Source organism: Anser brachyrhynchus, assembly GCF_964034855.1.
Source record: "Anser brachyrhynchus genome assembly, chromosome: 2".
NCBI lineage: Eukaryota > Metazoa > Chordata > Aves > Anseriformes > Anatidae > Anser > Anser brachyrhynchus.
In genome coordinates, this window is record NC_137695.1 from 47,385,284 (window position 1) to 47,457,019 (window position 71,736).

Genomic DNA, 71,736 nt, shown 5'->3' on the forward strand with positions numbered 1-71,736 from the left:
TTGGATAGAAATGGGGAGGATGGATCTGCTGGTAAATAAAATACAACCTAAGACCCAGAAAGCGCCTAATCTGCTGGCAGGCAGAAGCTAAGAGAGTGCATTAGGGAAAGATTTCTGCATACACACCCTGCTTCTGGCCTTTGTAAACATTTGCTTCTGGTCACTGTCAGAGCCTGCTGGGCTAGAGAAACCCTTGGCTTGATGCAGTGGGGCCTTTCTTAATTCGGTTCACTGTGGACTATTGCATGCAGGTAGCACTGCAAAATCCTGGGCAGAGATCAAGGCCCTTGCTCTCCATCCCTGTGAGTCAAGATGAAAATTAATTTTAGCCCCCACAGGGGCAGAATTACTAATGCAGAATGCCATCAAGAGCTTGCTCTGTTACTCTAGGGTCTTGAAAAGGGAATCCTAGCAATCCACTGTGGATATTAGCTTATTTTCCTGGATTATTACAAGTGAGATACAGAGGAACAGAGGTGTTAATGGAGCAAGGGATTTTTTTTTTTTAGTGCATGAGCTCTGAAACTGTAACTCATGACGTATAGTTCGATTCAATGCAGTTTTACGTTATCTGCTGCACATGTATTCACCATACATAAATATCTGACTGCAGTTACATTTAGTCATGCCATTGGAAATCAGAATCGTATCTCCTCCCTGAGTTTATAAAAGTAGCTGTTCAACCTCAAGACGTCAAATTAGCAAACAAATTATTCATACGTGCTATTTTAGGCATGTGCTTTAACGCAGGCCCAGTCTTTAAAGCACACCTCAAGCTGAGCAGGTAAGGGAGTGCTTTGCTCAACCAGACCAGAGTGAGATTTCCAGTCTTAGAAATCAAACAGCTGGATTTATTTTAGTATTTCCAAGGCTGTAATGTCTTTGTAAGGAGTCCAGGCTCTGATAAAGTGCTGGTTAGTGAAGTCACTTGGAGGAGGATAATTCCAGTTCTGTGGCAGCTTCTGAGTTTTGCTGTTTGTTTTCATTCTTCCCATTCAACACAGTTGGACAGTCCGGGGTATTTCCCCTTCCATTGGCATAGCTGCAGGTGAGTGGTGCTGTACAGAAATTTGCCTGCTTTTCATGTACACCAAATAGGTGTGCTCACCCACTTTTTGACAGTCTTTGTTGCACACCAGGAGTTATCTGTCCATGACAGCACCCTGGTATTTTCTCTCTCATGAAACTTTTCTCATGAAAGGTAATTTGCCTGAAAACATTTTGCTTTCAGCAAAGCAGAGAAGTCACCAGAGATGTCCCTTTGGTAATTTCTGCTCTTTGAATCCGCACCCTTTCCTGGCAGTGTCAGTAAGGGCAGTGAGGCTCTGGGTACCACTTCCTCCTGTGGTGCACGTGGCACAGAAAGGTCTCCGTGGTGAGGTCCCACTACTGTGCAGCCTCAAGTGTGCTGGGCTGAGCTGAGAGATCTGGTCTTTCTCTGCAAGAAGTCAGGACAGAAGAAGCAGGCCTCTGATGAACTGCATGTCAAAGGAGATCCACATTCTGCCAGTTGCGTGATTATGTGCTGGGACATGTTTTTTTAATGGAGACTGTAAACAGACATTTTGACAGGACCAAATTTTGCTATCTATGTGCTGCTTCCACTGAAGCTTCTTGGCCAAATGCGCCCCTTGTTTGAGAAGACACAACTCCACTGAGGCGTGATGGAGCTGAGTTTGATACTGAGGTGCAGCTGAAGAAAAATAATCCATGCTGTCTTCTGTCAGGGTAGTATGAAGAGCCCTGTGAGAACCTTGTTACGAAATTCTACTGCTGTCCTGTGCTTTTTTTTTTTTTTGCTGGCAAGTATGCAGATTTTAAGAATTATTTGATTCTCTAATGGCTCTTTAATTCCGGCTGTCTTCGTCTAAGATTGTCTTGTTGACCACACTCCCCATGCATATGCTGTTTTTGTTCTGTGCATAAGAAAATCTCAAATACTGGCTAACCTTCATGGACATAACATTTTATTGAAATAAAAATAAATAGATAGATGAACAGTAGTAGAATCACAGAATCACAGAATCACAGAATCTCCCACGTTGGAAGGGACCCACAAGGATCATCGAATCCAATTCCCTGCTCCACACAGGACCACCCAAAAATCAGACCATGTGTCTGAAAGTGTTGTCCAAACACTTCCTGAACTCTGGCAGGCTCGGTGCCGTGACCACTTCCCTGGGGAGCCTGTCCCAGTGCCAGAGAAACATAGAAAGAGAGGAAAAAATACCAAAGTGAATAATCTGCAGCAGCATTTCAGCCCCTGAAATACAAGAGGGGGAGAATTTTTACATAGGCCTGTATGTGGAGCTTGTTAGAAGTGATCACGTCAGCACAAGCTGATGTTTTCTTCTCTTTGGTGACGGCACTCGCAGGGCTTAGGAAAGCACCAGTGCTCTAAGTACTGCAACATTATCTTTCTATAGGTTTGGGAGGAATTTTTTTTCTCTTTTATGAAGGTACTTCTGTTTGAAATGCCTACACTGGTGCTCAGTCATCTCTCTGGAAGACTTCAGGTCAAGGCTAAGATTGTGTTGAAAGATGCACCATAGATAGATGCAGTTGAGCCTGGCTGAACTGCAGTATCTTCGCTGTATTAGCCCTTGGCCGACATTAGATGGAAGATCAAATTAGGGTATTTGAGAACCTATTTACATAAACAGCTACCGCCGTATTAATAGGAACTAGCAGGCTGGTAAGCTAATGCCAAATGTCAACAATGACATTGACCTCAGAATGCATCAAGAAATATTGTAAAGAGGTTTTAGTTCAACAGGCTAGACTTCATGTAGTCTACCCACATGAGGCAGTCTCACTGAAGTCTTAGGATTTATTCTTGTCTTTTGGCCCAGGCGTCCTTAGTTACTCTGCTGGACTATAAGCTTATCATTAACATTGCCTCATATGAAACTCATATGAGCCCATATCAAGTTATTCGAGCTGTTCCCTTGAGAGGTTCAAAGGGCCACCGTGGGTAGTGGTTGATGCTGCCAGTGGGGGTAGTTAGAGTTAGCTGAAGTCAGTCTGGCTCTTGCAACAAAACTGACTCCACCAACTAATCCCCTCCACCACTGAGTGGCCAACCCCTCGAAATGACTTTAAGCTTTGTCTGTCTCTGCAGGGCCCAAAGTGAAGGTGTAGAAGACAAATCTCTCATCCACCATTACACACAGCAGCCTGCTTCCTGCTTGTTTGTGGAAAAGTATTTTTATTTTTTTTTTTTAATTTTTTAAGGAAAAGCCAAACATGACAACAGGGTGTGAAAAAATACAAAATCAAGCTATCTGCAATGAATCGGGTAATAATTCTGAGAAACACAGCGATTTAGGTATTTAAATCTTCTTTCTCCATAGGAGAAAAACCCATCTGTTAGAAGAGCCATAAAGCCCTTTAAATCAGGCTCAGGTACCTTTTCAGAAATTGATTGCCAGATCAGGATCTGCTCAATGTGGATAAGTACAAATGTACTGTTTTTAATCATGATAAATAACTTCTCTTTTATCAAATCTTCTCGGTTGGAAATAGTTCCACTCCATGCAGTAACAATAATTTGCGCACTTATCATTCAGTCCCTTCCTAAGACAAGCAGCCAGCCATGGGATGTAATTTAACAACTTATCAGCCACGGGTTCAGCCAGCCCTTTCCAGCCAAAAGGGCATTTCACATTATTTAAGAGACCTTACCATATATCGCTATCAATTTAAGACTTCACCAGCCTCCCCGTCATTAAAATGTTCCAGTCAGCACTTTCCTTTATGGCCCGGGGATGTTACCAGGCCCGAAGGATTATCTACTCCACGCAGGTGATGAAATAATTACCAAAAGGACTCAGATCGCTAACTGCCTAACAAAGGGAGCACTCATGATTAACTGTCTGTCCGTACAGGGGTGGGAAAGGTATGGTGGAAAAACTGTGTATCTGTGGCATGCTTGCTCTCCTTGCATGTCTATAGCTGCAGGCGTCTTTGGGATTGTGTCTGTTGAGTGCTTGGAGCAATGGGATCTCCTTTAAATGGCAGCAGAGAGGCAGGGAAGGTCTGCAAGGTCCCACAGCAAACCTACATGTCAGGTCCAGGCCTAGGAAACTCCTAGAGTCAAGGTCAGTGTGCTTCTTCATGACCACACGCATTATGTTATCACAGCTAGGTGGGTTGGAGTTGCATTCAGGAGGAGCAGGCCATATTTTTGTTCCTAGCAAATGAGACCATTGACTCACAGGCTGCCCCACATCTTACCCATCTCTCCAGATCCATACAAGGTCTCCACCAGAATGAAGAAACGGGTAAGTGGCTTGTTTGCTGCTCTCTCTGGTCGTTCCCTGCCACAGGCACCTGGAGACCCGTTCTACTGCTTGGCAAGGAAAGGGGACAAGAGGGCATGGAAGGCTCTTCCTGGCCAAAGAGATGAGTTCTGCTGAGGAGCACAGGGATGGTGCTTGAGGAAAGGCAGGGGTGGCTGTGGGTGGTGGAAAGCAGCAGGTGAATGACAAAAGTGTCATCTGGTGGATCTGCTGCTGTGCGTGTAGCATGCTAGGATTTTAAGATCTGCTTGTGCTGTGTGAGAACTGCAGGTAAAGGCTGAAAGAGCCTGCAGGGGATTTACTGACATGGGGGAGAAAAATGGGAAGAGAGAGGCGGCTGCTGTTGCAAGGGGATTTCTGGGCAGAGACAGTAGCTCTTACCTTCACTCCTCGGCTGAAGATGTGAAATGGGATGACTGCCGGAGACACAGCGGAGTCCTTTTAAAAAGAGAAGTTTTTAATAGTTTTTTTTTCTTTTTCTTTTTGGTCTTTGAGGTATTCTTCATTATTTGCAGCCTCTGCAAATTAGGTCTCTGGGGGTGCGGTGCTACTGGCTAGATGGCTGCTGCGCCGCCCGCATCGGCTGGCAGGAGGCTAATGTGCGCAGCAGAGGTTTGTAGCTGAGGACTGCCTTTGTAGAAAGCCCTGTTTGGTCCCTCCCTGGCGCTTATGAGAGCAGCCCGGTTGTGTGCTCGCTCTCATGCCTTCTCCCTGCCTGAAGGATGGGGAATTAACTGGTGTGGCAGAGAGGGTTTGTGAAGGGAGCACTGGGTACAGAGGAGCGCGGCTCTGGGTTGAGGGTACAGCGCTTGGAGCTTCTTTGCTGTGCTGGTTGACCTGGGGTTTGGGATCCCCTCCTGCTGAAAATACCTGCTTGTGGGAGTGTAATTTCTCTTTTGGATGGTAGGGTCAAGCAAAAAGAGGTTAGAGGGAGTGCTGGATGGGACTTGTCCTCCTGAAGAAAGATTTCCCCATCCCTGTTTTCTGCAGCAGAGACCGTGCTTTTATTCATTTTATTTATTAATCGACATACACGTAACTCACATAGTCCTGTGTCTTCCTTCCCCTTATTGTCCTAAACTAGGTCATGGAACCCTAAATCTGTGTTGTTCTTCCCCTTTTTCCATAAACAGAGACACGGCTGGCCAGCTTAGTGGCAGACTTCCATGTTGCAATGTGAACAGTGAGATGAGTCCCACCCGCTCCCATTGGGATAGGCTCTATGAGGCTGGGAACCATCTCTGGCTTTTGCAGCAGCTCTCTTCTGACAGCCCTACCAGCTCCTACTGGCCTTTCTGTAGTAATCTTAAAAAAAAAAAGAAAACTCACTAGTTCAGTGTCCTGGTGGATGCAATCAGGCCCAGTACTCTCCAGCTGGCTACTGGAGCTGGAGCTGGTTCCCCAAAAGCCTGCTGAAGCCTCACTGAAGGTTGCTTATGCTCCTAATTGTGCCTCCCAGCCCTTCAAGGAGCAATGCTGCTCACAGCTGTGTTCTTCCTCTTCCTCCTCGCTCAGGTCCCTGCTTGGACTGGGATGCTTGGGAAGTGGTGATGGCACCTGTAGCTACCGGCACGGTGGGTGCCTCCTGACTCCCCTGCTGTGGAAGCTGGCAGGTCATACGGCATTGTCTGCAGACCTATGGTGTGTGGCAGTCCTTTTACTTTTCCTCCCCACCCCAAAAAAACCTTACTGTCTTCTGTGAGCTGTCCTATGAAGAAGTCCTGTCTCCTCCTCCCTCCTCTCCTTGATCCCCTTCCCTCCTGCCCTCCCATATCCCAGGGCTCTGTGCTGGGACTGCTGATCTGGATCCTGCCCCTGGCAAAGAGCAAGGACTTGTGCAGTAGCAGCCTTTCCCTTGATGCTGACATGAGGCTTTCCTTCTCTGCCGACTGCCTCGGTGCTTGCAGGAACCTGAGGCGTCTGCCCATTTGGCAAACCTGGCTGAGTCTGACCAGACAGCCCAAATGCTGTTTGGAAAATCACCCTGCAAGTCTCATTGCCTTAGGAAACCATAATTTATTTAAAGCTTTTCTTCATTTAAATAATTTAAATAAGTCTTTCCCTTCCTTTGGCTACTTCTTGCTTTTGAAATGTCCGATGGACTGGAAGAAAAAATATATAATCCCTTCCATGAATTGTTCAATGTCCATTCTGAAACACTAAAAAATGTGGAGAGGGTGACTTACTGCTACCACATGGTGATTTCAACATCTCACCTACAGCATAGGAAGCAGAAGTCAAAGACCTGGACCAGCCTTTCACAGGCTGCACTGAAATACAAGGAGAAAGGAGGGATAGGAAAAAGCAGGGGAAGTAGAATAGGAAGGATTGCACATTAAAATGAATTCTGGATGTATTTTTTCCAGTCATTTTAATGTCGAGGTGACTTTTGAGCAGATCGTTGTGGATGGCATTTCAGCCAGACCCGTTAGAGCAAAAGCTCACAAGCTCACCGTGCTGTGCAATTTAATTTAAAAAAAAAAAAAGTTACAGAATTCACAAGTGCTCATTAAGCCTCTTAGCAGCACCACGGTGCCAGGAGGAGAGCAGAACTGGGGGCTGAGCTGCCTGGTGTCATGCACCACCTACATCCCTGGAGTCCCCACCACGTGTTTTAGTCATCCCATCAGTTTTTCTCCTCACCTCTCTTCAGCCCTTGCTGCCTCAAATGTAGGCAATGCCTGGTGCTTTCACTGTCCGGTGCTAGCTGTGGTGGTCGGAAGGGGTGTGAGTGAGAGGGCTGGCTGTGCTCCAGATGTTTCTCTTTGCCAGCCCCCTGCTGAAAATGAAGGCAAGCTTTTCCCCTCTGGACTCTGCGCACCAGAACCGCACCAATATATGCGGTTATATGTCTGGGCACAGTCTGACCATTCCCTGTCATCGTCCTCTGTGGTGACTTTTAGCATGCTGGAGAAGTGCTGATGAAGCCCAGCCTCACAGACTTCCATGACTGCTTTATTTTTTTGCTCACAGATAAAATGACCCTGACGTAGATTTGGTGAAATGCCATTGTACTGCCTGAGAAAGGAGGAAAATCCCCCCCACGTTTCTACCAACGGTAACGAACGTACTCCTGGCCTTACACCTGTGTAAACACGAGGAGAATGAGACCTGGCTTGGCATTGCGGGAAGGCTCGGGGCCAGGAGAAGAGTTATGGCCCAGGGGAGGTGTGGAAAGGATGGTGCTGAGATCCATGCTCTGCCTCTACCTTAGCAGCCAGGATAATCATCTCTCGTTGTCATAACGTTGGGGTGGGCTGTTTGCATCCCTGAAGCTGTTCATCTTCCAGATGGCTTGCAGGTGCTGCATGGGATCAGTATTAAGCTCTGCTTGCATAAGATATCAGGGAGGGAACTTTTACTTGAAAAAAAACATATTTCAAAATGCAGGAAGAATCCGGTGTGACACGTTGTGAGGACACAGTGGTGGGTCAGTGGATTTCCTGAGTGAGAATCCAGATTTTCTAATGCTCTCCATTTGTGAAGGGGCCGTGCTTTAGGGAGATGTCACTTCTCACCAGAGCACATAACCTCAGGGCAGGGTCTTCACCAGCGCCAGGCGCTTAGCATCACACCGAGAGCTGCTCACAGTGGGAGTTTCTGGTATAAAGAGCTGTGGGGTGTTTCTGAAATGTGATCTCAATTGCATCTCTTTTGAAAATTTGGCTGGGTTGTTCTTCAGCTGGGTGCAGAGACCCGGGGAAGCCTGCAGGTTTGAAATATGGAGACCAGGGGAGAATTACTTCATGAATGGTGATGCTGAGAGGTGGGGAATGAAGCCAAGAAGCTCCTGCCAGTGTCTTTTCACTAACACACAGCTACATGGGATGCCAACAAAACCTCAGTTTGGCATCTCTGATGTAGCTGGAGAGCCTCATGTATGGGCCTGCAGAAAGCACAGCCTCCCCTCTCTGGGGCTCAGCACTGGACACTCTCCCCATGCTTTTTCTCACCTTGAGAGAGTGAGGATTTGTCCCACTCATCCCCAGTTTGTGGTGGGGGTGTTCCAGGTGCCCTTCACCCAGCGGGTTCAGCCCAGCCCGGTACCAGCCCTGCTGTAAGCCCCTCTCTTATGCTCTCGGTGTCCACTAAACACCTTTGTACACTTGGTTGATGAGACAACCTTTTTTAACCATTTGTAATTTCAGTCTTTGCAACATCCTGCGGTGATGTTTGTGTCTTTGTTCTAAACCTGATGTCTGGATATGTCATTGGACGGCCGTTCCCCTTCCTGCCAAAGCCACTTGGCTTCACCTCGTTTCTTCAAAGAGGGCTCTGATGCGGCACCATAAATCATTACAGCCAGAAAACATCCTTTGAATCCCACAGTATCATTTCAAAGCTCCGGACTGTGTGTGGTCTTTTAAAGACATCATGTATGCCTGAAAAATGTAAGGGTGTTTTTTTCCCCCAAGTGGTCTGGAATGGAGCAGATTGTCCTTGGACCATTTGCAGAAGCTGGATTTCAGCAGCTGCCATTTGTTTGGCTTCTCCCCACCGCCAGGACTGATGATGTCCTGGAAGGCAGGGAGGGGGACACAGTTCAGAAAGGCTGGGGGAAGTAGAAAGAGGTTTTGAAACTGCTAGCGGCTGCGATTTCACATCTAAAAGATCTCTCTTCTCCCATCTCTTAAATTTATTGTACCCATTTGTTATTTCCTTTGACCAGAGGCCAACAAACAGCAAACAATGTATATATATTTTGCAGAGCAGAACTAAAGAGTGGCTTCCAGCACAGGGCAGCAGCAAACTCTTAGAGCATTATTAAAGAATTTATATTCACCCTGCGTGGTAGAGGGGAGGAATCAATGCTGTAATCAGCTATTTAGAAACAATCCATTACCAAAGCTTAAAAAAAAAAAAAATAGCAAACTTCTATCCTTTGAAACAGAAAATGAAAAGGAATCTAAGCAAGTATAAATTTGCTGACAATTTTGGAGACCTGAAATAAAAGCTCTGTCCAGGATGGAGCACACTGTGGTTCGCTAGCTAGAGATTTTGGAGAGTGAAATTCATGGAACTCCGTGCTCCTGAACATGCTGCAAGATTAAGAGCCTGATCCTACTCTGCTTGGAGGCAGTGGGACTTTTGTCAGACGAGGGTCAAACCTAAATAAAGGGCTTATGTCTCCAACAAAGCAGGCGTGCTGTTCTGTAGGGTATGGGCAAAACACCTCTGGTCTCATCCGGCAGATCCCATTGTCCTGGCAAGACATGCGAGCTTGTTTCTGCAGGAAATCTCTCTTCCCTTGCTTTGGGAGAGCAGTTCCCAGAGCTGGCAGCTGTCTGGGAGCTGCAGCAGCCCCAAATACTCATTTGCAACAGGCATGCAAGCCATACAATCTTGCAGTGTGATGGAGGAGCTCTGTACCTGCTACAACCACCCCAGCAAGGACAATCCACATTTTATTTCTGCCTACCTTGTCTGCTGCGCAGCCTTTTAAACCATTGAAGAGTTACACAAAACTTGCCCCTGTATGAACAGAGTACACCATGGCAAAAGGCTCAGAGAATCTGGGCAGGAGGATGCTGTCGTTATCTTTTTTTTTTTTTTGGAAAAGGAGCAAATTCTTTTGCTCTGATCTGTCGTGCTGAATCCTGGCAGTAGTGGGCTATTAATAGCAGCCAGTTATTGCGTGAGGATGCATGAAGGAGGTGAAGTGTACGGCAGATGTTTTTGCACATTGAGGGATACAACAGTTGGGCAGAGGCGAGCTTTGTCTGGGCATTTCTTCCTGAACTCACAAGCTTTGTCCTCTTCAGTAGGGGTGCTTGGAGCTGGCAGTGCCAGCCATTGCAGTCACTTTGGGACTTCAGCCTCAAATTGTGCAAGCACAAAGTGTGCAAAACTGCTTTTACTGATTTGTTAAAAGCGGTAAAAAAAGAAAGAAATGTTGCCATCCTGACATCTAGCCTGGTGTGTGAGTTTGTCCTAATGACAGCCGTATGTACACTTGCCTCTAAATCATTGAATCTAAGTCAACTTAGTTGTCAAGCTGTTTTTTTTTGTTTGTTTGTTTGTTTTTATGCCAAGGGAAGAATTGATAACACACCAAAGGGCTTCCCATCCAGCACCAGTTTTGTGAAACGGTGTCATGAATGTGGGCTGAGTTTACAGAGCCAGATCTTTATTGCATTTATCCTTTCTCTGATAATATCTAGATTAACATTTGAGGTGATGGGCCACGTAACTCATAAAAGGCAAATCATATAGCACCATGGTCTCACCAAAATGGGCCCTGCTGTTTAGTGGTAGAGTAGCTTGGAAGGACACTGAAAGTGAAGGTGGCTCTCTGGTAGTCAGAAGAAAAAACACCCCTTGTTTCACAGCAGTGGCTCTGAAAATGGCTTTAGTTTTACTGTGTCCTTAAGGCTAAAGGGAGATGTACATGTGACTCTCTGTTCTTTCAGTTAACGCAAACTTCATTGCAAAATATTTGTTCTTTTGTTGTCTTGCCAGCTGGGTGGCTTCAGGAGCTTGGATAATACATGTGCAGTGTTGTACAGTAATTATTCCCCATCCTCAAAACTTCGCAGATTACGAATCCATAGATGGTTTGTGCAGCTGACGGTGGCTTTGAGCATCTCCACTGTTAGAAAAGGACTGCACCCAGCACAGAGTGCGTGTATACTGCTTCAGCGGATCCAGACTTAATGTTTATCCTGAGCCAGATCTGGCAAAAGTCCATCAGCCCCAAGCCTCCTGCAAGAGTGCATCAGGCTGAAGCATGTGAAGCCCGGGTTCATCCTGACTACACCTAGACGAGGGGATATGTGAGGTGCCTGATTCAAGAGCATCACCTGAGCGATAGCATCTCCAGCCAGCCCAAGTCTGCAGAAGGTGATTAGTATGGGATGGATCACCCTGCACGACCTGTCTTGGGAGAAGAAAAATAGAGCTCTTAGTGTGACCAGCCAGTAATGCAAAGTACAGGTAGTGCTTTTAGTTCACGTGCACTCAGGCCTGTGTGCCTGAAAGTGTTCAGGTTGTGCCAGAGAGGGTCATAGAGCTCGTGAAATGTCGGAGTAGCTGCTGGGAGTGCTCAGACCCGGGAGGAAGAGTGGCCTCGCAGCCGGAGGTGAAAGAGAAAAAGCATCCAGAAAAAGGCAGAGGAGTAATTAGGAACAATGAAAGTGAGGAAAAGAATGAGAAAACACAAGGAACGCTGGAACAAAGAATCCAAAAAGGACGTGACGCTATGGTAAGAGCAGTTTGTGGTGGTGCACATACCTGCACATCTCCTCCAAGCAGTGTTTGTTCTTCTCTCAGGCAGAGTACGCTGGTGCTCCAGTCCCCCACTGCTGAGCAGCTCTAAGGAATGCTCGTCTGTATGTCTCCTAAACACCTCCTATGGCTTCTGCAAGGTACACTAACGTATTTGTAAAGGTTTGCTTAGCAATGAATAGATCTGCCTAACTTCAAAATACATCAGTGGCATGTAGCCTCAGGACCCCCTGTATCTTAAATGAATCCCTGGTGGCAAAACAGATTTGACTGTATACAAAAGCAATGTTGTTTTCTTTTTTTAGGGCACATCTTTTACATTCAGCTACAGGAGCTGCAGCCATCTACAACACATTATCCTGATGTGAGCCAGAAAGGAACAAAGGAGTGCTCTTCACAGATACATTTGTCCCTGTGTATCCTCGGTGTGCGCATCAACTTCGGGAATGAAAAGCATTTATATTTGATTACTCTTCTTTTAAAAGATTGTCACCCTCAGAGAGAATTTCAGTGCCTCGGGGCACGAGAAAAGGATTATTTTTTTTTTTGGTTGCTCTGAATCGAGCGTGGGCTCTGTGTGTGTCAGGGTTCTCTGTTTCGGTTTCCTGCTTGTGGGCTCTTTGCCCTCGTGCTGGTGTTCAGCAGATCTCACTGAGAGCAGTCTAAGAGTGGGGTCGATTAGTGCCATCTTCCAGAGAGAGAGAAACTTGACACAGCATTTCTGTCCCTAAAATGATTAATTATTCCTGCGGTGAGGTCCTGAAGACCCAGTGTGAAAATTGGACACTGAAGCGTCGGTCCTAAATCTCTTTCTGGCCATATAAACACAAGTGCTCCGCGGAGGATTCCTCTAGGACAGACATTGCAGCTGAGGGAGTAAATTTTGCCTGGAGAGACGAACCCCTGCCGCCTGGGCTCTGCGAGGCATGGGAGGGCCTGCAGCCCATCTGCTCTTGGCTGCTCGACAGCCCTCAAGGGTTACTGCATCTGGAGTGCGGTTTGGAGCAACCCCGGGTCACTTCTCCAGCGAGGGGCTACGGGAATCTCCTCTGCAGTCCCCTCGCTCCTCTGGTGCTCAGATCTGAATCCCAGATGTTTGAGGCTTTGAAGAAACCACTGCCCATGTCCAGCCGCGGGGTTACCGACATGACGAAAGCTGCTGGCGAGTATCCGTAACGGGAGGTGGCTGCTTCAGAGAAAGGATTTGCTGAAGCAGAGTCACCGAGGAAAACTTAATGTGAGTTAACTAAACATGTGAACTGAGAGTGGATTAGCAACGCCACATAAGTGGATGGATCCCTTATATTAATTCCTTCAGAATTAAAACGGTCCTAATTTGTTTCAGCGTAATTATGAAAGAGGATGTTATACAGGCTTTAATGAGATCTAATGTGCTCACCGTAAAAGTTAGTCTGGGTTAAGTTTTTGTGTCTCTCAGCAGGGGTGGGATTGGAATATAGTGCTGATTTTTTTTGGTAGAAAACTTGTATTGTCTTTACTGCAGATTTTAGTAACTGATTCTGATAACGTAGTAATCTGTTTTTATTATTATTATTATACTATTTTTAATCACAGGATATAAAAGCTCTGAATAAGAAATTAATTAATCCTTACCATGTCCCTCTGAGGTTGGTAAAAGCTTTGTAACACTCATTTCACTCGTTACTGTACTATGTCTGCTTTTCGTGTGGGATATTGCAATATAGCTACAGGGTATGGGAGGGAAGATGAATATCAAATCTTATTGAATGTATGGGAAAAACTTAGTAAGAAAAAAATGTTATTGCCCAGTTTAGAATTTGTTCAAGCCACCACGATGCGCTCACAAGAAAATGTCAGGGGAGCTTTAGAGATCAGGGCATCTGCTTTATGTCTAACTCAATTCACAGCACATATAACAGTACCACACACAGTGCACCATGGTGGGGGGCAGCTTAATAGCAGGGTGTAAATATCCAGGATTAAAAACAATTTATCTGATTTCTCTTTATTTCAAAATAGGATTTATTTATTTAAATTACAGTTCAGAATGAATGAAGGAAGGAAGGAAGGAAGGAAGGAAGGAAGGAAGGAAGGAAGGAAGGAAGGAAGGAAGGAAGGAAGGAAGGAAGGAAGGAAGGAAGGAAGGAAGGAAGGAAGGAAGGAAGGAAGGAAAAAGAAAGAAAGAAAGAAAGAAAGAAAGAAAGAAAGAAAGAAAGAAAGAAAGAAAGAAAGAAAGAAAGAAAGAAAGAAAGAAAGAAAGAAAGAAAGAAAGAAAGAAAGAAAGAAAGAAAGAAAGAAAGAAAGAAAGAAAGAAAGAAAGAAAAAGAAAAGAAGTGTGGTACTCGTCAGTCCCTTCTCCATCAGGGCAGCTTCTTTCTTTTCCTCAGCAGACAGTTTATTTTCTACTCAATGCCTCGTCTCATGTTTGTCTAACTTCTTTAAATGAGAGCAAGCACTGTGCTTTTGTTCTGCTCCTCTTTCAGGGCCTTTTTGCTGATCTTCTCTGCATGTATCTGAAAGATCAGGAAAACAAATCAATACGGAAAAGGACCTCCTGCCCCTTTTAACCTAACGTGTGGGAGGGAGGGAAGGGAAATAGCCAATTACATGAAAGGGAATTTTAAATATGTTTGAAAACAACACAGTGGGAGTGAGGGTTTGGAAGGACAGGTGTCGACAAGACCAGCCTCTGCAGTCCATGGGGTGCCTTTATGAACTTGTGGTCTTCTCCTCCACAGCAGCATATACTGGCCGAACCATACAGCTGAAAGGCATCCTGTGGAAGAGGCACTGTAGCAGGTCTGGGAGGGATCATTGACCATGAAGATCTCTGCAAGGGTGACCTTGGTGCACTGGGAGCTGGTCTGAGACTCACCCCATGGTCTGAGGGCTAGCAAATGCTGACCGCTGTCTTGTACTGGCTGGATTTGTCTCAGTACTTTCTGGTACCACTGTCCTATTTACTCTCCTCCAGGTAACCAGCTCCTGTCTTCTGTGGATAGCCACCATGCCCATTGCAGAGCATCAGGGAGCAGGAGAGAGGCTCCACGTCTGCACAGCAGCTGGACCCCTGCTGCACATTCACTGGAGCACTGAGGCCCTGCCCGAACTCAAGCCTTCTGTAGCCAAGTTTACTAATTATGGCCTCTGTTCCCAACATCCACCCTCAAACATTCAGCTCAGAGACCCCAGTAGAGAGCCCTCCTGGAAGCTTTGTCGGTGGTTGATGGCGAGGATATGGCTCTCCCATTCCTTTCCAGTGATGAAGACTTCTAGATTGCTCATACAGTGTCTTTGTGCAAGTGTCTTACATTAGATGCTATAAATGCATCCCTCATCTCTTAAATTAATATACTTTTTAAACATATCTCATTGAATTTAGCTTTGATTGATTGATCTATTGGGTGCAAGACCAGTGAACACCCTGCTAATGTACCTTCCTTTCCACCCATCCCTACCCAGGTGCCTTTTCAGGAGCCACTTTTCACTTACTACTTATTTAGCAAATCCCACAGTGTGGAAAAGCGGTTAATTGCTCTAATCTCTTTCCAGCACCAAGATCAGCAGATAGAGAACACAACACAGCAGATAGAGAATGCAACACTTTAAAACCCGGAGTTTCAAACAGTGGCTGTCCATCCTAGGTAAATAGCAAAACTTTACACAACTATCAGCTGACAGCTTCCACACCCTCAGCTAGCCCTCTGCTAAATTTCTGTTCTCTTCTCTATGTTGCATTTTTTCTTACAAAATTGCAAAGCGAGAGAAGCAGAGAAACAATAAAGTAAATGTTTTTGCTTCCTTAGGTGGCCTCTTGCACTACTGAAATTGCTTCATTAAAAGCCTTTTAGGAATACAGTTCATATGCTACTTGCATTAAGAGCCTTTTGCAAAAAGCAGCTGTTGAAAAATGTTTTTTTCTTTTCAGGTGCCAAACACAGAAGCCCACTTTATGGATGTTCTTTGGTCTTTGTTTTTCTTTCTCCCTGGTGCCCTGCACCAAGCCAGTACAGTCCTGCACCTGTTACTGTACTTTGCAGTGTTGTCAGAAAAGTGAGCCTAAGTTTGATATGCCCAGAAATTAAAACACAAATTGGTCTGTTAGACCAAGCAAAGAGTAATTTACCTGCAGCTTGCTTTACTTTGTCAAAGGAGAGTAAAGCTGGCATTATTCTGAGTGTGAGCACAGGTGCTTTGCTGTGGAGAAGCAATAGACTTTGAGACAAGAAGGCTTCCTGTGCTGCTCCAAGTAGCTCTGATCTTCCTTCATGTCTCTGCACGGTTTCAAAGTGCTGCTAATGGGGAATTATTAACATTAGGCCCCCTGTATTGCTGGATCATAGAGGCCTTAATGGCCCCCCCTTGTGGGAGGGGTTGGATTCTGATTGCAGTGTTGTAAATCTAGAGTATCTTAGATGACTTTAATAGAGTTATTCCCAAACAATCCATGTATAATAGAAGGAGATGAAGAATTTTAAAAGCAATATATTTTTATGTGGGTTAGCTGCCCCACTCCTTTACTCTGACCAATTGTTTAGGATTCTCATGTTGGTTTGAAATGTTCGCTCAGACACGGTCTCTAATCAATCCATATACACACTGTGATGGAAATTTGCTTCTTGCTTGCTGTCCAATGTACCTCAGAAAATGACACCGAACAGCTCAGCATCTCCCTGAGGTGATGGCACGGCCATCCATCTATAACTCACCCGGGAGCATTTTGCAGACCTTTTGAGGTTGAGTTGCTCAAAAACATCAGGCAGCGGTGTTTAGCGTGAACTTGTGCTCATCTTTATTTCTCCATGGAGACAGCAGCGCTGGAGCAGTAATCTCCCCTGAGAATCCCCGCCTAATGTGTGCTCTAAACGGCCAAGATGTGCTGCTCACCTCCTCCACAACCACGAAAAGAGGAGTGAGTCGCTAACTGAGGCTTGAGCAATGAAAATCAGAGCGATGGGCTGCAGTGGAGTAGGCTGGTGATGGAAAAGATGAGTAACTAGCATGTACAAGTTAATTGTTGAAGGCATTGTGTGTAAAATAGCTCATTTTACATGGAGACAACCTTGGATGTTTGTTGGGGTGGCAGAGCACTGTGGGTTTGCGCCATGTGCTTCACACCACTGCTACACATTTATTCTGCTGATCAGATAACCTGTTATTCCTACTGCTCCAAGCTGCCAAACTTGCCCCACTTGCTGAATTCTTGCACTGTGACAGCAGCCCCACATGTACCACCACTAAGTCGCAACAGCAAGCATGGCGAAAAATCACCTCCATTTTCCCTCCCCTGCTATTTTGATTCAGTCTCTGCTGAAAATTTGGCACCAGGTTCAAGAAGCTAACCAACCCCTTGTCTACTGTAGTTTACTCATAGATTCCCTTCAGAAAAATGCCCTCTTGATCAATCTGCGACACAAGGCACTAAAAGGTTATACAGGCGTTATGTACGAGAGGAGCCCGCATAATTGGTTTGATTCTGATACCACTGCTGCTTTGATTTAAGGTTCTAGATGCAGCCACCAAGAGTATATGACTATTCGGTGTGTCTGTGTGTGTGCATAACACAACTGTATTTTTACTGCCCACAAACTCACCTGATCAGGCAGAGCAAGCTGTCCTTGTCTGGAGGATTGGACTCAGGAAACAGCTGTGTCCCTATCCAGCAATGTGTCCTCAGAATGCTAAAGGAGATGAACCACAAACATCCAGAAAATAAATTACTTAAAGAGTGACTCTTCAGTAGTCCCCTCAAAAGGCATGAACAAATGGCAGACATTTACTCAGAAATCCTTACATAGTATTTTCTCATCTGCAGTATAACACTTGCTCTTGCTCATATAACAACAGAGGATCCTAAAAGCTTCATGGGTGTCCAATGCACCTAATAAGTGAACCTCAGACCCATGCAGCACCCCAGTGCCTTTGGGTTAGATGGCTTCTTAATGAGCAGAACTGACAAAGCTCTGTGCAGCTTACTGGAGGTTATGGAAAAGGCCTTTCACAGATGACTGGTCTTTTAAATTCCTAAAAACACCAAAGGTTTCTGAAACACACCTAGCCGTCACCAAGACCAAGTTCCCACTTGGAACATCACCATCACCAAGTTCCTAATAGCCATGTATTTGCTTAAACTCAGACCTCTTTTTGGAGCCCTTTTTCCCTGGTACACTATTGGTGTCCAGGACCTAGATTTGAGTCACCCATCATTTGGGGTTTGATTTTGCAGAATACAAATCCTCCCCATTGAAATTCTTAAAGAGCATCTTCCAGTGTTACCTCAGGCTGGACTGAGGAGCTCAGACGGAGCAGCCAAGATGTGCAAAGGGGACCTGCACAACCATATAAGTAGTGCCGTGCCAGGTGATCAGGCACCTCAGTCCTGCATCAAGCAGTGCATGGGGTGCAGGCTGGAGCAACCATAGCTCCATCAGCTCCCCTGTTGAATTTTCACTTATGGCTAAGCTAGCGTCCTTGGGAAACACTAAAATCCCCAAAAGTAATGCAGGCCAGCACTTAGCTTCTCTAATAAATGAGCAACGCTGGGCTCCATCTGCATTTTCAGTCTGTGTTATTATTATTACTCCTATTATTATTATTATTGTTGTTGATGATGATGATGATTAATAACCATTTGGTGTCCTGCAGCATCCTGGGTTAGAGCTACAATAGTAAACTTCCAGTTTCCCAGTATGTTCTTCTTTTTCTGGGTTCCTTGTGAACATTTTTAAGTCTTCCTGAAGCAGTAGCATAAATACCTGACAGCCTAGATTACCTTTCATTATTCCGATTCAGCCTCTCTGACTAAACCAAGAACTAACCTGAAATAGTCCTTGGGATATTTTCTGGATGGTGGAGCCTTGGTAAAGGCAGTGAGGAGGACAGGAGACCCTGTAAAAGATAGGTACTTCTGTCCCAGAGCTGAGTTGCTGTGTGTAGGTGTCGGGGCCCACCCCCCGGGCATGGCTAGAGCCTTACTGTGGATAGGATGTGTCCCTGAACTGCACCATGGATGTCTCATTTCTCCCTAAACTGGTGTCACAGCATGGCCTTGCTGCTATTTTTTCCTCCTCATTTTATTGCATAGGCCCCTTTGTCTGCCTAGAAGAATGCAAGGCTGGAAGCTAGCTTTGCAGGAGTGACGGCAGGAGATGAGGCCTACAGCAAGGAGCTGGGCTGGTAGCTCAGGAGCACATGGCAGGACAGCAGGGAAAAGGAGGCTCAGCTTCACCCAGGCCAGGCCGAACCTGCCAAAGTCTTACAGGTCTGAGTGGGTCATGGGGACTGAAGAAAGCAGCTACGAAGAAAGCTGGGAGGTATTACAAGAATAAGTCACTCACCAGTGACCTATAATAGTCTCCCAGCAGTGCTAAGGACTGACTAATCCCAGAAGCCGAGGTCAAATCCATGGGAATGAATTGCTAGCATGATTAAATTTGTGCTTATGACGCCAGCCAACACCTCCAGGAGCAGCCATGGAAACAGCCAGCAGGTTCTCCTGCCTGCACCGGGAGGTGGTGACCCAGCACAGCCTGGTTCCTGGACACCAGTTGGCACCCATCAGCAGCCTGGCACTGCTAACGCACTGCCTGCACATCAGGAGCCGGGAAGGATCGGGAGCTGGATGGACACGGCGTGACATAAAGTCTCTGGAATGATGTTCTGGGTTCCTGAGCAAGGGAAACATACCGCTGCTGCTGCTAAAGCCAGCGTCAGGTCCTTACATCACTTAGCAATGGAAGAACGCCCAGGAGTTTTGCTGGTCGAGGATTTCTTCACAGCTGGGAGAAAAGCTCGAGTTAAGCTCTGAGATTTTTGTTTTACTAACCATAACGTTGATTTGCTCTGACTTCACATTAATAGCAACATTCGTTCAGTGTCACTCCTGAGAACCTGCTTTTTTGGGTAAAGAGAGCCCTACACGCCAGGAAACTGTGCCATATTACCATTAAGGGAACCCTCCCCAAAAAAAGTGATTTGTAAATTAAACTGCTTTGGAGGCCTGGTTATTAATCCCTTCACTTGATTTTCTTATCCCCATTCTTGAGACATAAAAACAGGTTTTAGATTTATGATGGTGATTCTGACTTCTAAAATACCCATTATCAACTTTATTCAAGCAAGGAAAAGTCCCTGATCTCAGTCAAGTTCTGTCTTTGGCTATTGCTATTGCTTTTCATTCATGCTAGCAAATATAGAAGCAGAATAGGGTCCTGACAATTAAAACCCCTGCAACACATTTTTTTTTGCCCATCCATGACTTCTGGGAAGGCTGTAAACACCAAATCCAGTATTCCTTAATATGCTGGCTCAGAAACAAAGTTGACAGTGTGGAGTGTGAAACCATTCATTTCCAGCTGGGGCACTGAGCACTAAATTTGACTCTGACACTAGAAAAATGACGCAGCGCTGGATTCACATTGGTGATGCTATCTCCTGCCTGACACCTTTGTAGCTCAGTAAATTAGAGAAGATGTTGGAAGAAATTTCAGGGGGAATGGGATTGCCCATGTTAATCCTGAAACCTGGACTGAGCTGAAAAAAGTGCAGCAACGCACTCCTAGTACTGCAGAGTTGACTAAACTGCTGGGACATCCTCCTCATGTCTGTGCTATGTGGAAGAGAAACAAATAAAAGCTGCTCCCAAGAGTGCCATTTTTGCCTATGCTGTATCAATCTCTTGAAGAAGAGGTATAACGAATTGATAAATGCAAAGCATAATTATTTTGGGAAAAGGGAAGAGCTGGAGTCAATCACACCACTTTTCAGCCCCTCGACGTCCTCAGGCTGGTGTTCCTGGAGCACTTGGCTTATGGCATTTCAGCTCTCGAGTCATGTCATTGCACGGACGTGGCATGACAGGCCCCTTATTGCACACAAGCTGTGTATGTTGTCTGCATAAACGCACTTACCACCACGTGGCTTACCTCAGGTGCTGGCTCAGGGGGTGCTCATTTTTTTCTCCTTAACAGTCCCACCAAAGACCTTGCATGAACTTTACGAGTCAGTCAAAACTGGTTTTGCGTGGAGTAGCTACTACTTATTTTGTTTGACTTGTTTAGGTTTTGGTTTTGATTTTAATTCATATTCCTCTTTCAACGTGGCTTACAGAAGTTGCCTAGAAACCACCTCACGTCAGCTCACTCATCCAGGACACACAGCTCCCCATATGCAGGCAGAGAGATAAGCTTAACTTCCTATTTTTTTTTAATTTTTATTTTTTAAGAAATGCAATTAACCCCCCTTCCCCCTCCCATTGTTGTGATATCTGAGGACTAAGAGTCAAAAAAAAAATTGCTGAGAGAAGTCTAGCATGCATATTGTGTGGGGGTATGTGGGTGGAGAAGGAAGAGGAGGAGGCTTTCTCAAGGCAGTGGCAGAGTCAGAGCTGAATTTACCCCCTCTCAAAAGTCCAGCAGGCTTAACCCAGCCTTCCACTGCTTCTGGTGACGCAAAGCAGCCACAGACATAGTTTGGCTGGGCATTATGCTTTCACCTCCCTGCTTGTGAAAATATTGGTCACATCCTTCACCGTGTATCCCATCCAAAGTCTTCTCTCAGCTCTTCCTGTCTTTCATAGTAGTTGTGACTGGCTGCTGGGTATGAGGGGTACACATTGGGCAATCAGAAAGCTCACGTTTTTTCTGGTGTTCTTCCAGGGTAAAATCACCTCACTCATGAAAGATTCAGAGAAGCTGGGAGCACTAAACAGAGAGCTGATGGTGGAAACAGAGCAGTGCAAATGGAGATCAGAAAATAAAGGTGTCTTCTGGGTTGAACTAGAAGAAGTTGGGTTTTGGACCAAAACCCAAAGGTTTTATTAAGCTCTCTGGGAAAATTCAAAGCCAGAAAAATAATTTTGGGTTGAAATATAGCTCTTCATTTGGAAAACATTTATTTTGGGGTGACTAGCCTTTTTGCTTGCAACCTGGGTTGCTTGTAAAATGGAAAATGCCATCTCAGAAAGAAGTGTTGAAAGGAGTTAAATTATTCTAAGCTGTAAATGAATGTTTCAACACTGAAAAAAAAAATGCTGCCTTTGTGGGACTTGAACCAACTAAATTTGGATTGAATTTCCCAATGTTTCTGCTCTTCCCCAAGTTCCACTTTCTGGCAAGATTTGCTATGCCTTGATTGTTTTTGCATGTATGCAGACAATAGGCAAAGGTTTTAAGGACTAATGTGAACACCTGCACAATAGGAGGATCTGAACTGCCATTTTTAAGTGTAATTCCCTAGAATTGACCAAAATAATTGTAACTTCTCCCTCCTCTGATTCTTGATGCCTCTCTCTTGCTGCTGTTGCCATTTTTGCCGGGGTGCTTGAGTCTGCTCCCTGTGCTGTGCATTGGGCTGACATAGAAAGCCTTAATCAAAATCATTAACATGACACTTTCTGCCCAGCATCCTTTTAATACTCCAAGCTGGTATCTTCTGTGACTAGAGCCTCCACTCATCTTTTACTGATGGACACCAAATATTTCATACTGCGATCCCTATTACAGAGACCAGTGTGTGAATTCACTACTAAAGGTGACATGTAGGGATGCTTGGGAATGTTTTGCTTCTCTTTTCTGCTAAACACTCACAGTCTCTCCTTTGGTTGTTCTTGCAGCAACCTGTTGCTCAAGAGTCAGAGGTTAAAACCTTCTAATGCCATACGATAACACAGTCAGATGGCTCAACATCAGTAGTGCTCTGAGGCACGCTCTGGCTGCCTTCTAGTTTTGGGATGAATTACAGGTGTTTATTTTGAGAAGCTTCATGTGACCTGAGCCTTAGAGGATTGCTCCTTCACCATAGCATGGTCCATCACTGTTCAAAGTAGCAAACTTCTGGTGTAAATGGCTGACTCAACTTCACATTGTAAACCAGCCTCTCTGCTTGCTGAATAAGAGTTTAAATCTGTCACCACGGGGATAGTAAATCTTGGTCAATTGCAAGTAATGATGTCCACTCGGTTCTCCAGAGGTAGCCGTGCTCTCCCAAAATACAAGGCGTTGCCTACACCAATTCCAGAGTTCATGGGCAGCCCCTCATAAGGAGGGCAGAGAAAGGGAACATGCTGTATCGTAGTCTTTGGGTGAGGGTGAAGAAATGTAAGGGATCCTTTGTTTATACCTTCCTCTTTCTGGAGAGTGAAAAGAGATATATGAGAACATGGCTGAGGTCTCTCAGTGTGTATTTGCAGCTACCGATTGTTCCCAACTTTCACAGGGTGAAGCGTGAGCTCCAAGAGATGTACACAATTTACCAGTATGCTAGGGGTCAGGCAGCAAGACACTGTGGTCCAGAAGAGGGATGCTAAATCTGCTTACAGATTTAAATGCACACATTGCTCTTGGCAACGTAAGCCATCCTGTAAGTCTTGAATGTTGACCTAAGGAGATATTTCTAATAAAGATAACTTATTTCTTGGAAGTTAGAGCACATCAGAGGCTTTTATCTGAAATCATGCAGAGTTATCGCTGTCCTGATGATCTAACAGATAGACTGAAGAAGACCTCACATTGCAGGGAAATGGTGCCATTAGCACCGCACAAATGTCCACTTCCTCTCGTCCCAAGGAATTCAGAGACAAAGGTCTTTAAGATGGAGTGCTTATTTTCAATTTCAAAAAGTTCAATGATTAAAAACATAGGGGGGCATTTGAAAGAAATCTTTATATGTTACTCCAAGAAAGATACAGTTTAAATCTGCCAAACAATCCTAATTTGCCCTGCAGAGGAAACTTAAATCTGTAAGCAGAGAAATCAAACTTAAAAGCTCAAGTGCCTTCTTGCTTAGTGGTGAGGCTCTAGCCCAAGGGTATGGTAGCCTCTCTGCAAGTCACAGCCAGAGAATGGGGGGCTCGCTGGTCTGGGGGCTAAGCAAAATTTGAAATAAATGCAATATGTTTTGAACACAAACAGAGCAACTCTTTGGGGATATTTTAATTTAAATCAAGGATCTCAAGTTAATTCAATGAGTTGCAAGCCTTTGCTAATTTTTTTAAAATTTATTTCACTTGCATAAGCAGTTATTTCAGATGGTCTGGAGTGCTTGCTTTAGACAGTAAATTCAGCAGCAGAGCAGAGCAATGCAAAGCAGAGGCCCATGCCCAGCTTAAAACTTTGAGTTACCTGGCTGCAAGATGTCTGAGGCCCGTAGCGATACAGGACTCTAGTTTTCGGTTGATTGCTTGGGATGTCTGCAGCTGCTGGCACCCTGAAAGTTCCTGTTGTACTGGTGGCAAACCCAAGCACACCTTGTCTAACTGGAGCTGGATAAAACAAGGCATGAAGTTGTTATCATAAGGCAGCCAGAGACACCTGCTCTAAGATAAGTCAGAAGGGATGAATTGCCTCTTGCAAGTGTCATGTTCTCCCTCCACTGCTCCTAGGGAAAACCTATGCAGACAAATTAGGCTGGTGCAGGTGGAGCTGACATGCCACATGGGACTGACTTGCTCTTTGGTTCCTACCAGTGCTTGTCCCTTTGACCATTGGCCGTAGCATGTTACTAACTAGCGCTGCTGAGGCAGCATTGCCACTGGTAGTTTTTCCAATATTGATGCACAAACAATCAGGCAGGTGTGGAAATGACTGATCTGTTGAGCTGACCCTGCCAGCAGTCTATATAATCATCACATGTCCATCATTACGAGCTTGGCTTAGTTACAAGTTAATGTCTTCACTACAGTCTGGGCACTCAAGACTTTCATTCTGAAGTGTACAGGAAAGTTGCACAGAGGACTGGCAGAAGTGCTAAGTAGTGTAAAGGCTACTTTTTTTTTTTTTTTTAAACACAAACACTTAATGGATATTGTGGTAATTCTCCTGAAAACTCACCTCACAAAGCGCTGCAGGTTTTTAAAGGCATGAATGCATTAATCATAGGTAACAAGGTTGAGTTTCCGTTTGCAGCTGAAGGAGCAGACCTGACATCTGAACACCAGTGTGGTTGGTACCTCCCTAACACAAATAGCTGTGCCTTGTGGCTGTTTTCTCTGCATTCTTTGGTTTCCTTCCAGTTACGCCCTATCTGTCCTTGGTTATCCAGGCTATATTAGCATCTCCTGTAGAAGTTAAGTGTTCAAGGCAGAGTTGAGCTCTCGCTGAACAAGTTTTCCTTAAGAAGCATTAAGCAGAAGAGCCATGGAACTAAGAAGGGAGGCTAATAGCATTTTTTGGAATTTGGCACTCTGTTTTTTAAGAATGGGAAGAAAAGGCATTATATTCCAGAAATGTGGTAAAACTAGTGCCATTTTGTTTTTGCAGTGCTGTAGTTGTATAACAAAACAAAGTCTCTGCTGTTGAATCATCAGATGACAGGGCTGTTACGTTGTGCTGCTGTAGTTCCTGAATAAGCAGTCCAGTAATCATGTTCTTTGCTATAAATTCACGTGTGCCTATTGCTGTGTCTTGCAGCTTCCCCTACAGCAGCAGTTAAAAGTTGTAGTCACATTATTCTGTTGCTTTGTTCACACAGAACAATCTGATTGCTATCAAAGTAATAAAGTACAGGGAGACCACAGTGCAATATTCAAGTTAAAAATAAATAATTGGGCCAAATGCTCAAAACATTGGGCCAAATTTCCACTGAAGTCAGCTGCAGCTCAGCCTCAGTTCCTGTGTCTGTCTGTCTGTAGGAGCATCGTATCCTGCTCAGCAGTCATAAATTGTGCAGTTGAATTTGAATTTAATAAACATTCAGGAATGTGCCTCACAAAGCCTTGACTAAACACATCCTCCCACACTGTGCTGTTTCGGCAGCTGTCTCTGATGTCTCCCAAGCCCACAAAAGCACCTGAGTAAGGTATCTGTCTGCTTGGACTTGGCAACCCATCCATAAATCCCTAGCTGTCATTCCTGTGCTGAAAACTGTCAAGGGGCTGCTGGAGGAAAAATTACCCCGAGCTCCAGCCCTGCCTTCTGTCTAGACATATTCTCCTTACCTGGCACGTTGCGAAAGTGAGGAGGTGTGCCGGGATGTTCACTGGTACTGCATCTGGGAATTGTGATAAATAGAAAATGTCTGAAAGCTGAAATTCAGCTTATAGCCCTGAAGTGCACAGGAGCCACACGGCACCTGCAGCCTTGGAAGCTGGGCTGGAAGATAAGTGAATTTTTACATATGCTGTTTAAGGTTGTTACCAGCCTCCTCATTACTGGAAGATGGTTTAGGCAGGGAAATAAAATGCCGGCAGCCAGGGTCTAACAAAGTTTGGGTAAGATGGTTCGCTGGGGTGAACTGGGGCGGACGGATTGTAACTGCAGCATCTGGGAGCAGGGAAGGAGCCAGCAAATGCATGGCTGCAGACTGAGGCCGTACTGAGTGATGCGTACGTGTACATGAAACGTGTACCTTAGCGATAGCAGGGCTGCTGCTGTGGGCTGTAAATGGGATTCTGCGACAAGCCCGATCTTTGATGGCACTGGATTAACATCACTGCTCATTCCAGCTTATTGTGTGTCCGTCAGTACCTGCCACATCTTGCTACAGAATTTGGTATCAAACAGGCAGGTTCTGCTTCATTCAGGGTCTGACTGAAAGTCTGCCAAAATCCACTGAAAAACTCCTGCGGGCTTTGCTGTTCACTTGGCTATTTCCAGCTCCCATCCTGCTACGTCCCTCAGAACTGTGCTCATCGTGGTGCACCACCAGCCGGGGTGGGGTGAGCGTGAGGTGGCTGAAGGTGTGTTTGGGCCTACTCTCCCTCTTTCCTCACACCCTTGCATCCTCCTGCCCTCCTCACCTCCAGTCTGCCATCCCCTGCCTCTACCCCTGCAGGGGCTCCCAAGGCAGCTGCTGGGTTAGCATTCCCCAACACAGCTGTGAAATCCCAGCTGGAAGGTCCTGGCGGGCCCTCCACCCTGCCACATCGTTGACTGCACCTTAACAAAACAATCTGGAAACCACAGCTGGAGGCAGGGCAATGGGGGCATACGAGGAGGGTCTGCTCGGAAACAACCCGCGTGAGCTAATGCTTTAGGTTTGACACACATGGCTTCGGTATGGGAACTGTGTTTAGAAGAAATATGGAAATAATAATAGCACTTTTAATCTTCAAAGTGCTCTCCATTCACTAACTAATGAGTGTAATGTTCAGCTTTACAAATTGGTCATACTCTGAAAATACATTTGGTAGCAAAGAGCAAGGGTCAAGCTTTCTGCTACTGTAATGCCTTTGAAGTGTCAACGCCAATTTCACGGTGTTAAAATTAAGGACCAAAGTCTATCGTAAGGGTGCAACATCTTGTTGAGTCAATGGGAATTGCATGCCCCTAAATGAGAACAGAATCAGACCCTAATTAATTTCAGACTTGCTACGTATATTCTTCCATTTTAATGCACGTGATCACTGGCAACATCTGCCCTCTCATGTGAACAGACTTGAGTGTTAGGACATAAGAGTTGGGGATTCGTGCTAATGTGAGACTAAATACACCTGCAGCTCTCGTGCTTGTTTCTGTGGGATCCTTTGCTTTATGGGTTTATGGGAGGAAAGATCACAGGATCAGAGCCTGAGCATGGCGTGGGAGCACTGGGGGCTTTCTCCAGGAGCAGGGCCAGAGTCACAGCCTTGCAAAGCATGCTTATTTTATAGGTATCCAGCTACTCAGAACTGAAAAATGCCTGTTGCTGAGCTGCCTTGCTCCCCCCGAGTAGTGCAGAAGTGCAAGATGCCTGTCCTCCACCAGCAATGACATGATGCAGAAGCTGGCCCATGGCAAACAGGACCAGGATCTGCTTCATGAAAGCATTACAGTCACCGACACCTCCTCCTCTTGGGTGAAGGACAGAGCAGTGTTGTGTTTGTGTTTTCAAGATTAAGTAACTCAAATCATAAATGTCAATAAAATTATGAAGTACATTGAAAGCTTCCAAGTTACTTAAAATTAAATAACAGCCCTGTAACGCAGCCAAGGCAAGTATTGCTCAGATCCATCCAACCCTTGCAGGAGGCAAAGGAGGCTTTCAATTTCTTTGTTCAATCACTTCATTAAATTCCAATTTCTCTTAAAAGCTTGGCAGTCCTTATCCTATCCCACTTACTTCCGATACAAGTCCCCTTGTTCTGCTCTCAGCTTTCTCATTCTTTCTATGCTTACACACCTTCCTATACTCCAGAGCCTCACTGACCCTCAAGGCAGTGCCCCTTGTAAGGACAAGCTATGCTTTTTTTTTTTTTTTTTCACCTTTTTTTTCCTAGACATATGTAATCCTTGCATTAAAATGGGGTATGTCTGTGTACAAGCAGGAGAAATGCTGCTCTGGTGTTCTGTGGGATTTGGGAAAGAAAGTGCGCTGCGTGCTACCAGCCAGCAGTGCCTCTGGGGAAAAGTGTCTTGTCCAGCCCTGGTCCTCAGGAAATATGGAAATAACCTGAAGTGAGCAGTAGGATAGTCGTGTTGGTAGAGGGACATAGAAGAGGTAAAACTCCTGACCTCAGGATCATCATTACTGTACAAGAGAAGCATGACTCAGTGGAGAAATAGCTCAAAAATCCCTGGCACTGTTAACTGGTGTAAGTCCCTGCCACCCTGATCAGGCACCTGCAGCGTGTATTTAGGCTGTGAAAAACACCATGACAATGATCCCTGGGCCCTACAACTCCAGGATGGAGACCTAGACCATGGCACTGTAACATTTTTTTTTTTCCTGTACTCTTTCCTCTGAGGACAAGCATGATGTTAGCATATTCTGTGGTAACGGGGAAATACATCTGACAGGCTGCAGCTCAACCTGAGGGTATACTACTTCTGTCCAAGGGATTTGTTAGCTTTCCTTTCCCCTTTTCTCACAGGTACTCAGGGAAAGGCAACAGCAGAAGATGCCATTGGACAGAGCCGCAAAAATAAACCATAGGTCCTGAAGGATGCGATTTTTCTCTTTCTAAAGAAGTTCTGGTGACGGCTGAGGTTGCCTTATGTTTGACTTGTGTTTGTAACAGCCTGTACTGGCAGTAGGCTTTACAGCCTCTTATGTGTTCTCATTTCTGCTGGCCATCCCACCAGCTCATGAATGCAGTCCCTGGACTTATTTTCTTTTATAATCTCTTCCTAGGCTCTTGCTGAGATTTCCTGTCTTGGGGGATCTTGCTTAGGCTGGATGGATTACTCAAATGTTCTTGGTCCGGCTCCAATTCCGGCTTAATTTATCTCTGGCTGTTATGGTTTCTGACTGGAAAAGCTACCCTATAGATTAACGAATTCTTACTGAATGAGGTGCAGGAGCTGACGTGAAGCAAATGAGTCGGGATCCCCATGTGCAAGACTCTACCATCAATACCTTGCAGGAGGAGCTTGCTAAAGTGCTCTTGCAACTTTAGTAGCAAGTCCTTCTAGGAAAGAAGAGGGTGGTTTTGCCCATTCCCTGCAGCAGGCAAGAGGCTCAAAGCTGCACAGGTCTGCCCATGGGCTTCCACACCACCATACCCAAAGGGGAGACAGGGTCAGTGTCATGCCTTGCCTTAGACAACTTTAGTGAAGTAAAATCAGATCTGGCGAGAGGAAGCTTTCAAATTCTCATTGTAACATGAGCGAAAACCTCAAGTCTGCAGTATGGGGGAGGTTTCTGGACTGGTGCTGGGTACACAGCTCCTTTGCTGTGCCAGTCCTTGTCCTTATTAGCTCACCTCTGGGTGCTATTGCTGTGCAAAGATCCACAGGATGGGCATGCAGCAGTAGGCACTGGAGGATACAGGCAGCACTCCTACAGAAATCACAATACAAATTGTTGGTTTTACAATGCTCTTCATTAAGTTGAGACATTCCTAATGCCTTGAGGCAGCAGTTTCGCAATGGCCAGTGAACTCAGGTACTTTGCAAAGGCTGGACGTGAGGCTGACTTGGCAAACTGCTCCCAGGACTGGTGCCTGAGGCATAGGTTTTGTCCAGTTCACATCTTGACGTGGCACCTGGGTTTCAGTAGTACAGGGCGAGTTGCAGATCCCTCAGAATTGGTCTGTGTGAGTCCCAGATATCTTTCACAAACTAACACTTTATGACTTCAACACACGTTGAGATTAACCCAAGGTTTCTGCCAAACCTTTCACCTTGCCTTGGTGACCTCACAACTGTGCTAAACATTTTTAAAGTTTTGCCAGTGCCAGACAGAAGTTAAATATGACATCAAGGACTGAACATGCTCTTGATACTCTGGAAAATTGACTCCACCATGCCAGAGGAGAACGTGTTGTTGGCTTATAATGTGCAGCCCACAACATACATTTCACTAGCCTAAAATCTGCCCAGCAGGGGCCAATACTAACCTACCCAGGTCACTGCAGTGTTTCTGAGAGGTGATGCTTTAGTTCTCTTAGCACGTCTAGAAAAAGACCTTGTGATTCCCCTGCAGAGATTGTGTATGATCTACACTGACTGCTGAAAAAACGGGTCCCAGGACTGTTCCAACTGGCTGATCGAGTGACATGAAAGTGTTGTCATTTACATGCTCCATGGAGCTTCAGGATGCAAGGAAGATGGATGGTTATTCTTCCTGTGCCCACTTAAATAACACATTTGATCCTGTCACCTGCCCTGTGTCAACTGCCTTCTTTAGAAGTCAGTATTAATGATGCAGATCAAATCTAGATGCTGCCACTTATCCCATTTGCTTCAATAGACTTTGTTAAAAAAAAAAAAAGTGTGTGTGAGAGACCTTAAAAAGTGGAGGCAATATTACTTCTGTGAAACTGTTAAGAGGGGTTTTTGAGGTCTAACCCAAGTGCATCATTTGAAGAATGTACTAGCAAACGCTACTTGATCACAGGGCCATCTGTATCCTTGGTAAGAGACACTGAAAACAGACCTGCGATCAGCTTATCTCCTTCAGACATTGGCATCGCCTGTTCTCACAGCAATCTGGCCTTGCTTCACAGTCTTTAATGACCCTTAAAAGAAACAGCACTGTATAGGTTGACTATACAGCATAGCTTGCCTATGGAGAGGGTGTATCTTTGGCTGATAGTGTTCACGGCCCATTGCCACCTTCCCCCTCTTCTTCCCACATTTTAGCCCCGTGTCATTACAACCCAAAAGAATAGTCCCTTCACCAGAGTTTCTCAGCTGGAACCAAAGCAGGGATTTGAACAAAGCTGTCCAGCTCCTCAGGCATGTGGGCTGCCCATTACATCTGTCTAGCCAGGTGGCAAATGTCTGCCAAAGATCTGCCTAGGGCCGTGTTCTGCTTCCAGCAGTGGCCAGATGTTGGTGTCTGGGGAAGACACTAAACAGGAAAAATATGCGTTTCCTGAATGCGCTCCCAGCTTTCAGCTATCCTCAGAGATTTCCTGAATCGAATGCTGCTTCTATGCATTAGCAACACCCTGTGTATTTCTCTTCCATGAATTTGCCTGCTCTCCCTTTGAATCCCTGTTCCAGCTGTTGACTTCGATGACCTCTTCCAGCTGTTGGTCCCACCAGCCTGTCCTCAGCTGGTTGTCTAACTTTCTTGCCATCATTTCCTACCACTGCTTCATGCCATCTGCATTACTTTGTTGATTGTGCAATGATGTAAGAGGTTCAGAATTAAAAAAAAAAAAAAAAAATATTTTCAACAGTAGTATGTCCTTAGATTTATTATTGTTGTTGTTATTATTATTATTATTTAACCGGAGAGTTTAAGATTTGAGTTGGAAAGCAATCTACTGGGCTGTTTAAACTGGGTAAAAGCATGAATGTGATAATTACCGTTGGTGTGGGGAAAGGCTGGGACAGTGAAGAGTGCTGGGGAGTGGTGACCTCTTCACCTCAATCAGCAGCAACTGGAACAATTTGCCCTCAGTCTGCCTGTGTCTGGCTTGCTAAATGTTCAAACACTCCACACAGAGTGGAGCTGCCTGAATTTGGCCACCCTGGAAGTGGTGTTTTTTTTTCTTTCTTTTTTTTTTTTTTCCAGCAAATAAATGATTCACCAGCCAAGAATAACACAGGCACCTATCACAACAACTCCAGTTGCTCCTGTGTAGAGCAGACCCTTTAGCTGGCAGTCTGTACGTGGAGGAGGTGCTGGGTATATACGTTTGTCCATTTGTGCTTGCCAGCAGAGCTCTGCAGGGAGCATCACCGATGGAGACAGGGCTGCCTGCTTCTGCCTTACCTGGGGCATCTGCCTAACCTGGGGCTCCATGCAGGAGCCTGGGGTCTACCACCCTGTTGCAGAGCTAAGGAGAACAAATGGACACAGCTTGCAAGCCACTGGGAGGCTGAAATTTGCCTGGAGCACTTGCCAAACGGGTATGAATACAGAGGAGGGTTGTTTAAAAAGAACTTCGCTTGCAAACAAATCATGGACCAAAATCTCTGAAATTATTTGTGACAAATAATTTGGTCAGTTCTGTGTGTCACTGTCTGATACTTGCACAGACGGGAGTTGCTCAGCTCCAGAGCAAACAGAGCAGCCCAGCGTGCTCTTCGGCTAGCAGGCTGGAAGGACACAGTACGGTTCTGTGAGTATTTGCTCTGGCTTAAAAATATGCTTGCTTTATCTGTGTTCACACCTCTTCTGCGTTCATGAGCTGTGAACATTCAAACAGGCGAGATTTACTCCTCCAAATACCCACCGAAAGCAAAATTAAACCTCATCATTTGCAAGTGGAATAATGTGTTTTAACGTGGGATCCTGTTTTCGGAAAGCCTTGTCAGGTCTCTGGAACAAAGGCTACAAAGTGAGCCAGACATGGGTGTGCCAGTCTTCTGTAAATAAAAACATGCATGTGCATAACTATGTCTCAGGAGTGCTCAGACAGAATTAACTGCAAGATCCATATCTTGCCAAAAAATCTGCTAAGCAGCCTACTTTTATTTATTTATTTTTTAAAGTAGCAGTGCCTCAGGCAAAGGTCTGTGTGGCCCAGAGAGGAAAAGCTGAAAATGGTCTGTACAAAACCTGTGGAGTCACGGCTGCCCTCTCTGCTGTCCCTGGGTAGTGAAAGCCACCAAGGGCCCTTGCAAATCCACCCCCTGATTGTAAGATTTGTGCTTATCCAGGCAGGAAGCTAACACTGCCATGGGGCCTGCGTGGTCCATTGCTACAAGAAAGGACATTTGCAACAGATTGTTGGCAGCCTTTTGCTGAAAGCAGGAAAAATTACTACAGATCTGCAACTTCAAAAAAACCTGGGGTGTTGCAAGGCACCGGAGGCTGATCTATGCCTTGTGTCTTGACAGGTAACATGTTTCTGGGCAGTGCCAGCTTTTCTTTTACCATGAGGAGAAAGAAAAGCAGGCTTCGTTGCCTGCTAAGTTGGTGCATTAATGCAGAGAACATGTTAGGTAGTCAGGACAGAGGACAGCTGGCCCAAATCCCTCATTTGAAAAGGCAGGCACTGGGCTCAGGAGGGAGCTCTAGGGGTCTCTGGCCTGAGATGGCAGAAATAAGGGATGTGGATGGGCTTTCCATGTCCTGCTACTTTCTTCTGTCCCTTGTAACCATACTACCTTTTCCCAGGGCTTCCAGAAACCACACCAGAAGAAAATGACTGTGATAGGAACCTCAGCACCTGGCCCTGTGACTCAGCTGATGGGTGTAGCGCTGCGTTGTGTGGGAGATGTGCTGCCCCTCTGCTAGCAAGGAGCTTGCTTCTCAGCTCCTCATGATGCTGGTGGTGGCTGAAAATCTTCCTTGCGCATGTCTGTGTGTGCCTGTGTGTCACCACACTGAAATGTGCAAGTTGTAAAGGAAGGCTCCTGAAGTTATGAAGCCTGTCGGACCAATGTTAGGGACTGCCAAAAGTGACTGCATCTTTGTTCTGCTCCTCTTTGCCTCTGTCTTGTGCTTAAAATCGGGCAAGGGTCTGGTGGAGAAGCGCAGCACTCCATTGCACATGTGTATGTGGAAGACGGGGTGTTCTGGGAAAGCTGGCATTTCTCAAGTCCCAAGTGCTTGGCTTCATACCCCTCTTGGCCTTCCTGCAGGGGAAGTTTTCTGCATGTGATTTCCTAAAGGCAAACACAGTCCTCAAGCCAGGCCTGAGAACGGTTGCTGTGAGAAAGCCCTAGTTCTTCTGCTTCTTTGCTTTTCTTTTGTTTTCCTCCCCACTGCTTTACTCTTCCCATGGTCCATGGCATCCCCAGTGCAATGGTGGCACTGGTTTGCAAGCAGTGTCTGTCCCCAGCACCTTGAACCGAGCAGTGCTTTGCTGTGGGATGTTGTGGCTCAGTGATAAAATGTTTCTGAGACGTCCTGGGGTGGAGGTGAAGAGTACAGGGTGAGGGAATGAGGGGGAGTGAAATGGCAATTCATTGTTAATGCTTTATCTACTTTAAAAATTGGGAGAGCAGTTCAAAAGGCTAGGAAGAGGCACGGCTTTCACCCAAGGGCTCTACCTGCTGCATTTGAGATCTGCAAACAGTAGCCATCACAAAGCCTCCCTACAAACCTGCACAAATTTTTTATAATGCAAAATGTTAAGTATCCTAAATACAGTAGAAAGGGCCTGAGTGATCATGCCTCATGCTGATTTTTATGCTTGTTTCTTAACCAACGTTTATGTGCTCCAAGCAGAAGTGGTCTCCTCCGCCTGCTTCACCTGACAGTAATGAGTTTGATTTATCAGATTCTGGAGATCCCACTTGCCTCTCGCACTGTAAAAAACGTCTAATTTGGTGGTCTCGATGAAATGTGCTTTCTGTTTCATGTTCCCCGGTGAGATAAGACGGCTATCAGGGCAGGAAGCCTTCTTGGAAGTCACCGTGGGCTTGGCATCGCCGCGCATCAAGGTAGCCATGGAAACCTGCTCTCAAAGCCGGCGCCGGCTGATAAGAACCTCAAGTGCCACCGCCTGTGTCCGGCCGGGAGAAGGTGAGCAGGAAAGGTCAGCGCTGATGGAAGTCCCTGAACCGCCTGGAGGAGATGGAGGGATGTGTACAATGAGGTGGTAGGGCTGGAGCAGGAGGGAAGGGGAGGGGATGGGAGAGGAGTCGCTCTGGACGAGCTCGGGAAGCAGAAGAACCCCTTTGCATCCAACAGCAAATGCTGTCGGGGAAAGGTGTTTGCAAAGTCCAAAATGGAGCCTGGCAGGATGTGGAGGTGGAGTAAATGAAGCACACGGCCAGCTGTTCTTCACTCATCTTGCCACTTACACTGGTGCTTGTCTCTAAGTTGGGTGTTTTCCACGTGGTAGGCTCTGTTAGCACCCAGTCACATCCTCCTGGCTGCAGCTCTGCTTTGAAAGTCAGTCCCAAGGCAAACCTGTGGAAATACTTCATCACAAGCACTATTGTGTTGTTATTATTATTATTATTATTATTATTATTATTATTATTATTAACCTCCAATCCATGGAGACATGAAATTCTGACACAAAATGCTCAGGAGGATGAGCAAAGAGCCCTTCCAATAGGTAGATGTAGAGACTTCTGCAAGAGGTGACTCTTTCCCTCATGTGCATTATTGAAATTGGTGTAATCATGGGACATGTGGCTTTTTATTGCTCCTGAAACTCCGTTGGTATTTAGCTGTGCAAATGAAGATTATATGAGTCATCAGAGATCTGCAGTCTTGATGACAGTGAACTCCACGGTGTGTGTGTGCTTTCTTGTCTCTGTTTAGGGCCCTGACAGATTCTTTAAATGATCTCTGCATTTTGATACAAGGAGAAAATCACTATCGATTTTTAATATGTTCATTTATATTCTGTATTCTTGTTTTCTCCCTACCTTGCTGTCATCTCTTCTGTTGTAATGTGGGTAAATAAATCTCAGTTTCTCTTTCTCTGCCCTCTTTGGATTCCCCTTGCCTCATCCTTGATTTACTGCCAGCCACCCTGTCTTCCTGAAGTGCTGGTTTGTCTTTTTCATGGGTTGTTCCAACATGTCCTTGTTGGCCTGGCACTTGAACTGCAGCTGTGCTGCTCATCTGCCTTTGTAGCCAGCCCTTGTGGAGCTTCCTTTCTCACTAGATGCCACCAGTGCATTTTACATCATCAGCAGTGATTTCTGCTTCTTCAGGCAAAAAGAACACATTCAGTGTTTCCCAGTATTTCTGAGGGCTTCTCTACAACTGGAAATGAGTGCATGGGGAAGCTAGATTGCTACTCTGTCCTCATGCTGTATGTTAGCCTCTTCAAGCTGCCTAGGAGAAGCTGCTCTTTGCAAGGCACTCTTGGCCTCTGTGAGATGACAAATACTGGATCCTTTTACTGGAGTACTTCCCACCCACTCTGCTGTCTCTTATTCAGGTCACGGTGTGGACTCAGAGTTTCCAACTGGAGCTTTGAAAAACCTGGTTTGGGGGTTGCTGCTGGTGAGCTGATCTGTAGCACAGTCACACCAGCCCCTCCAGAGCCTGTGAGCAAGAGCCTGGGCAAGGGCAGCGAGTGCTTCAGAGTTTGGCCAGTGTGCATATGGGATTTTAGGTGGTGAATGGGAATAGCTTTGAGCTGAGGAGATGCTTTGGGTGAGTGAGCCTGGCCATTCTCTGTGCACAGTAAAGACAGAGGGTGTAGGGTGGAATGACTGCATGGTTTTTCCACACTCATTCTCTGTGCAAAGTCCCCCTAGAAGCCCCCTAGGCTGTCTTACTGTCTTACTGCCCTATAGCATGTCAGCTGTGGTAAAACCCTCCCTGCCTTTCTCAGGACACAGTTCACGTCCCTTTTGAGCCACGTGGGATCCCAGCATATTTCTAGACCTATGAGCTTGTCCTATTATCTCTGGTCTTTTTCCATCCTTTCACTGACAACCAGTCCCCACTTCACATCTTGAATTCCAGCTGCCTGGAAAGCAATCAGCAAATAAACATTAGAGGAAATATTGGAAAAAAAAAAAAAAGCCAAGTCTAGCAATTGGGCTTGCTGCCTCCAGGCAGGTGCAGGCTGCATGTGAACAGCAACATTTCACTCAGCAATGCTTTTGAAAGCAAGGAGCTGACGGCACTGGGAAAGCTGAGTGATGCGATGGGTCTGGGGCCAGGGAAGCATCGTGTGTGGATGCCAAGCAGACGGCTGAATTTTAGACGCCGCTAATTTTAGTTCAGCCTGATTTGCTTCGCTGAGCTCTCCTGGAGCTCCGAGTGCTGTCATTCAGGTTAATCATAATTCTTTGCAAGACTTGAAACAGTCGGGTATGCAAGAACCTGATCTGAGCTTTTTTTTTTCTCAATATGACGTTTTCCTATGTCTTCTGGCCTTACCACAAATACACATTAAACCAATACCAGTAATCATGCATCTGCTCTTTCATATTCTCTCTCCTCCTCATTATGTTCTTTAACCTATTTTGCATGTAATACATTTCACAACGTGCAGCCAACCGAGTGTTTAAGCATTCAGCTCCCTTCCTTCCCTCCTGCCTCCTGTTCTTGTGGTCGGTTGCGGATCACCGCCTGGAAGCGGGCAGAGCGGGGAGCGAGGTGAGCGTTGTTCCTCCGAGAATAGCTCCTTCCGAGCGACTCTTTACCCAAGGTGACCAGTGTGCCCCGGTACCGTATCTGGGCTGAAAGCACTTCAATTTCTGACAGCGCCGTCACCCGACCGTGCTCTTAAACAAAGCTGAGTGCTGGTCCCCAGGCACGACTGCTGCAGGAAGCCAGGGGCTGGTACAGGGCCACACTTCCTCTGTTTTCTTTAAATCCTACAACTTTTCTGTCTGTTTTAGTCTTCTGGACTCAGCTTCCTACATGTTTGCAGTGGTGGTGGGAGGGAGAGGATCTGCGTGAGAAGTGCTCAGGAGTGAAAACAAGAGAACGGTTAAAACCTGATTCGGAAACAGACCCGGGCTAATAGAGTTTCATTTAATCTCCAGGTTGCCACTTGAAATTCAGTTTGTGCAGGCTGTGATGACATGTGGTTACCGCTGGACGAGTATTCAGCGCCCCGCGTAATGAAAATTGGCACTCTGCAGCAAGGCCCGAGCAGGTGGGACCGCAGCTGCTGTGGGACGGCCGAGGACATCTGTTTGTCCCGCAGCTGCCACCACCGTGGTGGCCCCTTCCCACCACCCTCCTCAGCCCGGGCACGGGGCGGGCTCAGCACACCACAGCGGTGAAGGGAAGCAGAGGCTGTGGTTGTGCGGGTGTTTCTCCTGGCAGCAACGGCAGGTGAAGAGGTTCCTGTCCTGGGCTGCTTATTTCATAGAGTCATAGGGTCACTGAGGTTGTGAAAGACCTTCAAGATCATCAATGTCAACCACCAACAAGACCTACTGAGTCCCGTCACTAAACCATGCCCCTTAGTGCCGTAGGATACCCCTCATATGTAGTACCCTGTTAGCTGTGTCCACGATACTGCTTTTGGGGTCATGTGCTAAGTGCTATGTATTTCTGGGATCTCTTAGCCCAGAAACATCTTTCAAGTAAGAGTTGATGTACAATAGCAGTGAATTGTAGGACATTCATGTCATTGTCCATGACATGAATGCTTGCCTCGCATCCCTTCAAAACTGAGTACTTTGCTTTCTGGTTTTGGTCTTGGTTTATCAAGCTCCACAAGCTTTCTTTGATTCACATTTACAACGTTGTGCCTATAGAAGTCAATGTCACATTTTTTTTCTTTTCTTCTAGCAACACCTGCTCAGCATACTGCCACCAGTGAGTCTGTACAATTGTAACACTAGTCTTACCCTGCAGAAGTCTGCCCATATCTGGTCCACACCCACCAACATGGTTCTGCAGTGGCTCCTCTCTGAAATCCTCTGTTCTGGAAGGAGAGCGTACATAAAAGCAGCTTTCCTACAGTGGTGAAGGAGATTTGCATTCAACAAGTGGTTTATTTTGTCATGATTTTCCTGCAAAGACAAATTTTAACCTTGTAGGTAGTTCTCAGGTGGCTCCTCGGGGTGTGATTGCAAGGAATGGCAGTGTTTGTAGGATGGCAGTGTTTGTGTTATACCTTCCACTGGTGGGCCCACCTTGCCCTTAGTAGCCACTGCTGCAGGATCAAGGCAAGAAAGGGTTTGGTTCATCTCAGAGATACATTTGCAGCTTGCATAAGCATCCAAGTTGCAAGTAAAGACTTGTGGAGGTCAGGTGCACAAAGCTAGTATAGTTTTTGTGCAAATATGAGGCAAATGGAAGCACAGCCACAGAAGATTTACATCGATAAATTTCAAGTCTGGGTCAATTATCCATGTTAAAAAGAAAAAAAGTTCTTGTGGTAAAGTTCTCATTTTGGTTATGAAAGTCTCCCAGTGACATAAAACTTGTTCCTGCCAGGGCAGAATTATCCCTTGTGTCAGTGGGGCTCCTGCCCTCCTGGGGGAAGAGAGAGGTGACAGCAGAGAGCTGCCACACAGCCAGCAAGCAGAGACTTCCTGTAATGCCTTTGTTAATGGTGTGTTTCTGGGAGCGGGTCCAGGCCCGTTTAAAAGCGTAAATACTCTTTTACTGTTATTCCTTGGGTTGAGTTTTGATCCATGAGGCTTTATCTTTGGACACAGCCATTTCCCAGAGCAGTGTCCCTGTCCTCATGATGAAGGGCTCTGCAGTACATCCTTTGGTTCTCTAAAACACGGCACGCTTTGCAGACCTAAAACATTTCCTGGCTGATTGATGGCAACTCATTTAATGCAACGTGTAGGTCTAAAACTATGAATATATTGAGCTGAGGAACAATATATTTCTCCTTCTCGGGTATACTTATCATACACCACTCTTGCTTAAAATGGAGGGAGCAATTGCGTTTTATCACCTGTTTGCAAAAAGTCATTATCAGAGGCTAAAAAATTTACAGGCAGAACCTCTGAAATCTGACGTCTTGACACATTGTGTTTTTATTGTTTTTTCTATGGCCCTGACTGAGAGGCAGTGAAAACAGAGTCCTCCCCAGCCAGGCAAAGGTATTGTACTGTCAGAGAAGGGACGGAAAGTAAATTGATGTCAAATGCTGAGTTTTATTTACATCCGTAGGGACTGGTCTGGGCTCAGTTTTGCCACTTTCTGGGTTAAATATTAATTTTTTTTATCAAAAGTTGTCTGATTACCTCAGGACATTTTTAAAATTTGTCAGGTTTTGTAATGAACATGTCATCAATAGGGATGTTTTTGCCACATTACCCCATATATAATAAGGACTGAACCCTCCAAATTGCAATACATGGTTGGCGATAATTACATATTACTTTGTTAGCAAATAACTACGAACTACAAGATAATTATAAAGGATTCTGTGCAACCAAGGGTGAGCATTATTTCTCCTTACCGGGGTTTAGGAAATGGAAATAAGCAATGCAACGTGGAGGTTATGGAACTTCTGGAACTGCCAGGGTTGCTCAGGCAGCCGTCCCCTGAAATGGCTCCCATGGCAGACCAGGCTTCAGCACTGCACATGGGGTATATTTTCAAAGGGGTGACCTAGCCCATGGCTGCTGGCGGTAAATACACACCAGCCTTATGCAAAGAGGTGGGGTTCCAGCTCCTGCGGCCACTTCAGCATTTGCATTTCCTTTGCTCTCTGTGACCGTAACCATAGAATCCGCTACAACACTTGGAGAAATATAATCTTTGGCATTTAGTACATTTTCTCCACCCATATGCACGTGCGCTTTTGAAGAAGCAAATAGAAAATCCACGTAACTCTGGTGTCCACAGCCAGGAAAAGCTATGACCTGAGAGAGAGAGAAAAAAAAACAAACAGTAATAGCTATATGGGGAAAAATCATTAAGTTGGGGAATTACAGACCCACCTCTGGGAGCCAGTGCGGCCAAGCTGCTTCATGCCATTCTGGAAGCGCGGATGGACTGCCAGGGCAGAAACAGGTCAGAGGAACAGGGGTGCTCAAACCAGTCCCTGAGTCTGGTTTAAACATGTGCAGGGTTCATACTGGCCATTACGTAGTCAGTGAGTTTTAATGGAAAGGAACGCAAATAGCTACTATGAATGGCCTGGGGTGAAATGGCTCACCCAAGCTATTTTGGCAAACACTTATGAATGACAAATATGTTCACCCATTAGGGCTGGCTCAGGAAATAGGCTGGATTAGTTGTAATGATTGCAGTGGATCTGCAATCAATATAATGATTCAACTGGGTCTACCATTAAAGGTAGCCTTGGAGTGAGTTTTGTGGGCACAGAAAATAAGGAAATTGAAATGGGCTGATGTCGTGCTGGATGGCAGAGAAAGAAAGAAGAGAAGGCATGTAACCAAGAAAAAATCTACCCGTCAGCTGGGGCACTCATCTGGGATGTGAGATGCAGTCCCACCACGTTCCTGCGTGGATCTAGGCATGGAAGCATTCAAACCCTGGAGCTCTTCTGTTTTCTTTCTCTTTTTCTACTTTTTCCCCCAGGCAAAATTGGGTGGAGAAGCAGAACTATCATGGCAAGTCAATCAAGATCAGGTCCTGGCATCGCTGTTGCTTCTGGACAAGAGCTGTCTCCCCACAGCCCCAGGGGGGGTCACTGAGATGCTGGGTGGGATCTGTCTGGGAGTGGTGATCTGCTCATGCAGCAAACGTTGAAGGATTTGCAGGCTAAGGAGGGAGAGCTAGGGAGGGAGAAGAAGGGGTGTGAGGTTGCCACAGCACTTGTGTGGAACAGTTGTGTTCCAAAAACTGGTCCTTGTAGCAGATTTACTGTTGGCAGCATCTTGCCCCATCCCTCCCTCCACAGTGGGGTTTCAGAGCACAGGTCTGGAAAAGATCTCCTTCCAGCTTCATCCTTTACTTGTAGATTCATTTTGGTTAATTAGGCCCTTGTGCTGCTGCTTCAGGATGCTTAATATATGACGGACTCAGAAAACATGTGCAGGTCATCTCCCACGATTTCTGTTCTTCTGGCACCGTGTTTTGGAGAGCCCCATGTAGCATGGCAGTACAGGGCCTCTTTGAAAAGGGTTTCTGCCTGGAGAGGACTGGATCTCTTCTGCTCACAGAGACCTTTCTGGGGGGGTCTGCTAGTTAGTTGGGGTGGATAAAGAGGACAGCAAAACAGATTTATGAACGACGAGGAATGGTTATGTTGCTTTCACCACAGATCCTAGCCTTGCATTGCGTGTCTGAGCTTTGCACTTCAGTGTGGGCCACATCAAGATTTAAAGACAAGGTGGGCAAGCAGTGGCCATCCCCACCTGAGGCTGCTCCTTCCTGCCCACTGCTGTGGGTCCCACCTTCATCAGTACTCTGTCAGGACACCCAGCATGGCTCCCTGGCAAGGTTGGGGTGCTCTGATGCTTCCCCCTAAGCACCAAGGAAGGGATTGGTGCTGCTGAAACCAGCCTTCTAAGGGTTCGCTCCACTTTCCCAAGGCCTAGGTTGCTCTGATGGGATGCACCCAGTTCGGTCGGTCTCTCAGAGGGGACCTGTGAAGCCTGGTGGGCCATCCCTGCAGCATAAGCCCAGGATGCTTTGATTTCTCCCCAGCAGCACCCAGGAGAGGCAATTCAGAGCTCCTGGTGACTCCTCCAACCCCTCCAGCCCTGCGGGGACATGGTGAGGTGGCCCCCATGCCCGCCAGGAAGGGCTGCGAGCTGCTAGGACGAGGGTTTCTGGAGCGAGGGCAGCCAGCTCACAGAGGAACATCTGTGTGCAGCACCGGGGAACTGGGAATGAACCCTTGCAAAAATAATAATAATTAAAAAAAATAGCTGGGCCTGTATTTCACATTTCTCTCTGCCCTTCCAGCAACCCTTCCTTGAAAAGTTTATGTCTACATAGCGAGAGGCGGCCGCGCTTGCACGCAGCCAAGCCGTCTCCCCCCAGTTTTCCACAGCTGAGCTGGCCTCGGCGCAGCACGGGGCCCCTCACCGACAGAGCCGGGCCTGTCTCCGAGGCATGTTGCACTTGGCCGGTACCGCCTGTCTGCCTCCAGTTCCAACCACCACCTTTCCGAAGGAAGGGGGAAAGCTGGTGTGGCCCCCTGGGAAGCCTGGGCGGTTGCTGACGGCGGTTCCTCAGCCTTCTCGTGCAGATTTGCTCCCTGCTCTCGCAGGCACTGGCCTAGCTGTGTTGTTTTTTCTCTGATTGAGAAGCTGAAATCGGGCAGCTTGATTGCAATCAGCCTGAGTAAGCCGTGTGCTAAACCAGGCAGGAATATAACCTGAGAAAACACAGCCCCCCTCACAAACAACCATCCCTTGTGCTGGTGGGTGGGTGGTAGAGCTTGCTGTGCTCCTACACAGCCCTATAACTTCCCACAGGCTCGTCCCTTCCCATCGTGTTCGGCAAAGTCAATATTTGACTGTTCACTGCTTTGGAGCCGGGCCTGAGCATATTTTTTCCCATTTGGCCCAGAGGAAGCAGGAGCTGGGTGTGGATGGGGTCTCTGTGGGTGGCTGGCCCTGTCCTGGTGGGTCTGGGTGGCGGGGAAGGGGAAAGCTTGTCACGCTGCATGGGGGAAGAGGAACGTCCCTCTGGGGAGGAGCAGGCCCGACCCCACATCTCCCCTGGCCAGGGGGACACGAGGGCCATGTGCGGTCAGTGGGAAGGACCACATGGAGGGTTTTGGGCACCGAACCCTGCGTGCGCGGGGCTGTGGAGCGCAATTGTCCCCCGTCGCCGTTTCCACCACCTCATTAACCTCGCCGTCCATAACACAGCGCTTCTTGTGCTGATGGGAGCACAGAGGGCGGCACTGCGGGGGCTGACTCACTCTGACTCACGGCTCCTGGGAATGCGGGGGCATTCGGGTCAACCTCAGCCCTGCTGAACCCTGGGGAGAGGGGCATCCCCTCCGCTGTCTGCCCCTGTGTCCTACTGCAGCCTGCCTGGCCAGCTTATGCTGGAGCAAGGCAAAGCTCCCCAGGATGGGGTGAAGGAGCCTGGCCCTCCAGTTCCCCCTTCTGAGCACTGGGAGCCTCACGGTGGTGTATGTGCTCTGGATAACCTGGGCCATTCAGGCTGAAACAGGAAGCTCAGGGTCTTGGAGGCAGCGCCTAGAACCTGAGAGACACCACTGAGCTCACTGCAGTGTTTTTTTTTTTTTTTTCTAGTTTTTTTGAACTTGCCCTTTTGGGAACAGCAGAGACACAGGGCAGAACAGGCTCCCAGGGAACAACATTTGGTTTCCTGCACTTTAATATTCTCAAATCTGAGGTTGATCTTTGCCCAGGCAAAGCATAAACTTATTATACTTCTTAAGGGTGGGTGGGGAGGTGGGAGGCACAGCAGGGCCTGTCTGGCTGCTGGAGATGTAACCACGCTGTACCACTGCTCTACACCAGGCTTGGATGGGTACAGCCTGGTCTGGGGGCAGGAGCACCAAAAGTCAGTGCTGATCTTTCTGCTACTCCTGAGATAACGCTTCAGCTTGCAGGGATCTTCACATTGCTTTTCTCTTTCCTTTTGTTTCTCTCCCAGGGAGAAAGAGTGAAAACAAGAGGGCTGAGAGAGCAGAAAAGTACGAGAACTAAGCCACCCCGTATCACCATCCTTCTGGCAGGTGCCATGATGCTGAGCCCTTCAGATGAGCACAGCTGGAGTTAGGGAAGGGTGAGGGAGGAAGAAGGAGCATTTGCTGAAATGTTTGTCTCCAGGCTGTCTAGCCCCAGGTTCAAATTTTCTAGTTAAAAAATAAAAAATAAACAGCTTTGACACTGGCCATCTGCCTAAGGATTATTATTTTTCTTTTTCGTAGGAACAGTTAAGGTTTGGAACAGGACAGCAACTCTGATGAAGCAATAAACAAAATTTTAAAGTAAATGAGAATGATTGAGGTTGTCTTTGTGGTTGTATGCTGACAGTGCTTTTCAGATTCAGTCACATTTTCCTGTTAGTGGCATGCTCCTCCCTCACCCTCTCACTCTTTTTTTTTTTCGGGTGCCCACTTCCTATTTTCCATTTGCTCTCTTCCCAGTCTATTCCTTCCACAACTGCTCTGAACCTTCATCCATCCCAACTTTTTGTGATGCCCAAAGGTCTTTCCAGTTCACCCAGTGCAAACACTTGGCTTCCAAAGCCTCAAAGAGTTTCTCATGAGACCATGTTTTTTAACTTACTTTGTTCTGCAGAGGGGAGACCACCACCACCCCAAAGCATGACTAGACTCAGTAGTCTAGATCCAGTCAAAGAGGGTGCAGCCTGCCAGAGCTCTGATGCTCTCAGCACGCTGCCCAAAAGTGTAGCAAGCTGAATGTCTGGATTGGCAGGGAGACACACAATGGACGTACCTGTTGGTCCCCTCTCTATTTGTTTACTGTTTGGTTATCACTTTCAATTACTCTCTCCAGCTGAGCAGTAAGACTCAAGCAGCAGCATTGATTGTGGGGCAATGGGGGGCAATAAAACCACAAGGCACAGCAGTTGTGAAGCCGTGACAGCAGCTCTCTGGTTAAACTGTGAAGCCTCTGCCTCCCTCACCTCCTCTGGATGCCTTGCAGGGTGCCCAGAAGAGAAGCTGCTAACAGCAGCCTGCGTGCATTGTCAGCCTGGATGCGTGGCAAGGCCCTGCTATCAAGGTCCCCTGTTCTGGATGGCAACCAGGGCTCTGAAGCACAAAATTAAAAATCCTGTGGCAGTTTATTTCCCATTAGGGAAAACAAACAAACCAACCGACAAACAAAAAACCAGACTGATTGAATTAAGCATATGTGCCAGTAATATAAAGCGTGGCTTGTCCTCTGCCTTATCCCTGCCTCAGTGTGAGTTATGCTGTTTGGCTGTGATGTGCCACAGCCGTGGTGCTCCCTGCGCCCGGCGGGGCTGCTGGGGGAGGCAGGAGGTGCTGGCAGCAGCACTTCTCACTGCCGAGACGAGGAGGTAGCTCCAGCCATAGGGAGCACGGCTCTGCTGAAGCCATCAGCGCTCACACAAGTGCTGTAGGATCAAGCTCAGCCTTGAGGAGTAACGCTCAGGATTCGGCATGTTCCGAGCCTTCGCAGCTGGTGCCATTAATCCTGTTTTTGCTTGCCTTCTGGTTCTTGAGCTTTTTGTGCCAGCACTTTTAAAGTTTTCTTGGAAACTGAGAGCAAGAAACATCATTTTCTCTGTAGACAGCTGAGCTTGTTGTGTAATGATTTCGGGAGTCGGGACTTTGAGAGGAACACGAAGTATTGTCATACTTGCAGTGTAATCGTGGCACCTTGCAACATTTGTCTCATTGCTTCCCCAGCAGCCACTTCCAAATTCAGGGACATAGATGTGTATTAAACTTTCGAACATAAGCAACATTTCTTTCAACTAGAAGGTCTGAAACTTAAGTCTTCAGATTCCCTCATGAAGTTTTGCAGCAGAAGATGCATTCAATAGCAACTGAATGGCTCCCTGAAAGTCACAGCTCTACCTTATCACACAGATACGTTTTGCTTTCAGAGAGTAAATATTCCTCTATCATGCTGCAATCTGTGCTGCTGGTGAGGCTGGCACTAATGCAAATATGCTGTGAAGCTATGTGCTTCCTGCTCACTCTGAGCATCAGACATCAGATTGCTCCCACCTTGGAAAAGCTGGTTTCATCTTTATTTACAGAGCTGGTTATATCACCGATGTACTTTGCTGGAAATGAAGTCTCTTCCAAAAGTTAAAAATATGCATAACGCCATAAAGGGTTTAAAATATATCTGAGTACCATTCGGTGAAAGCTACTTAATTGGAAGTTCCACACTGCGCTTTGTAATTAGCAGTGATGCTGCTGTTTAGAGAAAATTAAAAAAAAAAAAAGGAGAGAGGCTCCAAGTTGGAACACAAAGTACAATAATGTCTCATCTGAAAATGTGGTGCACAACTACAGATGCTATTAGTTCTGTTTCATCTCAGTGCCTCCTAATTATGAATGAGTTTTACTCTTCTCCCAGACACATTTTTTTTTGTGGGGGACCCTGTGCTGTAGGGGAGCTGTAGGTAGAGCCTGGGGGCTATATGGCTGAACCCCCTTCCCTGCTCTGGGCAAGGGAAGTGAGATACTGAGTACCTGCTGGCTGCCTCTGAGGACCTTCTTCACATGCAACTGGCTGATAAATGACATGAAAAACAAAGACCTGAGGCATGTGGATTTATTAAAAATTATGAAGGGGTGGGGAAGAGGCATTTGATGCTGGTCATGCTACCCAAATCCCAACAACAATGCGTTCGTAAACTCCACCACTTCTTTTTAGCAGGGCATAATGGGTTATGGGAAGAGAAGGCCCAGGGCACCTGGGCTGTACTTTATTTGCCTCAAACCCTCTCCTAGATTAGGCAGAGCATTTAAAAATAAAAAATAAAAAACAAGGACAGGAATTTCCTTGTTGACGAGAACAGACTGGCTGAGCAATTCCTAGGAGCTTTCAGCAGACTAACCACAAATTTGCTGACTAACCACAAATTTGCTGTGGAGCCTTGTGCTTGGAGAGCGGTGTGAGCAGCAACTGCTCCCCTTTGATGTTGGACCTTGAACCCACTTCATTCTCAGAGTAACTGGCCTTGCTGCCATGGTTGTTACAGCTTGCAAAGGTGAAGTGGCAAATTCACACCAAGGGAGGCTGGAAGCAGCCCTGTTTTTCCCTCCTGCCTCCTGCAGCTGCCCCCAGCCTCTGTCTGATCACCCCTCGGTGTGTGCTGCATGGGCTGGTTCGATGGTGGGGAAATGCACATCAAAACAGCCACACCACGTTCAGCTGTGCATGTCATCCCATTGTTGTAGGGTGAGGAAATCCTGGCTTCCTCCACCACCTGCCCCTGTGAGCCCCATCTCATCTGCTGGGAAAGGAGCCTCACAAGCAAGCCAGGTCCTTTGCAAAGCCTGTGATGATCAAAGGCCAGTGATGAGTCATCCTAAATCCAATGAATGATCATTAGTTGGGGAAAGAGATAATTAGACTGGCCTCACTATCTTGCTTTCATGCTCAGAGGAGTAATGGGGTGGTATTGCTACCATTGAACACATTATTTGTTAGGAGTGACTCATTGGGGATGTGTCATAAATTATACATGGGAAAAACTACCAGTGCTCCCCGTTGAGAGATGAACACCCAGTGCAATGTGCCCAGAAGATCCTGATGGTTGCTTGGTGATGACAGCACCACCTGGGGAGTGTTCTCTTTCCCTTCATCTCACCTAGAGGGACACCACCAAAGACAGACCTTCTCTTGCCACCAGTAACATTAGGGGCTATGGATCTGCCCCACTGCAGAAGCTGAAGGGGAAATGTGCTTAGACAAACTAGGAGAGAATTGGAGGGACAAAATGCAGAACCCTGGTATCCTGGTCTGCCAGAGCCTGCAGGAACTCTGTGGCCCATGACAAGGAGGGTAACCTGATGCTCTGGGTCAAAGCTTCATGACTGTTCTGTTTCTGCAGTAAGCTACAGTGAGGTTTGATCGCAAAGCCAAGACATTTGCAGTATCCAAAATCTGTCCCCAGATCTGAATTTCACAGTTGAGTTGGCCCATTTATTTTTTTAAAAAACTGTGAACTTTTATTCTTATTTGACTGTTTTTTATCCCACGAACTTGCAAATTTCAGTTGAACCAGGTCATCCTGTAAAACTTTATAATTTTTTTTTTTTTTCCATATAGATCCTTGTGTCTCTGCTTACAGAATAGCATGAGGTTTGGAAAGACAGAGGCAATCAACAGTAAATGGAGACAAAATAATTGCTTGGATCTTTACATCCTTTTGCACTTTTAAACCTAATTTTAGATTGCAGCTGAGGCTTAAGGTTGTTAATTTGCCCAGTCTGCTTTTCTTTCTTCCAACAGAGCAAACTTGGTCAAGCCATGATTGCCCTTCAAAACTGAGCTCTGAGAAGAGCCTGGTGCAGGGTTACTCAGTGTAATGAATGTAAACACTGTGAAGATTTCTTATTTCCTTTGTGCGTGTTCTTTTAAGTTGGAATTTGATTACAGCACTTGAAGAATATCCTCTTGCTGTATAAAAACACAATTACGGAGACCTGATCCTCACCCTCACTTCTTCTGAGGACTGCTGCTAAGGTGTGTGGCTGGAAAGCAAGCGTGTCACAACGTCTGTTGGGATGCTGTGCTCTGGGTCAGTGGGGATTGCTCTGCAATGCCTGCTTTCAGGCGGTGCATCCTGGGCCAGATATTCCTGCTTTGTCATGAAAACAGCCTCCAGACAGTCTCAGACACCATGAGCAGGTAGTGAAGGGCTTGATCCTGAAGAGATTCTGTGAGCAACACCGCAGCCAGAAGCCAAGGGGAGCTGTGAGTGTGACAAGACACTTTAGAAAGGGAAGAGCATGGTGTGCTTTGTAAGGCCCAAGCTGTTTTGGTCAAATCCCATCCCTATTGCCTCACTGGAACTTTTCCAGCCTGGAAGAGCTTGTGGAGGTCACTGAGCTGCACCTTCACAACTGCCCACCTTCCTCTCCATGGCTGGGGAAGCTGAGGAGCAAGCAGGTTGCTTCTGCCAGCCTTGCCCAGCTGGGGCCAGTGGTTTTTGAGTTCTCTGGGGAACTAGCTGCCTTGTAGCATGGGCCAGGTGCTGCACAAACACAACAGGACCATGGTTTTGTTTTGATGAGAGCCTCTGGGCATTTCTGTGAATCGGTGGAGAATCCTGCAGGACAGGCATATCTCTGCGAGTCAGATCTCCTGGTCATGGAGAGCAATACAAGGGCAGATGTAGCAGCAGAGCCCCAGGGCGATGGGGGACACCCTGAACCAGGGACACACACTTCATTTCCCAGCCAGTGGGGAGCCCATGCTGGGCTGTTGGTATTTCTGCTGATGAAAGCAGATGTGCTCCTTTTGCTGAGCAGATATCTCTTACGGAAGGAACTCAATGCAGCTAGACATGCCCTGCATTGGCGTTTCCATATTTTGCACCCGCAGCCCATCGGGTTACTCGACAGCTGCCATTTTCCTGCTCTTGCTTGGCTTCAGGCCACCAGGGCTGCTGGCAAAGGAGTCCCCCAGACCCTGGGCCTTGATGGCTCCTCTCTGCTTCCAGCCTGGTCCTGCTACATGGGGAATCCTCCTTGCTGGGGAATGCTTCCGCAGTGCCGTTCTAGCATTTCTGAGGTTGTGAATTTAACCTTCCTCTAACTCTTGCTGAAGATTTCTTATCAAGGGTTTCTTTTTTCCCCATGACTGAACTGCTGCTTCAGCTTTGGGGTGACTGTCTGTCTATTCCACACATTCGCCTCACATAGTTTCCTTGTGAGGGAGAAGGGAATGGTGATGGAGAGCAGCCAGATAAATGTCATCTGGCACCCCTTCCTACATGCCACTGTGCACAGCAAACCCAACATACTGGCAGACAGACTTTGCATTTTTGGGGTCCCTTGCAGCCTCAGTGAGCCAGGATCAAACATCTCCTCTCCTTGCTTTTATTTCCCCAACAAGACAAGAATGGAGAAACAGAAGAGGGTCTGGTGTTGCCTTGAAGACTTAAAATGTTTCAGATGGGATGTGGGGAGAGATAAGGTCCATGGCAGAGGTGAGTCTAAAAGAGATACAGCAAGGTCATACTTATCATGGTCCTATTTTCTTTGCTTTCTAACCTCAGCCTTTTTGCATCAGTACAGAAGGAACATTAAAAAAAAAAAAAAAGTAGAATTTTACACCTCTTATTATACCACTGTCATTATGCTAAGTGACTATAAAGTACAGAAAGGATATAGAAAATCAGTTTTTCTTTTTCAGCCAGTTATTTTTTTAGGTAGAGTTAGTTTTGTGTTAGGTTGGCACTGGCTGACATACTGCATTATTTTTAATAAGCCAGAAATCAGCTCCAAGATAGTTGTGGCTAAAGAATTAATAAGATAACATTTCCATTTTAGGAAATCCCCTGAAAACAAAATGGTAAAGAGCCTAAACCCCACTGGTCCGATTTTCAGGGATCCTTGTTGCCTGAGGCTCCCATCAGTCCATGAGACTGGAGGCAGGGCAGCATCTCCCAGACATCAGCCCAGCAGTGCAGAGGAGTTGGGCTGGTACAGATGGGAGGAGAACCAGGGCCAAAAAATGAGTTTGCCCCAGAATTTCCCATTTCTTTCTTGCTCAGCTTGGAACCTCTCTGGTTGCTTGCATTCCTGCCTCCCTGGTGATGGACTTCCTGTATTGCACACAAGCAAGCCTCTCCATTTTTATTTTTTTTCTCCTAACCCTGATACTAGAAAAGGCATTTATTTGTTTCTCAGAAGAGGCAACCATAGAGACCTGGACCTTCAGAGAATGGGAGGGGAATTTATTAAAATCAAAGGAAGACTGCAGGTGTAAAATGTTTGTCATGCTAACACCTGAACAAACATATCACTGTGCCCTTGCTTATCTCCTTCCTCCTCAGTGCCTTTATTGAGTTCAGTGTCTTGCTAACTGCAGACACATTAATCAGGCAGTTAGATTAGAACAAAGTCACTGCCTATGTGCTGTCTTATCTAGACCATATAAGTGTGTCATTATATAGATCTGGGCCAGGCCGGAGGGTTTTTTATACCTTTGTGATGACCAAGCTGCTCACTGCTGCTTGTTTACGTGAATTCCTTTTGCCTTAAAGGGAAATCCAGCCTCTGTGGGGACTGAAGCAAAGTCCGCTGTTGCAGTTTCTCTTCTGTAGTCACTCCTGTGTAAATAAATATGTAGCATTTTTCTCCTCCTCATTTCATCATTTTCAGCCCTTTCCTCACAAACATCCATTTTCTCCTTCAAAATCCAGGCTGATGAAGCAAGCTCTCTTTTTGATCCCATACCATTTGCAGCCCAGAGCTACATTAGCAGCGGGGGTTTTGCCAAGGCCAAACATTTATCTGTGATTTCTGCTGCTCTGCACTTGTTAGCGCTTGGTTTCTTACCGCGTTCCCCTTCCTCTGCCCACTTTCCAGAGTCCTGCTGCGAAGAGGCTGCTGTACCTAGATGAAGTTCCCCCAGCTGCATGGCTCAGAGGAGCCAGCTTGGGGAAGAAGCCAATTTGGCCTATGCAGGGAAGGACCTGGCACTGTAGTCAAGGAGGGTGCTGCTACCCTGGCAGCCTTGCAGAGGCTGGACAAGCCAAAAACCAAATGGGGCAGCAGTAAACCACCACGAGGGCAAGTCGTTTGCCCAGGGTGGCACCAGACAGGGCAGGAGGGAAGAAGGGAAGGCCCCTGGTGTGGGCAGCACTGCGTTGCCCTCACCACAGGACACACAGTGGCCATGCCTCCTTTCTGCCTCTCTTTGCTACCACAGGCAGGAACGTAGTTGCCATGATATGGATTTTGTTCTTTCTTTCGGGTCTTGGGCTTGCTCTGTGTCGGCAGGGTTTGATCTGTCCTGCTCACATCCCTGGAGGCTGTGGCAGGGAGCTTCTCCCTGTAGGAACAGAGCACAAACCTGCTTTCACACATACTCAGAAAACAAAGTCTCTCCCTTTCCTTTCCCCTTTTCACATTTTTGATGACAGTAGACAAAGATGTATGCAGACAAGAGCTTTGGGAGTGTCGCTGTCTGCTTGGTGTGCTAAAAGCATATCCTTTCCTTAGTGGGAATGCAAAACACAAGATACTTCTGTGATAAAATGAGTTGTGGGCACCATGGCAGCAGCAGGCTGCTGTGTTCCAGCTGGGTCTGCTAGTTCCTGGCTATCAGAGTGCCTCTGGAGGAGCTGCCCTGGTTTTCAGCCACCTCCTTTTCTGTTCCTTGTTCTGTTTCTGGCTCATTAAAATTAGAGGTGCACTAAAGGTACATCCTGGGAACTGGATGTCCTCGTGCTCTGGAGATCTCTGAGTCACAGCTAAATGCTGGAGCAAATGCCATGGCTAAGTAAAGGGGATGGGGTCATGAATCAATGCAGGAAGTGTCTCACTTCTTATAAACAGCCAAGAAAAACTCAGCAAAATCCTCACAGCTTAATGCATGGATTAATACTTATGTATAACATACACGGTTATAATATTCTTAATCAAAATAAATATGTTTACCAGTTCCACAAATCTCCATAAAGCCTTCTTTCTCTTTTGCATGTAATTCTCCAAAGGCTCAAAAATGTGCATGGTGAGTCCCTAATGCTCACTTTATTTGCTGACTTCCAGCATAGACATTTTAACTTCAACAGAACATCTCAGCAGGAACTTTCTTATCAGGATTTCTGAGGCTCGCAACCATATTCAGAGCATCCAGTAGAAAGATTCCTGAGCCTCTGGAGACATCCCCGCTTAAAACCGTATTTGCTTTCTGGCAGTTTCCTCTGAGAGCCTTTGAGCGTGGGGAACAGTGCCATGAGTGTTAAGCTTTTCCTTTCCCATCGCTACAACTCCAGCAGATGTCGAGTCTCCTGTGCTTGCGCTCACCGTTCTGCCAGGGAATCTGGTGGTGTGTCGTGAAAATGACTGGGATTATTATGACAAAAGGTTCCCTCCACTTTTTGTTCCAGGAACCTCTTTTGCCCTAGGAAATGTCTGTGTTTCTGAAAATGGCTTAGCAGCGATGTTGCAGCGAACTGCTCTCTTAAAGGAAACTCCCCTGCTCTGTTAGAGGGAAAACACTGAAACAGATGCATCATGTCTGGCAAATTTTGCAGTGTTAATTTTTACCGTGACAGTAACTTTCTTTAAGTGGCTTGCTGGGATAAAATAGGATGAGAATATACCAGCTAAGCTGTTAAATGCAGAGGAAAGCTCTGTCCTTGCCGCAGATGGGATGCAAGCTCCTTGGTGTAGCTTTCTCCTCCATACGTGGCAGACTGATTGCCCTTCACTGCTGTGCTCCAGGTATAAGCAGTATGCTGTGAGGATAGACCCCAAATGAGTGCAGAGCCAGAGTGCACTCAGGGACTGCTAATGGCTCCATAAACTTTGAGAACATCACTTTGAGTGGCTGTAAGTGGCAGGCAGGTCTCCAGAGTGATTTTGGTCATGTATTCACTGCAAGGCAATGTGTACAGTAGCTATTTTTGCTTGTTTGCGTAATAAACCTCTCTCGCAGGTTTTTGCCTTTTAAGTTCCCCTTTGAGTGGCATTTATGAAGGGTAAGGTTGCCACTGCTCCTGTGAAGTCTGAGAAAGTGTGATGCTGTCAATGCTTCTCTAATGGCTGTGCACTGAAAGCGGGTTTTAATGTCTTCAGAGCAAGGATCTCAAAGCTCTTTGTAAACAGGACGCCATTTAGCCTCAGAAACACCAAGGCAGGCAAATCTTGGTTTGTTTGCTGCTAAGAGAGGGTGTTATAAGAAGGCCCAGCATCTGTCTTAGTGACAGCATTGGGCACTAGGCCACTAGCCCTTGCTGGTACTGTGAGACAGAATGGGGGTTTCCAAACCCCAAAGCCTCCATTACTTGACTAGAAAATCCTTCCTGAAGAAGGTGTCACCTTGCACTTTCAGCTCTATGATTTGCATGAAAGGATCTCATACTGCTGTCAAAACAGCAAAGCTCTCACATTCAATACCATGCCACAAACTAGTAAATATAAAATATATTCCAATGCAGAAGGTGTTCTGTTGCCTCCTTTGAGAAGCTGATCAATATCCCCTCTCTCAGCCAGCACTGCTTCAGTTAGCAGCAGACAAGCTGTTGGGTTTAGGCTTCCTGGGCTGACTTTATTTTTAGCTGGGAGTGCCATTTTTCCCCTGGAAGCTTTCCCTGCCTCACATCACGCAGTGAAAGCTGCTTGCTGGCATGACACTTTCTCCTCCTCCCTACTATTTCCCCTCTGCTGACTTCGTAGCCTTCAAAAACATCAGTTTGCTATTAAACTATCATGCTGCCCACCGAGAGAGAGAAAAACAGCTTAGTGCATAGCTTGCCGTATAGCATAACGTAGGGCACCCCATCTGCAGCCTGACTGGCATCTGGGGAGGCAGGCAGGATGCTCTGGGGTACTGGGGCTGCTGCTTTGCAGCTGGCTGGGTGGCAAAGCGGGATGTCTGCCTGAGGTTTTGGTCTGAGGTGCTGTGTGTTTGACACCAGTGAGGCCTCAGGTGGGTCCTGACAAAGGCAGCATGAGTGCAAGTTGCATGAGAGACCCCTTGGGGACCACCACACAGCTGAGCCTTCAGCTAAAGCCCTCATCATGAGACAGAGCAGGCTTCGTGGCCCAAGGTGAAAGAGAAGGGGGAGAGGAAGAAATAAAGGCCTTGTGTGGTTTGCTGGCCGTGTTGAGATCATGTGGATTCTCCTGCAGGGCTCCTGCTGTTTTCTGTCACTACTCAGCCAGAAGGTTTACCACAAGCTCCACCTCTTGTGAAGAGTCATGTTTCAAAATGCACACTTTTATTTAAAAATATAGAAGATGAAAAAATGGCAAGTTTTGAGGGCTATGAAGAAGTATTTAAAAATATGAAGAAGTGTGCACCATTTCAACCTCAAATAAATCTTTAGAGAGCCCTGAAAATCTGCAAGGGGTGGATGAACTTGCCTCTATCTCTTAAACCACATGACAGCTTATATCTCTACAGTGAAATGATTTGTGCGCTGATCAATCGATTCTAAAACGCATGCCCTTCAATCTTAAAACTCATCCCTGCCCTTTAGAGCTGTGTCTCCACGTTCCCTGCATAGCCACCAAAATGTCTGGCGGCCACCTCTGTGATGCCATTATGCATGGTAAATATTAGCATGAAGGAGTGCTAAATACACAGGTGCCGGGCAGAATTAATGCAATTCATGCCTCTTCTGCAGTCCAAGCATGCTTCCTCAGAGCAACGATAACATCCTGAGCAGGCAGGTAATAGCAGGCTTCGTACCGAAGAGATGCACAGACGATCCTTTGTCCCTCCCTCCAAACCTTTCAAAATTAGATGCACAAACCTGGCTGCTGCTGCTGCTGCTGCCTTCTGGAGGAGTGTGCTGCAAGAGCAGCAAGCACAGTACAAATTGGTCGTGATATCTGAGCCTGTTTGAACTTTGTGCTTTCCTTCCCTCATGAGATAACATTATCAAAATCCCAGTGTTAAAGACCTGCAAGGTTGCCGTGCAAAAGCATAGGGAAGCATTTCTGTCTGTGAACGTATGGGTCTGTGTGTCTGTGCTTTTTAAAACCTCTGCCTAGCTGTGGCCAGATACGCCTCTAGGTCCATACTGTCTCCTGCTTCTACTATGTGCATGCATGCACATTGGGGTTTCTCTTTATTCTTTGCTGATGTGAAATGAACCCTTTGAGCTTCCCTTTTAGCTCAGCCCTTCCTAGAGGACTCTTTACCCCTGTTATTTCTCTGTAAGACTCATCCATAGAGCAGTGAGAACTGCCTTCTCTGGCAGGTGGGATGAATCAACGTAATGGCTCTTCACCTCCACGCTGGGGGCAATGTGCCCACCCCAGCTGGTGAAATGGCAGCCACCAAACATGTGAGATGTGGTAGATTTGGTTACAGCTGTATTTTAGCATCTATGGAAATAGATGTTACCGGTCACCAAACTCTCCAGCTTGGGTATTTGGTTCAGGAAGGACCGTTCCAGTGGAAAATGTATTTCCTCTTGTGGTTTTCACTAGCTCTCAGCTAATTTCCCCCTGTCCTAGTGTCACTGATACGCCTGTCACTTGCCGTGTGACTGATATTCCCAGCGTACTCAGAGAAACGCATGCCCCTGTGCAAGCACAAACTGCTGCTTACTTAAAGCCGTGCTGATTAGCCAGAGCATGGGCAGCACAAAGCACCCAGCCTGCTGCTGCGTGTTACATTGCTTCGGAGGGGAGAAAAAAGCCCTGCTATACATCATTCTCCCCCAAATAACAGAAGGAGTAAATGATATTAATGAATTTAACAGCACACCCCATTAAGAGTAAATGCGTATTCTTAGAGGGCTCCATGATGGAGTATAAATGCCTCATTAATACTGGATATGTCAACCTGGGAGCACAAGCAAAGTCAGAGAGAGCAGTGACTGGCAGTACAATGAGTCCACCAGACCCCATGCAGGGAGGTTTTCTTTCCTTGCTCAGCCTGCATTCAGATACAGCCCGCTCTCTAAAGACACCATCTGTGCAGGTTTCCAGCGCCGGGCTCCTACCTCTGCACTGCAGCCCTGTTTGGTTTCCCTGGGCTTTTCAGGGCTTTCTGACCAGATGAAGCAGCTGTGGGAAGGACGAGTACAAGCCAGACCCCAGCTGATCCTGAAGCTGCCTCCCAAAGGCTATAAATATTGCTGCCTAGTATTCCAGTCAGCTTCCTTCTCGGTGCGTTTTGGGAAGAGTTGCCCATTAAGAAACAGCATTTCCTTGGTCTCCAACTCTTCTGATCTCCAGAAGCAACCAGAGGGAAACCCATAATACCGTGCCATGAGCCACGTCTGGCCAGGGGACTGTGCTGCTTCAAGCTTGTCCCAGCCCAGGGCTGCGGTGGTTCGCCTGTCTCAGCACTTCTGACTAATCACACCTTTCCCAAAGAAGCTGTTGGAGAAGAAGCTGTTGGAAAGAAGCTGAAGGGAGCTGTTGGAGAGATGGAGGCAGATGAAGGTGCAGGTGGCTCCAGTTAGTGTTGTGTGAGGGACAGACCCCCGAAGACAGATGTCCCAACGGCAGTCCTTGCTTCTTTCCTACTCCTCCTGGGTAGCAGAGAGCTCCTCTGGTCTGTATGTTACTTGCCCTTGCGTTATCCACTAGAGATGCCTTTTCCCAGTGATGTCCGGGCAGGACTCAGGTGGTGGCAAGAATGGAGATCCTGTGATAGTGGCAGGAGAAAGCGAGATCCACAGACTGTTTTTTAAAGCTCCTTCCTTCCAGTGACATCTTCTGCAGTCACCTGGAGAAACACTTCCTGCGAATCAGGTTTCTGGCTCAGGCTTACCCCAAGCTCAAACACTTCAGCTTCCTCTGCTGAGAGCAGCAGCACTCAGCCACAATCCTCTTCTGTCCAAAGCTCTTGTGGCAATACCTCTGAGAGGGGATCGCTATTCACTGCCAGGAGGCTGGTCCCGTATGAATATACAACAGGTTATATTTTCTCCTTGAACCTGATATGCCCATCGTAACTACATTTTAGTTGTGTATATATGGGAAAGTTCCCGTGGGAAGTAGCACTGCTCATTTCTAACACCCTTCTCTAATTAATAAAGATCATCTTCTGCAATGTATGTGCACCTAATTACAATTCCAAGTGATCATTAAGATGTGCACGGAGTTAGCAGGAGCCTTGATACTCCTTTATCTGGACAGACCCTATACCACAGCAAGGGAAAGCAGGACAGAGGAAAGCACCTGGCAGTCCAGCGTTGCTCTCTGAATGCTCCTGCATCCGCGAATGAGGTACAGCTTGCTGCTTTACCCCTTCAGAAGGAACAGAGCTGTGTGTGATCCTGGGGCTCACATTTTAAACCAAGACACACTTTACCAAGTCACCAGTGAGTTTGATAAGGTGTTTATGTGCATCTCGTGCTCTTTTCTCCGGGGCATAGCGTGATGTCCGTCAGCTCCTGCTTTCACCGTGTAGCTGTAAGTTTCTATTATCAGGCACGCAATAAGCTGGGCACGGGCTGTTTCTTCCTCTGCTGCACTGACCGCAATCTGACTGTCTGGCAGTCTCCCTCTTATTTATTCAGCTTTGGCAGGCAGGAGAGCACTTCTTGCAAGGGCCGAGGTGCTAAGCCTAGGGAAGTGAACGCACTGTGCTAACCGCTGCCATATCTGACCCGCGTCTGGTTTTAATGCGAGCGAGAAGGTGACTGCTGTGCTCAGAAATGTGGAAAGCGTTAGCAGCAGTGAGTGAAACCATGCCAAAACAATAACTGGGGGTGGCTTTCTTCCAGCAGCTTGTGGTGGATCACAGCACGGATCTGCTGGGGTTCTCACACGGCACCCGAACCACCCAGCTGCAGCCCTGAGCCTGTGCATAAGCAGGTCCCTACGCCAGTGCTTTGTGCACAGGGGAAAGCCTTTTCGTTTAATTTCTGTGTACTGTATGACTGCAGTAAAGTTTCCAGTTTGTACAACCTTGGAAGTCATCAGAACCAGTCTCTTGCAGGAATGGCCTCTGGACCTGCTGCTCTGCTCTGGAACAGTTTTGGGGTAGTGCAGAGGTACAGCTGGGGCTGGGCATGCTTGGTCACTAGCTGTGGTTATTGATTCACGAAAAACTGGGAGGAAAATGGGAAATGGGCAAGGCAGGTCCAGCTCCTGGGGCACTGGTCAGAGGCTGCTGGTGGGCAACCCCAGTGAGTCTGGTTGGGACAGAGAAGGTCTAGATCTCTTCTTCAACATTGCTTAGTGTATAGAGCTGTAATGATTTAGAAAGCCTCATCGATAGCCATGAAATCACCACTAACAAGAAATTTCGTTGTTTGATTTGTAATTTCGAGTATCAGCACCAAACATGAGAGGAAAGCAAGCTTGTTCAGAGCAGATGCAAAATCAGGTCATGGAAGGAGATGGCTGGGCCATGCTCATATGTTCAGGAGCTTTGTAGGCTACATCAGCATATAACTCCAAGAGCAAATGGGGAAAGCAGATTTGCTTACAAATAAAGATCAGGTGCCATTAATTATTTTCTGTAGCTAAAACATCAAACGAATAACCTCGGCTTGTTCCAAACCACACCAAGTTCCAGCAGGGCCTTTCTACCAGCCTCAGCGGGCGTTGGAGCAGGTCCCTGTGCTGGCACGGGCAAGCCAATCTCAGCTGCCACTCTGTTCCTCTCTTTCTTTCTTTATTTCCATTCAGGAGGTGTTGAGGGCTTTTTGCTGATAACCAGATCACAGTCTGCATGTCTCACAGCATGCCCGTGAGCTGCAGCAAGCGAATGGTGAGGGTTTGCAGCCATCGTCATGCTCACGAAGGTGGCTGTGAGCCCCGTGGGGAGCTGCTGGGGGAGGCACACTCCTCCTCGTCAGCAGCATGCAGGCTCGAAATACCACCCTCGGAGATTCGGATCAACAGACGGCCCTGTTATTCCTCAGACTAAGAACTCTAACATTTCCTGCCGACAGCTATTTTGGGAATATTAAGCCTGAATGTTTTGGTGGAAAGTGAATTCAAAGGGCCACAAGAGCAAGGGGATGAGTGAATGAACCCAAGCAACTCAACAACACTGAAAATTTTGTAACGCTTTTTTTAAACACAGAGGGAGCTTTGATACCGCACATGGCTACAAAGACCTTTGTCATGTAGGCTGCTTGGAGTTAGTATGAAAGCATCTCCATTGTGCTGGTGTTCACATGCAGGAAGCAAAGCTTGTAGTAGGGCGTGAGATAAAAATATTTTTAAGGCTCATCACTTTTTGACATCTTCACTCCAACACCTCCTTCCCAAAGCGCTGTGTACAGACAGCTCTGTTGCGACTGCTACTTCTGATCTTCAGCCTAACCCAGCAAACACACTTCGAGCACATGTGGTGATGCAAACTGTGCGAGGAGGTGGAAAAGCTTACGATGACAGCCCGAAATCAATGGGGACAGCTCATCTGTTTAAGGTGTGCAAGAGCTGGCCTCCAGTGAGCAGTCACTATCTTTCACGCTGAAGCACAAAGGAGTTGAATGTGTCTGTGAAATTACATTATAATACAACAGTGAGAGAAATTGACTTCCCGTGGTCATGATTATGCAGGGGTTGAGCCATAGCTGGGTACCATCGGGTGGTTTTGTTTTGTTTTTAAAGAAGCAACTGGTCATTCAATTAATTCCATAAAATAAAAATTCTGATTTTCATCAGAGGTAGTGCATGCATTGGATTAGGACCTGAGTGCCTAATTGCAAAAAAAGTATTTCTTTTGGAAAAATGTTTTGTCATTTTTCTCTTTTTGCTACCTTCTGCCTCAAAATTTCAAAGCAAAGTGTAATTTGAACAAACTGCTGCTAACTAGGAACATCTAATATTTATTCATAGTAAATGCTTTTCCTAGAAGAGTTCTTTGGAGCACATTTGCAATTTATTCACAAAAAAATTTGCATTTTAGAAGATTCAGCCTTTCCAGACTTACACTGCGTAGGCTCTGTCCTGCTAAATATTTCCCCTGCAGCTGCTGCAAGCTATAGTGTGGCCCATGTGCTGTAAGCACGCACACTCTCTAATCATTTTGAGATTGGGTAAATGACATGGTTCAAACGGGAATGTTTGTCAACACTCTGTAGAAATGCAGCGTGTAGTAATGTTACAGAACATGTAAAGAATGCTATCAGGGCATGTGGGGTCTTCCACTACCAAGCAGTGAAGTATACACACTGCATATACTTGGGATGCTACAGATTTACCAAGCTGTGTTTCAGCCTCCAGGCGCATATTTGCACACACCCTATAGCTGATTGTGTCTGTCCGTGCAGTAGATAACATGGTTTGTGTAGGTACATCAGGGGCTAATATTCAGGTGGGCACATCATGGTTTGGTGATGTGCCTGGCGAGGCTGGAACCCTGGCTCCTGTCACATCCTTCAGGAGTGGCATGGAAAGCCCAGCACTGTGGGGAAACAGCTCAGGGGTTCTTGGGGCACTGCCTGCAGCTCAAGGGTAAAATGAAGTCCAGAACGGACATGTTTGGTTAAATCATTCCTAGGAGTTTGGGGACAGATTAAGATACCCGTGTTCACATAGCCTAGCCCTGAATGCTGCTAGCTGAGCAATGCTTTTACCCACAGAAGTCAGCCATGCTTGGTTTCACAGCTGCTTGTATTTTCTAGCCCTACTTCATCTTTTCAAGGGGAACTGGCAGAGGGCAGAGGTGAGAAAGGGAACTTTTCTAGTGAACCGGTGTCTAATTTCATATTAAAATCATTTGGCTTCTGCAAAAGAGGATAATTTTAAGTGATTGACAACATCATGGTTTCTGCTGAATTGGGCGTCAGATTTTGGAGATCTTTTGGTCATGTAGCTGGAAAAAAATAGGAAAGGTTTGTGAGAACCTCCAGGACATGAAGGTGATATGTGTGTTTTTTCTTTGCTAAGCAGCAGAGTGGAGTGAATAGGAAAAAGGAAAAAATGTATGTAACAATTTGAATTTGAAAGAGAATTATGTTTTGATTGAGTTCAGCAGTCCTTCTATGTTTGATTTCTGCATTTATTTGTATATTCAAGCTCTACAAGCATGAGGACTTGCCTAGTGAATTTTAAAAAGAGATATTCACGTACTGACCAGCAACAAATTCTGAATATTTTATTTACTTGTAAAATTTACGCTGCACTGCTTTGTTACCTAACTCCCCTTACCAGGAAAGAAAAAGGGAAATAGATGGATATGGCACATATTGCATATTATAATTAATACTGGAGCGCTCTACAGAGAGGAAGTTATTTGCTGACATTACTATTGAACATAAATAATAAATAAATTGGTGAATGTTGCAATCTGTTTATACAGAATTCTCAGACAAGGGTGAAATTCATGGAGGGAAAAAAAAAAGTTGCAAATTATTCTAGTTCTTACTTCTGTGGCTTTGAGGGACCTTGACTACTCTCAGGCTGATAACCTCCAATTCCAGAATGGCAGGCTATGAACTCCCCTACATGACTTATAGAATCAGAAGAGCTTTAATTAAAAATACTTAGAAATGCTCAGGCCCTCCTTCATCTCCAGAGTGACTTCAAAGATGAAGGGAGCTGTAGCTGACAGGAAATATAGACTGTTCTTTGGCTTTTCCTGTTGCTGTATCACTTGTGAAGCTAAGTTTGCATAGTGACAGACTATCAGCAAGGGGTTTAGTCCACACAAGGCCCTAAATTTGGGATGTTAACAAGGCAAAGCTTATTTGTGTTTCTTGAACCTCAGTAAAAAACGTGTGGGGTGAACGCAATGCAGAAATGTTATGTTTAACATAGAGTAGCTGTCATTGCCAAGTGGGATAAAGGAGACTTAGGTCAATGATCACCCAACCGGGGTGCAGAGAAGAGGCTGCGATCTCACATAAGTGCAGATGTGCTAGTTTGTGTTAACAGGCTGCTGTTAGCATAACCTCCTTTGGGAAAAGTCTTCTGGCTACAGGACATCTCTGCAAATCAGGAGATGAGAGCTTTATTATCAGCTGTGTCAGAGACCAAAGAAAAATCCATTTTGTCCAACACTTTAAGACTTAAAGTGCCATCGTATGTGCTTAGTTTCTTTTGATTTCTCCTCAGTACTTTTGTGGCACCTAACTGTCAGGTAGATATGAATTTTGAAGTGGCCCATACTCCCTGCCTATTTCTCTTCAATAAAATAAAGATTATAATCTCTGCTGATCTCACGGGGATGCTGTGAGAGACCATTACATGGTCTTAGAGGAGAAGCTATAAAAGTTTACAATGTCTTATTAGTGATGCAGATCAGTCTGGAGTGTCCGGAAGGCTTTTCGAGACAATTTGGATGAAATGTTTTGAACAAGTGAAGGCTATCACACCCTCAGCCCCAAACTCAGAGGGTTTGTGAAAGAGAAATTGTTTCAGCTTTGAGGCACCTATATGCCCTACATGTCAGCATCTCTTTTGGAGCAGTGTGGTTTGGGACGGCAAGAATGAGCAGTCCCTGAACAGGATGGTCAGAACATCATTTTTTCTCTTGCGTGCCTGCTTCATGGACAAGCAGTTTTTGTTTGTTTGTTTTTATTTTTCATAAATCCCTAAAATTGGCTTTCTAGGAACCTGTTAGTCACACCCCATACCTGAGCAAGGTGACCCTGGTCTTCCAGGTTTGAAATAGCCACATGGATCCTGCCCTCAGAGGTACTCACAGGCCCACTGCTTCTCATTTCAGGTTCCTCTTAATCCGTGCAACAGTTCATCAAGATTATAGGATTAATGCTAATCAGACTATTTTAGGCCTAATGTTTTTGCATTTTGATACCATGTTTGCTAATTATCCATGGCGTTACCTCTCTTAGACTCCTCATTTCTGTCAGGTACACAACACGGGGAATTTGTGACAGGTCCAAGCAGAGATAAAAAGGGGGAAAATCTCAATTTCCCAAACCCCAAAGTGGCCTCCATTCAGTTTCTACCTTAGCTTGGCTTTCCCCTTCTGCCTCTGTGGTGGCTTTGCTGTGCTCCTGTCTCCTCTCCTGCGCTCCACCTGTCTCCCCTCTGTGTGCCCAGGGATCACCACCTCCTGGGGCAGTGCCACCAGGAAAGCTTCTCTCCAGGCAGGCGGCTGGCCATGTCTTGTGGTTCTCCATACTCTGCAGTGCTGTGGCTCAGCACAGCTCATCCTGCCTCAAGCCTCGTGGGGTGGGAAACAGCGGGTACCTTGGCTTCGCAGACTGGCATAGAGAAAAGGGAAAAAACAGGCTGGATGTGACGGTGATGTTCAACTTTAAAGTCTTCCTCTCTCTCCAGCGGCTGTAAACCACACTTCTACTTTCACATGGTGTTTTGCACTGATTCACAGGAACAAAATAAAAAGACATTTACTTTGCTCAGGTTTGTTATATATGGATTTGGCAAAACATATGCCCCCCTACCTCCTCCTTTGGTCTGGTTTGCTTTCTCTGCATGCCTGACTGTGCTCCTGTAGGACTGTAACACAAATAATAGTTCCCTAAGGTGAATCCTGTTAGAAGAGATGTTGGAAGATGGTACAGTAACTGAAACAGCACATCAGGGCCGAGTGAAGGTAATAACAAGCTGTTCTGCAAATTGTGGCCTAAAAGAAACATGAAAACAAAATCTGAGGTAGAGTTACTGCAGTTTTTATACAGCAACTGTGATTTCTCTTGCCATGTTTTGCCACTTCCTTGGTTTTAGCTTTCTACCTCTGTTCTGTCTGAGATTACAAGGCCTTGTTAACCAGAACATAAGATCTTAGTGTGACAGCTGGTTCAGTCATAACCTGTGATGATATAATGTGTGTCACCTCTTCTCTGGATTCAGTCTAACCAGGACAGGGGACCCTGAGGCATCTCCTCACCTATCCTATAAACAACAGTGGTATGTACTCTACTTACAGCTACGTTTTTGGAAGGGATGCTTGGGAGAGGTGGCACCTAGGAAGTACTAGTGCAAGCAGATAAAGTTCTGGTTGGAAGGAGAAAGTAGCCCTGTAACCTGCTGTTTGCTCTCTTTTGGCTGCCATACTCCTTTAAATGAGACCAAGGGATGCTGCTGAGTAGTGGCCCCTTGTAACCACTGGCAATACAGCAAGATGTTGTTTGTTAGCATCTGTAGGGCGGCGGAGATGAAGCATTTATACTTACTGAGCTATAACACTTTGTTTCCCAGATCTAGCTCCTGGCCCTTCTGAATCAAGCCTCCATCACTGAGGAGATTTTTTCCAGTCAAAAAAATCCAGTTATGAAGAGGAAAAGTTTTGATATTTAGTGCTACTGGATGTGGAAGCTTGTTCATAAATTACCAACCTGCACAGTATCTTAAGGATTCAAAACACTACTTTTTTTTTTTTTTTTTTTTAATTTTCATTTTTTTCTCCAGGTTTACTTAGATTAGAAAATTGTAATGTCATATCTTAGACCTTTTGGTCATAACATATTATTAGGTATTTAGATACTGTCCCATGGAGTGAGCTTACTGCTGACCATGTGGATGAAAAGCTTTGCACATGCTTTTGGAGAACACCCCATCATCAGCTCCTGCTGCACATTTCCATTTATACATCAGTTGTACAAGCAGCCAACCCCATCTCAAACAGTGGGCTGAACTCAGAGCTTGGGGAAGGCTGCAGGAGAGCTGCTGCCAACTCTACAGGGGTTTGGTTAACACACAAAGTGAAGGCAAGGGTGTCCATGCTCCAGCCTCGGAAGGCTTGCAGGAGCAGCTCTTCCAAGGCAGGCAGTTCCATTAACCCATGAAGTGGTCTCAGTAAATGAAGCTACTGGGTGGAGACAGGTGATGAACTGGGTGGAGCAAAAATTTATATTTTTGCAACCAAATGGAAAGGTTTGCTCTTTTGGAAGACAGAGTATAAAGGTCCTGAGAGCTGGCAGAGAGTGCAGAAGTGGAACTGGAGTCAACCATGAATTAAATATATGGGCCCATAATATAAATGGTTCAACTCCAATAGTCCTATAGCAGGTTTGTTTTCTTCCCTCCCACACTTCCACAGTGTATTGCATACGAGATATCACTAAAGAGATGACATGAGACAATATCAGAGCCCTTTTTCCCCCTCGTAGCAAGAATATATAATAATCTCTCTGGGAAACAAATCTCAGGCTATCTCCAAGAACAATAGATGCTTGTAAGGCATCCATCCAGTGAAGTCAGAATAGCTGGAGGCTGTGAGTAACATAATCACTTTTTTGTGCTTGCAGAGTGTTTCATTTGCAGACTGATCTGAGTATGAGACAGGAAGTAACCAGATTTTTTTTTTTAATTGGCTACTTCTCAAGTTGTTTTTTTTTTTATTTTTTATTTTTGAAAACCAGGCTGTGCCATCTTAATTATCACATGGGTAAGCAGGATCAGGCTGCAGGAACATGAAGTCTCCTGTGGATGCTTCTGCTCTTCAGAGTAGACCAAGGGAGTGGAAGGAGGGTTTGAAGGGGGGGTTTAAGTGACACCCCAACCCCCATGCAGCGTAGGAAGGAAGCAGCTTCTGGAGCTATCTCAATCTGCACTGGGTGCCCCAGTTTGTAGGTGGGAGCGTAGCTCGGAGCCCCTGCAGCGGGAGGAAATGAGATAGAGATACTATGCCTTATTCAGGCTGGGATGAAGTCCCTAGGATACTGTGTTCTTCCCAACAGTGTGGATAAATTCCAGCCGGCTTTAAATCAGTGCTATTATATGTTGCTTGTAATTATGTGCTGTACAGACTTGTATTTGAGGAGGATTTTGAGGGGGCTGGGAACTTATTTGTGTTTGCTTTTTTTCCCTAAAATATATATATATATTTTTCTATTTCATTAAGCTGTATAGAAACAGATCACAATTTGGTAAATTCTACCTGCTGGAGAAGTTTTTCAGCATTCCCTAGGAAGGCATTATATCTACGATCACCCAAGTTACCTGGAGTGAGTATGAGGAAGAGGAAACGGGCTGGGTGGCTGCCTTGTGCTTCCAAGCAGAGGGGAGGGAGAGTGGGAGGAAGTGGCTTTGACTTGTGGCAGGTATCTTGCGTTATGACATTTAAATCAAGACTCTGGTTGTGCTTTTTCCTTTGCATTTAAATTATGGCTTCTGAAAAAGCTGTCTATCTATGTATGTGCTTCGGCGTAGGAGCACAGATGCAGTATTCCACCTGGCTGGTGTATTGTGTTGAAGTATACTGTGCTACTAGTTTCAGAAAAAAGATTTCATCAACAAATTATTTATTTCAGTGTCAGGACAGGAAAAACAATTCAGCAGATATTTTTAGGGAATGTAAAAAGAAAAAGCAGATGCATTCAATGGAGTTAGTAGTAGCATATTCAGCTCAAATATTTTCCTTTTGCAGTTTGACAGATTCTTTGGAAACTGGAGTAGTTAATCATAAAGAACATCCTTTCTACCTCCTTCTCCCCACCTCCCCTCCTTTGCATCCTGACATGCATCTTTACTTGCATACTTGCCATTTAAATGTGAGCACACAGGCTTGGGACAGGGCCCCTTCTCTGTCTGATTTGTACTTTTGGAAAGGACTTTCACTGCTGAGCTTTAGGATATTTTCAATATTGACTCTCTTTTCTACTGAAATTTTTTCACTTGGGTTAAAAATACTTGTATATGCAGAGCAAAAGACACCTGAATTTTTGGAGCAAAACCTGGCACTCAGCTACACTTGCCATATGAGCGCCCAGTCTGAGCTGGTGAGTCTCCCTTTTTAGTTGTTTTTCTGTCCCTCCCTCATGACTGATTTATAGCCTGCAGCCCCAAAAAATAAATAAGTAAATACAGAAATACAAAAATCTAGTTTCTCTCCCCACTCCATCTTGAGCATTTTAGTTCATCTTGGGTTCTCTCCATCCCGTAGAGTAACCCTACGTTTCCCACCTACCTCTCTGGAGTTTTACCTAGTTCCCAGCCCCTTGCACAAGAGCTATCCCATGCCTGACCCTCTTCCCCAGGCTTTCCTTTGTGTGGCTTTTGACCCTGATCGGTGTCAGGAATGAAGCAGCAAAGGATGCTCCTGCTCTGAAAGGCCTCTCGGTAGAGGTACTGATGTTGTTCCCCTTCACCTTTCCTTGTAAAGCTTACAGCATCTTGCAGAAAACATAGATGGGGCTTTTCAGACTTCTCATTTCACTCACCAATGGGGTGTTTCTGTACGCTTCACACATGTTTCACGGGAGGGCCTGAGCCACTGGGCTTTGGAGTAGGAAGGAAGCAGGACCTGTGTCCTCCTCAGCATCCTGAGCAACCCCTCAGCTCAGAGGTGAACCTATCCCTGCATTTCCCTTTTCCTTTGCTCTGATTAAAGATATGGGGAAGTAAAATGTTTTGAGTTGAACAAAATGTTTCTTTGGATCAAGACAGTTTATTTTTTTGCTTGCTGAAAAAAGAGGGAAAAAGAATTTTTGGACAACAGTCTGATTCCTCTTCTCACCCCCCTCCTTTTCTTTTTTTTTTTTTTTTGTTTTTTTTTTTTTGTTTTTTTTTTTTTTGTTTTGGCCACCTAACTGAAAATATCAATTATTTCCACAGTCGCAGGCACTCTGCCAAACTCCTGCTCCTCATGACTAGCGATGCAGTATAACTTTATGGATTTGTTATCATGGCAGATTCAGCCCTGGCTGTTTGGCTTCTGTAAACAACATTTTGCTGTTCTTTACAGTTCCTCATGCTTCCTCAGAGCAGATCGCTAACTGCACCACTCCCCACACATCTGCACATCTGCTACCTGATATTAAAAGCACTTGACTCAGCTACAACCCAGGCAATCCTCTTTCTGTTGGAGCTACACCCATCTCAGCCTTTGTGTTTGTTCTTCATGATGTTTGGGGTGTAATTCAGCTATTGCCACCATTTTCCAAACAGCTAAATCTCTTATGTTTCTTACAGCTGCCATAAGTTCTCCATGCTGCTAACCAACTGTGCGTTTAGCCTCATAGATTATTAGGCTACCCCTGCCATTAAGGCTACCCTTTCACCACAGTGCCCAACAAGAGTGTTTTTTGGATGTACTTCCCCATGTGCAAAATTGGATGAAGCAGCAGGGCCTGAGCATGACATATCCTGTGATGTATTCAGATGTATCAGCAAAATCTGTTTTCTGTTTTGCTGCTGATAGGAAAACCATGACACACAAACAATGGAGCAGAATACAACACAGACACGGACACCATCCTTGAATGCTCAAACAACAGGTGGAGCTATCAAGATTCAAAATTTAGTTTATTTTCTTGTGAGCTGAAGGTATGTATTTTCACCAAAGTCTCTCTAAAGTACTATAAAGGGAAGAGCAGAGCCATTGGGGCATGTCCCAGTGTTTGGAGGTTCTCCAGGATGTAATTCTTGTGGACTTCATGCCTACAGATAGATTAATGTGCAATTATTTCCATCCAGAGCAGGGATGGCCTAACATCTCTAGACCTTGCCTTCATATTTTGGACTGTTTGTGCCATTTTTGATCGGCAGATCTTCAAGTTGCCATTGGTTTCAGAATGCACATGAACCATTCAGCATTTGGGAACTGCATTGCTCAACTGCAACCAAGGATCTGGAGCATGATGTCCTGATGAAATAAATCATATGTTCCCCGACCAGCACATGCTTATTTATGAAGTTATTTCTGTTTAGAAGTTAAGATGAAATTTGACTGCAAATTCAGTCGTATGGTTGGTGACACACCATCCAAGTCACTAAAAATACCTTTTTCTGCCACAAGAATTCACCATGAAGTAATGTATATTTTCCAGGATTTTGCTCATACTACACTTATTGCATAATGCAAGTTTCTTATTCATTAGATAATAGATACTCCAGGTAATGAAAATTCATTCTGTGTAGCAGAAATACTGAGAAGAAGTGGCATCTTATAACTGTTCAAGGGCTCAAAAGTGGATACTTGTATGCTTTCATGTTTGATTCTTGTTCCACATCATTTCAGAAGCATAATTTTTGTTGACAGAAAATTGGCCAGGCTTAATAAAGCAAGGTATTTCTATATCAGCTTCTGGGTTCTTTCTAATGTGTTTTCATTTCTGGAGCTAATTGACTTCTTAGACAAGATATGTTGGGACCAAGTTTTCAAAGGTTTTTGGCTCAATAAAAAGATAATCCACAGGATTTTTTTTTATATTTTTAATTTTTTTTTAGTAGTAGTAGAAAAGATTAATCTTGGTTTCCAGCTCTGCAAGAGGCAGAGCACCACTGCATGCTGTTTCAGGGAGAGAAAACACATAGTTAAGCTCCTGGCTCATGCAACCCTCCTGGTTGTCACTCAGGGGTAACACTAGAGCCATTGCCTGGAGAAGAGGAGCATCTCACAATGTCTCCTAGTTTGTGTAGTAGGAAGACGGAGATCTGACCCACTTGATGCAGTTCCATATCCCCTTAGAGATTTTCTGCCTCCATCTCCATGGCAGCTGCATAATTTCTAATCCTGCTACCTCCAGAGAAACCAGAGCTCCAAGAGCTGGAGTCGCTCATTCTGAGGGAGGTAGTTACACTCATTCTCCTGGATGTTACTGTCTCCCATTTTGTTTTGAAAAGAGAAGCAAATCACCTAAGATGACTTCAGAGTCAGCTTGTCAGAAGATATTATGTAAATCAGCAAATCACATGGGCTTGTATTTCGAGCAGACAACTGAAAAGAGGGAAGTGTTTAGCTCTAGTGTAGTCTGAATTAACTGCCTGACTTTGAGGCACGAGATTGTCAAGTGACTTGTGCATTCAGATGAGATGTAAAATTGAAGGAAACCAATCATGTACCAAAACTAACTATCCAAGGAAAGAAATGCTATATATATGTATGTAGGTATGCATATATAAAAAATAAACAAAATAATAATAATAATAAAAGGTCCTATACACATACACACACACATACTTCTCATTTATATCCTCTTATTAAGCTGTCCCAGGGAAGCTACCTCATACTTCACAAAGTCAGGGTTTATAAACCATGCTGTTTGTTTCCATTTAAAATCTCTCGAGCTCTCCTTCCTCTCTTACAAGACGTTCAAACCTGTAGCTCTCAAGAGCAGCCTGGCAAAGCCCTGGGGAGGGAGTTGCTGCTATGTGCTATTGAATCTGCTTTCAGAAGGAGACCCTTTGGGCCCACCTACTTATAGATTCACATAACACTCATTTTGAATTAGGTTTCCTGCTAATCATCAGAGGCAGCACAAGGCTGGTTACTGAAAGGGCAGGCACTGCTCTGAGGCCAGCCATTCCTCTGGGTTCTGCAGGCAAGGAGGCCGTTACAGTGTCAAGGTCGGTAGGTAAAAACAGAAGTGCGGAGAGATGGCCCCAATGTGAGATCTCACAAGGCTCTTCCCAGACTTGCTCAGCAGCTCTGGAAATGCCTTTGGACAGCAGGAGAGACTTCTTTTCTCAACACCTGCTCAGCACTGGCAACACAGAGAGGTACATTTCTTCACCAAAAGTGAAGGACCACTCTCCCAGCTATTGTGGTGCTCTCCTCCTCAAAGGCCTGGCCAGTCACACATCCAGTGGCTGGAAGCCCTGCCCGTAGCCCTGCAGACTGCCACATCTTGGTGGTGTTGCCTTCTAATGGCTGATGTAGAAACAGGATGAAGTAATTGAACAGCAGCAGGCTCGAAGCAGGGAGGAAGGTGGGCCTGTTTCTTCAAAGCCGAAACTCCTTACAGCATAATAATAGTGGGCTGGAAATACTGAATTTTGCACATCAGCATTTCAGAAGATTTCCATATGTATATTTCAGTGAATTACAGCTTATTTATATGTTCTGTAAGCACTCAAAATTCACTGGCAATACTTGACTTCCTGTGAATGATATTAATCTGCCCATACCCCCAGTACAACAACTGAAATGGTTTGTCAGTGTCTGCGAGTGCAAATGGGGCAAACACTTCTGAGGTCTCCATCCATTCGCTGTATTCCCTCTGCCATGTTGCAGAAAACCAGGCAGCAAGCCCTCCTCAAATGGGTCAAGGAAAAACCTCTGATATGAGCACTGAACATACCAGTTCCACTCTGTCCCTTCCTCCCCACCTCCACAACCCTGCGCAAACTGGAGTTAAGAAAGCACTTCATCTGATAACACCGAGAAAGGTCAGAGCACTGGGTTTAGCATTTTACTGGAAGAATAAGCAGCCTGACTCTCTGGAGTGCCAGGGACTGTGATCTAGTGGCCTGCACACAGGACCAGCAGCTATAAATTCCCCAGTCTTAATCCCTGCACTGACAATTACATCTCCTGTGACCTTGAGCAAATTGCTTAACCTTTCTGCTCTTGCTTTCTCCCATGGTGAAATTGGGAATCCTGCCTCTCCAGGCTGCTGTGAGAGTTAATTATTTAATGTGTGCACTTAAGTGTCCTTTTACTGGTGTCTGTTGTGTTCTTTGTGTTTATCAGTGTCTAACGCAGATGGTCACTGCAGTGCATGGACCTTCAGAGCCTGATGGGAGACCTCATGCTGCAATCTCATCTGCAAAAGACACCATCCAGCAGGCTTGGGGCAGCAAGGACTAAATGGAGGAGGCTACATGAGACCATTGACCTGGCAGACTGTCATTCCTGTAGTAAGTGCTGTAAGAGCTGCTTCCAGGGTGGAG

The 71,736-nt window shown here is 46.0% G+C and overlaps 2 long non-coding RNA genes across 2 annotated transcripts; one reads left to right on the forward strand and one right to left on the reverse strand.

Annotated features, from left to right (window-relative positions):
• The first annotated feature begins 10,800 nt into the window (after positions 1-10,800).
• Positions 10,801-15,177, forward strand: LOC308189015. Its single transcript, XR_013945944.1, has 3 exons — positions 10,801-11,665; positions 11,831-12,762; positions 14,246-15,177. It is a non-coding gene; the product is annotated as an uncharacterized lncRNA (long non-coding RNA).
• LOC308189016 lies at positions 12,735-21,888 on the reverse strand. Its single transcript, XR_013945945.1, has 3 exons — positions 20,432-21,888; positions 17,102-17,188; positions 12,735-14,020 (listed from the first exon to the last, which is right to left on the reverse strand). It is a non-coding gene; the product is annotated as an uncharacterized lncRNA (long non-coding RNA).
• Positions 21,889-71,736: the final 49,848 nt, after the last annotated feature.